The following is a 72089-nucleotide window of genomic DNA, read 5'->3' on the forward strand; positions in this document are numbered from 1 at the left end:
TTTACTCGATTAACTACAATAAGTGTGTATTTTAGATGTAAATCAATCGAATCTTTGCGTTTAGGTACTAGAATGTTAGACATTTTGTAATAACAAATATACAATGTACGCTGTAAAATATTGTATGCGTTTTTAACGATTATTCGTTTATCGTTCACATTTGGTTTCTAAATCGGCTATTAATATTTTCATATGAAATATATACGTTTTCAGAATAAGCCTGGTCTGTAATTTGACAACCAATTTAGTTTGTCACAAGGCAGATATTGCTTTCAATATATACAAATAATATAACAAAAACAGTTTAACATTTGTGCTAAAATAGTAGATATTTTGAGAAATTAATCGAACAATAAAAAAAAACAACTATGGCTTTCTGAATTTCACATCAATTAAAACACTTCATGTATAGCACTCCGAAATATTGACAAATCTGGACATCAAACAGTCTACAGCATTTCACGTAATTGCAATTAATATATAAAGGACTATTTTTCAATTTCAAAGTTTGTCAATTTAAAAATTGTATAAAGATTTTGCAATGTCTTTAGTCTAAACTGTTCGATTCTATTGCCAACAATGGTCTTATAAACAATATAATACAAAGCCTTGTAGCAAATATGCTTGCTTTGCCGTTTAGGCCAATAACTTAGAATCAATGGCCTTTCATAAAATGACATTATCTTAATTTGATATATTTGCTCTGACTTTCAGAGGTTTGTTTTGGGAATATTTAGTATTTTTGTGTTGACTTAAACTTTTTAGATACGTTCAATCGAAGAATTTCTTTCCAAATGTTAGTAATGGTTTAATTTTGAATATTTACATCTGCTATTTTTTTAGCTGATTAAGAATATAATTCTTGTCCATATTGCCCGAATTTGACAGAATTTTGTTTTTGTAAAGTACTAGTATGTTGGGAGCAATTCAGTTCTTCAATAGGAGGTTTTTTCATGATGAATTTAGTTTCCCCATACGATTTACTTTATTATATTGTAGTAGTGGTTGGTCGTTTTTGTTTGATTGAAAGTCGCTTGTTTTATCTGAACGCATATTTAGAACAAATACTTATAGATGATAGTAACTGTGTTCTTTTTCCATGGCGATGAAATATAATTACAACATAATGTTTGTTGTCGTTATTATCAAACCTGGCATAAGAATATTTTCAGCTGGATAAGAAAAAAATACATTTTGATATAAGCGTTATAAACATATATAATTTTGTAAACTGAAGGTTCATATAAAAGAAGATAAGCCTCAATCAGCAGGATTTGACTTTTAAAAAACAACAATCCCCTAAATCGTAATCAAAGTTCTACTTGCGTCGGATAATAACCGCAAGTCGTTCAATTATCTAGCATGAGGAAACCCATGATTAAATGGTGTCCAGTTGTGTGCCATTCTTGCAATTAACCATTGGCTCTGGTAAGTTGTCCCGCGGAGAATGTATTAAGACGTGATCTGCGTTGATATCAATTTGAATGGATTTCCTGCCAATTTTCCATAGTCTAGCATTTTATTTCAATATAAAGCTGGGATAGGCAACACAGAAGGCTTAAGCCTAAATTCCTTACAAATTCAATTGAGCCATCTAAAACATGCTATTATCATACTTAAATATGCTTTGCATTAGCTTGTCACCCAGTACTAAAATGTTTAAGAAAAAGAAATATGAGATTTATTTTCCACGTTTATTAGTCATCAATATTGCATAAACTGTGAATGAACGTACTGCGAAACTGTTTTGATACTTGCCTTGCATATTTTGACGTGAGCGTGATTAAAATTGTGAATTAAGAAACATGTCTCTTGAAATATATTTGATTTATACAACTTAAATTGATAAAAATAAACTGGTTTGAACTTTATTTATTCATTTGAGCTGTACATTTGTCCTTTTCAATAATGACGTATAACCGTAAATATAACTAATGACATCGATTAAATTTCATTCAATTTCCGTAGAAACGGTATGACGTGTTATAGCCTAGCCTTTATCGTTATGGCGTAAACAGGTGCTCCGAAAAGTCCTCGATATCTTGCGGGCTTACCATGTTTTAAGTTAAAACCGGCTCTGGATCCATCTCCTGTATCGCGGGAGCGAATCAATTTTATAGCTTGTATATGGCTTCTTAATTTCGTTTCGTAACATACATTTTGTCCGTAATGTGATACTTGCAAGTGAATGGTGTTTATGAAACGCTATTCATATACACTAGTAAATAAATAAGAAGAAAGCTTAAGGCGAATTTATCTTTACCCTTATAAGATTGATATTTGTTTATTACAAAAAGCAAAACAAAACAAAAACATACATCTGGTCTACATGTGACAATCTTTTAAATTACAATGCGTTCACAACAGTCAAGGTTATGGTTTAAATATATCTAAATCTGATACTGTTAATATATATATATATATATACGATATTTTGACATTGTAGTATACTAAGTATACTAGGATATATATATATATATATATATATATATATATATATATATATATATATATATATATATATATATATATATATATATATATATATATATATATACTGACAGTCACTGAAAACGCATCTAAAACTGATACGATGTCATTTAGTAATGACTTTATTCGCTAGTATATATATACTGACATTCACTGAAAACGCATCTAAAACTGATCCGATGTCATTTAGTAATGACTTTATTCTCTAGTATATATATACTGACAGTCACTGAAAACACATCTAAAACTGATACGATGTCATTTAGTAATGACTTTATTCGCTAGTATATATATACTGACATTCACTGAAAACGCATCTAAAACTGATCCGATGTCATTTAGTAATGATTTTATTCGCTAGTATATATATATATATATATATATATATATATATATACTGACAGTCACTGAAAACGCATCTAAAACTGATACGATGTCATTTAGTAATGACTTTATTCGCTAGTATATATATACTGACAGTCACTGAAAACACATCTAAAACTAATACGATGTCATTTAGTAATGACTTTATTCGCTAGTATATATATATACTGACATTCACCGAAAACGCATCTAAAACTGATCCGATGTCATTTAGTAATGATTTTATTCGCTAGTATATATATTTATACTGACAGTCACTGAAAACGCATCTTAAACTGATACGATGTCATTAGTAATGACTTTTTTCGCTAGTATATATATACTGACAGTCACTGAAAACGCATCTAAAACTGATCCGATGTCATTTAGTAATGACTTTATTCGCTAGCATATATATACTGAAAGTCACTGAAAACGCATCTAAAACTGATCCGATGTCATTTAGTAATGACTTTATTCGCTAGTATATATATACTGAAAGTCACTGAAAACGCATCTAAAACTGATCCGATGTCATTTAGTAATGATTTTATTCGCTAGTATATATATACTGACAGTCACTGAAAACGCATCTAAAACTGATCCGATGTCATTTAGTAATGACTTTATTCGCTAGCATATATATACTGAAAGTCACTGAAAACACATCTAAAACTGATACGATGTCATTTAGTAATGACTTTATTCGCTAGTATATATATACTGACAGTCACTGAAAACGCATCTAAAACTGATCCGATGTCATTTAGTAATGATTTTATTCGCTAGTATATATATATATATATAAATATACTGACAGTCACTGAAAAGGCATCTTAAACTGATACGATGTCATTTAGTAATGACTTTTTTCGCTAGTATATATATACTGACAGTCACTGAAAACGCATCTAAAACTGATCCAATGTCATTTAGTAATGATTTTATTCGCTAGTATATATATACTGACAGTCACTGAATACGCATCTAAAACTGATACGATGTCATTTAGTAATGACTTTATTCTCTAGTATATATATACTGACAGTCACTGAAAACGCATCTAAAACTGATCCGATGTCATTTAGTAATGATTTTATTCTCTAGTATATATATACTGACAGTCACTGAAAACGCATCTAAAACTGATCCGATGTCATTTAGTAATGACTTTATTCTCTAGTATATATATACTGACAGTCACTGAAAACGCATCTAAAACTGATACGATGTCATTTAGTAATGACTTTATTCGCTAGTATATATATACTGACAGTCACTGAAAACGCATCTAAAACTGATCCGATGTCATTTAGTAATGACTTTATTCGCTAGTATATATATACTGACATTCACTGAAAACGCATCTAAAACTGATCCGATGTCATTTAGTAATGACTTTATTCTCTAGTATATATATACTGACAGTCACTGGAAACGCATCTAAAACTGATCCGATGCCATTTAGTAATGACTTTATTCGCTAGTATATATATACTGACAGTCACTGAAAACGCATCTAAAACTGATCCGATGTCATTTAGTAATGACTTTATTCGCTAGTATATATATACTGACAGTCACTGGAAACGCATCTAAAACTGATCCGATGTCATTTAGTAATGACTTTATTCGCTAGTATATATATACTGACAGTCACTGGAAACGCATCTAAAACTGATACGATGTCATTTAGTAATGACTTTATTCGCTAGTATATATATACTGACAGTCACTGGAAACGCATCTAAAACTGATCCGATGTCATTTAGTAATGACTATATTCGCTAGTATATATATATATATATATATATATACATACTGACAGTCACTGGACACACATCTAAAACTGATCCGATGTCATTTAGTAATGACTTTATTCGCTAGTATATATATACTGACATTCACTGGAAACGCATCTAAAACTGATACGATGTCATTTAGTAATGACTTTATTCGCTAGTATATATATACTGACATTCACTGGAAACGCATCTAAAACTGATCCGATGTCATTTAGTAATGACTTTATTCGCTAGCATATATATACTGAAAGTCACTGAAAACACATCTAAAACTGATCCGATGTCATTTAGTATTGACTTTATTCGCTAGTATATATATACTGAAAGTCACTAGAAACGCATCTAAAACTGATACGATGTCATTTAGTAATGACTTTATTCGCTAGTATATATATACTGACATTCACTGAAAACGCATCTAAAACTGATCCGATGTCATTTAGTAATGATTTTAATCGCTAGTATATATATATATATATATACTGACAGTCACTGAAAAGGCATCTTAAACTGATACGATGTCATTTAGTAATGACTTTTTTCGCTAGTATATATATACTGACAGTCACTGAAAACGCATCTAAAACTGATCCGATGTCATTTAGTAATGATTTTATTCGCTAGTATATATATACTGACAGTCACTGAATACGCATCTAAAACTGATCCGATGTCATTTAGTAATGATTTTATTCTCTAGTATATATATACTGACAGTCACTGAAAACGCATCTAAAACTGATCCGATGTCATTTAGTAATGACTTTATTCTCTAGTATATATATACTGACAGTCACTGAAAACGCATCTAAAACTGATACGATGTCATTTAGTAATCACTTTATTCGCTAGTATATATATACTGACAGTCACTGAAAACGCATCTAAAACTGATCCGATGTCATTTAGTAATGACTTTATTCGCTAGTATATATATACTGACATTCACTGAAAACGCATCTAAAACTGATCCGATGTCATTTAGTAATGACTTTATTCTCTAGTATATATATACTGACAGTCACTGGAAACGCATCTAAAACTGATCCGATGCCATTAAGTAATGACTTTATTCGCTAGTATATATATACTGACAGTCACTGAAAACGCATCTAAAACTGATCCGATGTCATTTAGTAATGACTTTATTCGCTAGCATATATATACTGAAAGTCACTGAAAACACATCTAAAACTGATACGATGTCATTTAGTAATGACTTTATTCGCTAGTATATATATACTGACATTCACTGAAAACACATCTAAAACTGATACGATGTTATTTAGTAATGACTTTATTCGCTAGTATATATATACTGACAGTCACTGGAAACGCATCTAAAACTGATCCGATGTCATTTAGTAATGAACTTATTCTCTAGTATATATATACTGACATTCACTGAAAACGCATCTAAAACTGATACGATGTCATTTAGTAATGACTTTATTCGCTAGTATATATATATATATATATATACATACTGACAGTCACTGGACACGCATCTAAAACTGATCCGATGTCATTTAGTAATGACTTTATTCGCTAGTATATATATACTGACAGTCACTGAAAACGCATCTAAAACTGATACGATGTCATTTAGTAATGACTTTATTCGCTAGTATATATATACTGACATTCACTGAAAACACATCTAAAACTGATACGATGTCATTTAGAAATGACTTTATTCGCTAGTATACATATACTGACATTCACTGAAAACACATCTAAAACTGATACGATGTCATTTAGTAATGACTTTATTCGCTAGTATATATATACTGACATTCACTGAAAACACATCTAAAACTGATACGATGTCATTTAGAAATGACTTTATTCGCTAGTATATATATACTGACATTCACTGAAAACACATCTAAAACTGATACGATGTCATTTAGTAATGACTTTATTCGCTAGTATATATATACTGACATTCACTGAAAACACATCTAAAATTGATACGATGTCATTTAGAAATGACTTTATTCGCTAGTATATATATACTGACAGTCACTGAAAACGCATCTAAAACTGATCCGATGTCATTTAGTAATGACTTTATTCGCTAGTATATATATACTGACAGTCACTGAAAACGCATCTAAAACTGATACGATGTCATTTAGTAATGACTTTATTCGCTAGTATATATATACTGACATTCACTGAAAACACATCTAAAACTGATACGATGTCATTTAGAAATGACTTTATTCGCTAGTATATATATACTGACAGTCACTGGACACGCATCTAAAACTGATCCGATGTCATTTAGTAATGACTTTATTCTCTAGTATATATATATATACTGACAGTCACTGAAAACGCATCTAAAACTGATACGATGTCATTTAGTAATGATTTTATTCGCTAGTATATATATACTGAAAGTCACTGAAAACGCATCTAAAACTGATACGATGTCATTTAGTAATGATTTTATTCGCTAGTATATATATACTGAAAGTCACTGAAAACGCATCTAAAACTGATACGATGTCATTTAGTAATGACTTTATTCGCTAGTATATATATACTGACATTCACTGAAAACACATCTAAAACTGATACGATGTCATTTAGAAATGACTTTATTCGCTAGCATATATATACTGAAAGTCACTGAAAACGCATCTAAAACTGATCCGATGTCATTTAGAAATGACTTTATTCGCTAGTATATATATATACTGACATTCACTGAAAACGCATCTAAAACTGATCCGATGTCATTTAGTAATGACTTTATTCGCTAGCATATATATACTGACAGTCACTGAACACGCATCTAAAACTGATCCGATGTCATTTAGTAATGACTTTATTCGCTAGCATATATATACTGACTGTCACTGAAAACACATCTAAAACTGATCCGATGTCATTTAGTAATGACTTTATTCGCTAGCATATATATACTGACAGTCACTGAAAACGCATCTAAAACTGATACGATGTCATTTAGTAATGACTTTATTCGCTAGCATATATATACTGACAGTCACTGAAAACGCATCTAAAACTGATCCGATGTCATTTAGTAATGACTTTATTCGCTAGCATATATATACTGACAGTCACTGAAAACGCATCTAAAACTGATACGATGTCATTTAGTAATGACTTTATTCTCTAGTATATATATATATACTGACAGTCACTGAAAACGCATCTAAAACTGATACGATGTCATTTAGTAATGACTTTATTCTCTAGTATATATATACTGACTGTCACTGAAAACACATCTAAAACTGATACGATGTCATTTAGAAATGACTTTATTCTCTAGTATATATATACTGACAGTCACTGAAAACACATCTATAACTGATACGATGTCATTTAGTAATGACTTTATTGGCTAGTATATATATACTGACATTCACTGAAAACGCATCTAAAACTGATCCGATGTCATTTAGTAATGACTTTATTCGCTAGTATATATATACTGACAGTCACTGAAAACGCATCTAAAACTGATACGATGTCATTTAGTAATGACTTTATTCTCTAGTATATATATACTGACAGTCACTGAAAACACATCTAAAACTGATACGATGTCATTTAGTAATGACTTTATTCGCTAGTATATATAAACTGACAGTCACTGAAAACGCATCTAAAACTGATCCGATGTCATTTAGTAATGATTTTATTCGCTAGTATATATATATATATATATATATACTGACAGTCACTGAAAACGCATCTAAAACTGATCCGATGTCATTTAGTAATGACTTTATTCGCTAGCATATATATACTGAAAGTCACTGAAAACACATCTAAAACTGATACGATGTCATTTAGTAATGACTTTATTCGCTAGTATATATATATACTGACATTCACTGAAAACGCATCTAAAACTGATCCGATGTCATTTAGTAATGATTTTATTCGCTAGTATATATATACTGACATTCACTGAAAACGCATCTAAAACTGATACGATGTCATTTAGTAATGACTTTATTCGCTAGTATATATATACTGACATTCACTGAAAACGCATCTAAAACTGATCCGATGTCATTTAGTAATGATTTTATTCGCTAGTATATATATACTGACAGTCACTGAAAACGCATCTAAAACTGATACGATGTCATTTAGTAATGACTTTATTCGCTAGTATATATATACTGACATTCACTGAAAACGCATCTAAAACTGATCCGATGTCATTTAGTAATGATTTTATTCGCTAGTATATATATACTGACAGTCACTGAAAACGCATCTAAAACTGATCTGATGTCATTTAGTAATGATTTTATTCGCTAGTATATATATACTGACAGTCACTGGAAACGCATCTAAAACTGATCCGATGTCATTTAGTAATGACTTTATTCGCTAGTATATATATACTGAAAGTCACTGAAAACGCATCTAAAACTGATCCGATGTCATTTAGTAATGATTTTATTCGCTAGTATATATATACTGACAGTCACTGAAAACGCATCTAAAACTGATCCGATGTCATTTAGTAATGATTTTATTCGCTAGTATATATATACTGACAGTCACTGAAAACACATCTAAAACTGATCCGATGTCATTTAGTAATGATTTTATTTGCTAGGATATATATACTGACAGTCACTGAAAACACATCTAAAACTGATACGATGTCATTTAGTAATGACTTTATTCTCTAGTATATATATACTGACAGTCACTGAAAACGCATCTAAACCTGATCCGATGTCATTCAGTAATGACTTTATTCTCTAGTATATATATACTGACAGTCACTGGACACGCATCTAAAACTGATCCGATGTCATTTAGTAATGACTTTATTCGATAGCATATATATACTGACAGTCACTGAAAACGCATCTAAAACTGATACGATGTCATTTAGTAATGACTTTATTCTCTAGTATATATATACTGTCAGTCACTGAAAATGCATCTATAACTGATACGATGTCATTTAGTAATGACTTTATTCGCTAGTATATATATATATACTGACAGTCACTGAAAACGCATCTAAAACTGATACGATGTCATTTAGTAATGACTTTATTCGCTAGTATATATATATATACTGACAGTCACTGAAAACACATCTAAAACTGATACGATGTCATTTAGTAATGATTTTATTCTCTTGTATATATATACTGACAGTCACTGAAAATGCATCTATAACTGATACGATGTCATTTAGTAATGACTTTATTCGCTAGTATATATATATATATATACTGACAGTCACTGAAAACGCATCTAAAACTGATACGATGTCATTTAGTAATGACTTTATTCTCTAGTATATATATATATACTGACAGTCACTGAAAACGCATCTAAAACTGATACGATGTCATTTAGTAATGACTTTATTCTCTAGTATATATATACTGACAGTCACTGAAAACGCATCTAAAACTGATACGATGTCATTTAGTAATGACTTTATTCTCTAGTATATATATACTGACAGTCACTGAAAACGCATCTAAAACTGATACGATGTCATTTAGTAATGACTTTATTCGCTAGTATATATATAAACTGACAGTCACTGAAAACACATCTAAAACTGATACGATGTCATTTAGTAATGACTTTATTCTCTAGTATATATATACTGACAGTCACTGAAAACGCATCTAAAACTGATACGATGTCATTTAGTAATGACTTTATTCGCTAGTATATATATACTGACAGTCACTGAAAACGCATCTAAAACTGATACGATGTCATTTAGTAATGACTTTATTCTCTAGTATATATATATATACTGACAGTCACTGAAAACGCATCTAAAACTTATACGATGTCATTTAGTAATGACTTTATTCTCTAGTATATATATATATACTGACAGTCACTGAAAACGCATCTAAAACTGATACGATGTCATTTAGTAATGACTTTATTCTCTAGTATATATATATATACTGACAGTCACTGAAAACGCATCTAAAACTGATACGATGTCATTTAGTAATGACTTTATTCGCTAGTATATATATATATACTGACATTCACTGAAAACGCATCTAAAACTGATCCGATGTCATTTAGTAATGACTTTATTCGCTAGTATATATATACTGACAGTCACTGAAAACGCATCTAAAACTGATACGATGTCATTTAGTAATGACTTTATTCTCTAGTATATATATATATACTGACAGTCACTGAAAACGCATCTAAAACTGATACGATGTCATTTAGTAATGACTTTATTCTCTAGTATATATATACTGACAGTCTCTGAAAACGCATCTAAAACTGATACGATGTCATTTAGTAATGACTTTATTCTCTAGTATATATATACTGACAGTCACTGAAAACGCATCTAAAACTGATACGATGTCATTTAGTAATGTCATTATTCGCTAGTATATATATAAACTGACAGTCACTGAAAACACATCTAAAACTGATACGATGTCATTTAGTAATGACTTTATTCTCTAGTATATATATATACTGACTGTCACTGGAAACGCATCTAAAACTGATACGATGTCATTTAGTAATGATTTTATTCGCTAGTATATATATACTGACAGTCACTGAAAACGCATCTAAAACTGATACGATGTCATTTAGTAATGACTTTATTCGCTAGTATATATATACTGACATTCACTGAAAACGCATCTAAAACTGATCCGATGTCATTTAGTAATGATTTTATTTGCTAGTATATATATACTGACAGTCACTGAAAACGCATCTAAAACTGATCCGATGTCATTTAGTAATGACTTTATTCGCTAGTATATATATACTGACAGTCACTGAAAACGCATCTAAAACTGATCCGATGTCATTTAGTAATGACTTTATTCGCTAGTATATATATACTGACAGTCACTGAAAACGCATCTAAAACTGATCCGATGTCATTTAGTAATGATTTTATTTGCTAATATATATACTGACAGTCATTGAAAACGCATCTAAAACTGATCCGATGTCATTTAGTAATGATTTTATTCGCTAGTATATATATACTGACAGTCACTGAAAACGCATCTAAAACTGATCCGATGTCATTTAGAAATGACTTTATTCGCTAGTATATATATACTGACAATCACTGAAAACACATCTAAAACTGATCCGATGTCATTTAGTAATGATTTTATTTGCTAGGATATATATACTGACAGTCACTGAAAACACATCTAAAACTGATACGATGTCATTTAGTAATGACTTTATTCTCTAGTATATATATACTGACAGTCACTGAAAACGCATCTAAACCTGATCCGATGTCATTCAGTAATGACTTTATTCTCTAGTATATATATACTGACAGTCACTGGACACGCATCTAAAACTGATCCGATGTCATTTAGTAATGACTTTATTCGATAGCATATATATACTGACAGTCACTGAAAACGCATCTAAAACTGATACGATGTCATTTAGTAATGACTTTATTCTCTAGTATTTATATACTGACAGTCACTGAAAATGCATCTATAACTGATACGATGTCATTTAGTAATGACTTTATTCGCTAGTATATATATATATACTGACAGTCACTGAAAACGCATCTAAAACTGATACGATGTCATTTAGTAATGACTTTATTCGCTAGTATATATATATATACTGACAGTCACTGAAAACACATCTAAAACTGATACGATGTCATTTAGTAATGATTTTATTCTCTAGTATATATATACTGACAGTCACTGAAAATGCATCTATAACTGATACGATGTCATTTAGTAATGACTTTATTCGCTAGTATATATATATATATATACTGACAGTCACTGAAAACGCATCTAAAACTGAAACGATGTCATTTAGTAATGACTTTATTCTTTAGTATATATATATATACTGACAGTCACTGAAAATGCATCTAAAACTGATACGATGTCATTTAGTAATGACTTTATTCTCTAGTATATATATACTGACAGTCACTGAAAACGCATCTAAAACTGATACGATGTCATTTAGTAATGACTTTATTCTCTAGTATATATATACTGACAGTCACTGAAAACGCATCTAAAACTGATACGATGTCATTTAGTAATGACTTTATTCGCTAGTATATATATAAACTGACAGTCACTGAAAACACATCTAAAACTGATACGATGTCATTTAGTAATGACTTTATTCTCTAGTATATATATACTGACAGTCACTGAAAACGCATCTAAAACTGATACGATGTCATTTAGTAATGACTTTATTCGCTAGTATATATATACTGACAGTCACTGAAAACGCATCTAAAACTGATACGATGTCATTTAGTAATGACTTTATTCTCTAGTATATATATATATACTGACAGTCACTGAAAACGCATCTAAAACTGATACGATGTCATTTAGTAATGACTTTATTCTCTAGTATATATATATATACTGACAGTCACTGAAAACGCATCTAAAACTGATACGATGTCATTTAGTAATGACTTTATTCTCTAGTATATATATATATATACTGACAGTCACTGAAAACGCATCTAAAACTGATACGATGTCATTTAGTAATGACTTTATTCGCTAGTATATATATATATACTGACATTCACTGAAAACGCATCTAAAACTGATCCGATGTCATTTAGTAATGACTTTATTCGCTAGTATATATATACTGACAGTCACTGAAAACGCATCTAAAACTGATACGATGTCATTTAGTAATGACTTTATTCTCTAGTATATATATATATACTGACAGTCACTGAAAACGCATCTAAAACTGATACGATGTCATTTAGTAATGACTTTATTCTCTAGTATATATATACTGACAGTCTCTGAAAACGCATCTAAAACTGATACGATGTCATTTAGTAATGACTTTATTCTCTAGTATATATATACTGACAGTCACTGAAAACGCATCTAAAACTGATCCGATGTCATTTAGTAATGACTTTATTCGCTAGTATATATATAAACTGACAGTCACTGAAAACACATCTAAAACTGATACGATGTCATTTAGTAATGACTTTATTCTCTAGTATATATATATACTGACTGTCACTGGAAACGCATCTAAAACTGATACGATGTCATTTAGTAATGACTTTATTCGCTAGTATATATATATACTGACAGTCACTGAAAACGCATCTAAAACTGATACGATGTCATTTAGTAATGACTTTATTCGCTAGTATATATATACTGACATTCACTGAAAACGCATCTAAAACTGATCCGATGTCATTTAGTAATGACTTTATTCGCTAGTATATATATACTGACAGTCACTGAAAACGCATCTAAAACTGATCCGATGTCATTTAGTAATGATTTTATTTGCTAATATATATACTGACAGTCATTGAAAACGTACCAAAAACTGATCTGATGTCATTTAGTAATTAGATTATTCTGCTGTTATATATACTGACATAATTACACTTATAATACATTATAATTACATAATAACCCGAATTTTTCAAATAGTCAAATAATAAAGGCCAACAAGTAGCAAGTCTATGCAAAATGGAGTTATCTAACTTGGTTATTAAAAAAAATAGTTTTGTAAGTACTATTGTATGAAGTCTTCATACAATACAGAAGGTAGTTTTTGAGATATTTAACCTATGTGTGCTTACACGCACCTAAAACTGATCCGATGTCGGCTGTTTAAAGAGCCTTATTTAAGGTTTCGATTTAATTGGCCGGTTGCTAAAAAACCAATGCAAATTGTACATGTATGGATCCTTTGAGGTTAATGAGCCCGCTACTTGGTAGTAAGTTAAACGTTGATACATAAAAGAGTGCGCCAAACCGATGACGATGACAGTTGGCTTTTTTCAATGTGTGAACTCCATTGACCAGCTATAGACTTTATTCGGTATTCGCTTGATGTATTTTGGCGGCACAAAAGCCACTGTCACTCAATGTTCTAAAATATCAAATGCTTAGTTTTTGACAACCCTAGTACTTGCATACTTAAGTGGTACAATTTAAGATCAGGATTGGCGACAATAGTCTATATATGACACCAAAGGGCAAATTAAACATGCACCAGACATGATATCTTATCTATTATGAACTCAGTATATGTTAAATTTGAGCTACATTTTGTGTTCAAACGCACAAGCATCGCAAGTACATATCAGATTTGAAAATTGAAAAACAAATGTCTGTACGAATTATAGTAATCATTGCATTATTGGGTATTGCATGGGGACAGGCGCCACAACATTGTTGCGCTCCCAGTAAGTTTACAGCGGAAAGGATATCGCTTACAGCGACGTTGACGTCCGGCTCCACAAATCCTGATATCAACGATGTAAGATTTTTTTCATGTATAATAACATTTTTTTTCAGCACCTAGCTCATGCTAATCTTTTGTGCTTTAAAAATATTAATTGTTAAAATAATGTTAAGTCTGATAGTGCGGGTTTACAAGCCCCCAAAATGTGTTTTTGATTCAATCACACAAGGCATGCAATTATCGTAGATTTTATTTTGTTTTTCATATTAAAAGTACCTTTTCAAACAAAGATAACCATACCTTTCTTTACAAAAGCATTTAAACTCGACGGCATGTGTCCTTTAGGAATCGAGCGGAAGTAAATTTGCGTATGCGCAATAGGGATCCTGTATTTTAAACAGAAAAAGACAGTATTAGATCCGGATTTTCAGGTTCCAATATTCTGTGTTTAGATCACGTGTTATTTTAGACGAAAATTTTCCAGGTTTTTACTAATAAGGTCAAATAAACGGTGTTGACATAGTCACTGCATAGTACCTTTAAGGTTAATTCCTGTACACAATTGATAAATTCTAATGTTTAACCCAAGAGGTTTAATACAGTTGTATCTGAATAAAACGTGTGCCGCTTTCAAATCTAAAACTGCAGGTGGTGGTTCACGAGCTGTACGACTATGATGGACAGCGCACAAAACTGACTGGAGGCAACCTACTGGATCCAGTAACGGGGGGCAGGTCAAACTACACCATCTACCGAGATTATAAACACGTTAGATCTTGTCTTTTTACGCACCTTTTCTAAACAGATATTTCCATTAAAACATATGTGGCGGTTAGTAGACAAAAGCGACTGGGTGCAACCTACCGCTAGGACCAAATATCAAGAGGATTGTCAAACTAAACTATTTACCGAGATTACAAACACCTAACTTCTGCTTTTTATACGCCCCTTTTTACGCCTCTTCCTAGAAAGACGTACGGGGGGCGTAGGGCTTTTTACAATATTTGGGCCATTTGTCAACGATCCTTGGAGCAAAATTTCGTTCCCAGGAAGGCCAAATAAACAGTGCAATACTGCTTCTGAAAGTGCTCACTAGGTGCAAAATCGTTCCTATGAGACTTGATGAAATGTTCCCTGGTGTCGAGTTGTACATTGGACTAAGAATACTGAGCGGGGCCATGTCAAACTAATAATTGTGGCAAATGTAAAGAAAACGAGATGATCTGGCCCCAAATTCGCGAAGATTCTTATGTCCTCTATAACAGGATCAAGTCTAGCAAACTATTTTCGATTTGGTATAAATTGTGTAATATTCTACTTTTAAAGAGTTTTGAGGGAAAAGATTGAGATAAATAAGATAAACATTTTTTGGGGGTTTCAAAATATCATATATAAGTAAGTGGTTTTGCTAAATGAAATTAAGATACTAAATTGAGTTACGCTTAAGATCTCTTGAGAAAATGCGTATACAATCTATTTGATTGCTTAAAACAAAAAAATAAGACCGAAAGCTTTAAGTGCGTACTAAGAACCCACACACTGTAACCGTACGTGATGTCATAGCTAAGTGTGCACTCGGTACATACACGTTTGCATAATACAATGGAATACAGGGGCATGTCAAGTGGATAAACTTATAAGACACTTAAGTTTTACATGTGCCTAACTTATCCACTCCTTTCATCAATCGATCTAATGATAACAAATCAAATTTGTGCTTAGATTAGTTTGGGATCATGTGCACATGGTCATTAAAGTAGAACCTATTTCACAGCATTTATTGTTTTACATTCATTTTAGTATCAAACGCATATGCTGCTGCTATCCAACTATTTATCATTTTGGGCTGTGTCGAGAGCAGGTCAGGGTTAAGCAGCAGTACAATCATTTTCCCTGCAAATAACGTTGTTAAATTAAATTAAGTTGCATTTCAGAGTCGAGAATACAAAGTTGTTAACGGAGTCTGTACCCAGACAACGCTGGATAGTCCGCTGTTGTCACCATGTATTCCAAGTAAGTTACACTGACTTCATGTTCGCAACTAATCCTGCTTCCTCGGATACCCCCAGTACATGTTTCACACTGCTTCATTGAGTAATGATAAAGTACCGGGGCTGAGAATGCTTCCTCGGATAGTCCCAGTACATGTTTCACACTGCTTCATTGAGTAATGATAAAGTACCGGGGCTGAGTATGCTTCCTCAGATAGCCCCAGTACATGTTTCACACTGCTACATTGAGTAATGATAAAGTACCGGGGCTGAGTATGCTTCCTCGGATAGCCCCAGTACATGTTTCACACTGCTTCATTGAGTAATGATAAAGTGCCGGGGCTGAGTATGCTTCCTCGGATAGCCCCAGTACATGTTTCACACTGCTTCATTGAGTAATGATAAAGTATCGGGGCTTCCGACGATGTTGCTTATGACTTTGCAGGAGACAGCATGTATTTATATAGATGAACAGTTTAAAGGGAGTTATACTGGATCTCACGGTTGTTTGTGTTTATGTTAACTCCAAAGGAATTGCCAAAACAAATGTTGATGATGATGTTGATGATAAGAATGCTGATGCTGATGCTGATGATGATGATGTTGTTTGGTGATGGTGCTGTTGCTGATGAGATTTTTACTACATAAGCTAGTTTATCTTCCTATGCAGGCAACTTCACGATGACCGGCACATACCGAATTGGATCGTCGGGAAGCAACCAGCGCGTTCAGGTCTGGACCGGGGTTCTATATGGAACGCTGCGTTTCAACTATCACGTCACAGAGGATGATTGCACGCCTGTAGCATATAACTTCTTCGGGAATCTCGCAGACGGAAGTATGGTTATCGTATTAGTTCTTAATGAAGTTCCTTTAAAGCTGCACTCTCACAGATTGAACGTTTAGGCAACTCTTTTTTTCAAAGTTCAAATATTGATGTTTTATGCATTTTTTCTTAAACCGTTAGTAATGCGTTTAGCAATAAATCATTAATTTTCGAACGGAAATACGAATATCTATGATCTGATCTTTTGTCCGCAGTCTTTTATCACTGGTTTGCAGATGTTTTCGCAAAAATTAGCTCATTCCAAGACAAAAAAAAGTTGTAAAAACAGAAAATCTGTGAGAGTGCAGCTTTAATAAGCGTTTCTATACAAAAGTCTATATTGTTAACGTTCTTCAGAATTCGATTGAAACCTAGTTTCTTTTGTTGTATACTCATACTTTTTGTACAATAATATTTTCCTCATTAGTATTTGTAGTGCCTTTATCAAAGCCTTAAAGCTGCACTCTCGCAGATATACCATTTTTACAACTTTTTTATTTTTTGTCTTGGAAAGAGCAAACTTTTGCGAAAATATCTATAAACCAATGATATAAGGTTGCTGACAAAAAATCAGATCGTAGATTTTCATATTTCCGTTCGAAAGTTAATGTGCTATGGCGTAAACCGTTACTAACGGTTTAAGAAAAATGCATAAATCATTATTTTTTTAACTTAAATATAAAAATATGCGATCTATTTTTTTGTCAGCAGTCTTATATAACTGGTTTCCATGGATTTTCGCAAAAATTGGCTCGTTCTAAGACAAAAAATAAAAATGTTGTCAAAATGTTCAATCTGTGAGAGTGCAGCTTTAATATTCATGTACACTCAAATATTCTCTAATATACGTTAGTATTAATATCGACATTTATAATTGAAACGTTCATAAGTCTTGTTATATATTTAAAAATCCATGTTTTTTTAGTTTTATTTATATTCGCACTCGGGCAAGGCCCATTCGGCGAGTGCTCCGATAAGATTGTTAGACATGTTAGGTCATTCGGAACTCCTCGGCCATTTTTTTCAAAAACAACCTCGGATGTATTTGGACGGTTTACATACTAAAAAAGAGGTTCGTTTAAGTCCGCTGCAAGTAGATCGCGTAGTAATTTTATTTAGCAGTTAAACTTTATGTCTTTACTCTTGGAAATCTTAATTATGTTTGCAATGATACACTTCACTGGTAATCAATTTAAACTTAGAGCAATTAATACAACTCTAAAACACTAAACTTAATTAACGATATAATTTAAAAAAATACGAACTACTTCAACTGATGTACCGGCATACATCCGAGGTTGTTTTTGAAAAAATGGCCGAGGAGTTCCGAATGATGTTAGGTTTTCGGAGCATAGTGCACAGACATAATGTAACCCCAATCGATTACCCTAGTTTTTTAACGTGCACCAGTGTATACCACTGTCACACGGAACCCCCATTTAACGTCATTCCCGGAACAGGTTTAGAATTTGTTTAAGTGGTGCAGCGGGGAATCGAGCCTGCGACCATTGGATTGAAATTCACGTTTGTTACAACTAGACCACGGATTCACCACAAATATGCATAGTTTCCACAATAGTATCAAGTGACAAGATTTACTTTTTTCAGGATTGTTGGGATAAGAGTGTTGTTGTACACGTAAATCAGTTTAAACCCCCAGTAGATTTACATTTTACTGACCTTTTCAAGACGGTACCTAACAATTCTTTATAAACACACCTAGTTTTTTTATATAGTGTACTGTACTGTTGTTTGTGGAGTTTTGCGCTGTTGTTCTAGTTTCTTTTTTTGTGATGTGTTGTTTTTGTGTCCTATGTCTTTGGCGTTTACCCATTATCCAGTGCCATTAAACCGGGTTTATGTTTAAACCTTTCGCTGCCGAGCTTGTTTCTGTAGTATTGACATCGTTGCTGAATGAATTGTTAAAATGTTTCTTTTTACACCAACACATGAATAAAAGTTTTTTGAGGCATACTAAACATGTCATTGATATAACTAACATACAATAAACCAACACTCATACTTGGATTGGCGGGGGAAAATCATGGATCATAGATGATCATAATATACCGCAATAGTGAGACTTTATTTTGATTAATTATTTAACAATTCACTAATTGCTTACTAGGCGATACCTAACAATCCCAGTGCCATAAAACGGGGGCTATGTTTAAACGTTTGACTACTGAGCTTGTTTCTGTAGTTTTTATATAAATATTTTATATGTATGTATGTGGATTCTTCATGCTTTTCTCTAGGTGCCATAGTCCTGGACACGATTCGGTTCCTAGACGTCAGGCGAGATGTAACATTGCAGGACAGCGACTTTGCCCTGCCAGATGAGTGCAAACATGTAAGCTGCATTCATGGCCCCAATAATCGAAATATCTTAAAGGCAGCCACATTTTAATAGTATAAAATTACCTATGCGACGCAAATGTATGACGTGCCACACACATTTTGTATTAAAATCGAGTTCGGCAAAATTCCACCTTTATAACGTAAAAATGGGCTTTTCAATTTCTGGCTCAGATTAAAATGATGTATTTCAAAATATATTTGGTAAAAGAGCATACATTTTATCAATCGTAATAACTCGGCCATCTCCGGCAAGCTTCGAGATATTATTCCTGTTGGACACTGGCCGAGGTGTTCCGATTGGCAGTTTATGGATAAAAGGTTGCAGGTCAAAACGTCACCAAGTAAAACGGCATATGGTCAAAACGTCCCCAATTTTCCCAAAACGTCCTCATCAATTTTACATTATATGTATCAATAATTTTCTCCCATAAAGTAGAACTTGGCATTATGTATACAAGATACAAGAATCTTTATTTAAATTCGGGTATATGATAGTAAGAAACATTAGTTCAATGAGCTATTTTCCGACATAATGGAGTTTTCCGTTTAATTGTTGTCGCTTTGTTTTGTAATTTCCTTTCTCTAGAACTCATCAGGTCTACTCATATTTGCACATGAACGCCTTGAAGCGGAACAGGTTTAAAATTTATATTTCATTCAGGGCCTTCCACAGTGCGAAAATGGGTGGGGAAGGTCAAAATTTAAAGCGTTTTTAAAGTTTGAATTTTGTTATGAGGAAAGATGTTTTTCAGGAGTAATACATACATCCTTTGCGACATGTTTTTGGGTTAATAATGAGTTTTCCAAACTTAACGAAAGATTTTATCAGATTTTGGATCAAAAAGCATTTGCATAATTATATCTGTTTTTGTGCTAAAATGCCCAAGTCTTCCCAATGAACTTAGTATTTTGTGTTCTTAAAGATATATTTTCAAATAAGACAAAAAAAAATGAAATAATTAATTTGGTGCATTAACTTCAGTTCCTGGTTTCAAAAATGGAAATCTCTTCCACAACGCCACAAAACATTGTTGATTTATTATTGACTATGTTGACACATAATCATGTTCATGTCGTATTGAAATAATTATCTTTGGAGTCATTTCCTTAAAAAGACTCTTAAAAGAAGAACATTACGCACTATTTATTTTATGCTGTTCGGTGAAATATGGTGTTTTATCAGTGAAATAACAACAGTGAAAATATCAATTTTGCAAGAATGCGATTGGTCTTTAACCTTTTTCATAAATTGGTTTATTTGAAGAAAAAAATGCGTGCAACTCACTGCCGTGCAGGAAATCACCGTAACCCGTAACTTTATTTTTATATTTATATTTCAGGGAGCCCAAGCAGTTGGAAAATAAATGCTCCGAAGAATGTAATACCAATGTATAATAAATTGAAAATAAATGGGTCAATAATTTATTGCAGTATTTCACATAATATAGATTACAAACAGGTTGGCTACGCCTTTCTCCGTGGTAAAATAAAAACAAACAAGATATCATATATTACTTTAGGTTTTAACACGAAAACTGCTTTCATTTGCAAACAACTCACAGTAGTTGTAGCCTAAAATAGAAAGCTGATCAATTATGAATACTTTCAAAATAATAAGATGACCCTTAAAGCTGCACTCTCACAGATTTACCATTTTTACAACTTTTTTTGTCTTAAAAAGAGCAAATATTTTAGGTAAATATTTGAAAACCAATAATATAAGACTGCTCACAAAAGATCTGGTCGCAGATTTTCATATTTCCGTTCGAAAATTAATATTTTATGGCTTAAACCGTTACTAACTGTTTCAGAAAAAAATGCATAAAAAAATCATTTTTTGAACTTAAATATAAAAATCTGCGATCTGCTTTTTTGTCAGCAGTCTTATACAACTGGTTTCCATGAATTTTCGCAAAACTTGGCTCGTTCCAAGACAAAATTTTTTTTTAAAAAAAGTTGTCAAAACGTTCAATCTGTAACAGTGCAGCTTTAATGAGAGCACCTTCAAACAACGACAATGCCTCTTATTTTAATCAATGCCACTTAAAACCCGCACAATAAGATAAAACACAACTCGAATTTAGTGTGCTCAGTTGAGCTAAAATATTGAGAAAATAACATTGTGGAATTGAATACATGATCAGAGTTTTGGTCTCTAACAATCTAAAACTCATTAAGCATAAAAATATGTTTGTTAAAGGTTCCCCGACTGACCCTAATTTTTGGCCCCGACCTAAGACCTTTTTATTGTCTTTTTATAATTAGTTTGATCATCTTTTAAAAGTTGAAAATAAAGTGTTTGGCTTTTAATAATACCTATGATGCTTATATTATAGCTTTAAGAAAAAGGAGTGTTTCGGCTGTTTTCCGAACAAATGAGAAATGTTTTATTGTGAATAATCTTATTTGACCGAATTGAAGACACTAATGCCCAAATCAGCAGTTTTTAGACAAAAAAAAACTGAAAGAAAAATCAAAACTGTTAATATGGGAGAAAGCAGTTTAAATACAAAGACTGTTATGGCACAAAAGAAATAACTGAGCAAAGAACTATATATATATCTTAAGGTATTGTAAGGGTATTTAAGACAGCACATTATATACTTAATCTACTTTCTGTAGTTTCATATAAAATTTGGCGTGGTATTCAATATAAAACTTGTGTTAATCTCACTGTCATACACAATTGGTCAGTCATTAATAAAAAATAATCCGATTAGCTACATCGTTCTTAGGTCCAATTAAGACCGATATTGAATACCAACCAAGAAAAGAATAGTTTAAGACAGACGAAATTCCAAAATAAATATTATGAGTAACGTTAATCTCTGGGTATGCCCTCTATATATCAAACACGCTATTCACCGAAAAGAAACCAACGCCCCCGAAACGCCTCGTTGGAAAGATCACAAAGTATACGAGCGTCACAGAGCTAACATTTGAACAGGGGCGTAACTCTACAAGTAAAATAGTAATTGTTCCATATTACACAAAAATAATGATCTAATTGTTTTCTTCCAATACACCAAAACAGATTAATATATATGAGCTATAAATCACATTTTTAGTTCACAATAAGGCAATTTCATGAACAAGATTTAAATCAATAAAGAAACATCTAAAAGCAAGTAATTGAAATACGAAAGTAATTGAAAATGAACACAAGTTTAAAAATGAATCAATGTGACATATCATTATCAATTGTGACGTCATCTTAAAACAAGGGAGATATGGAGACAGTCGTGTGATGAAAAAAGATGTGATTATTTCATGTAAACTCATCATTGACAACCACGGTACTTAATTCTGTAATACAATGCATAGCGAATTACTGTATCAGGGATTTTCAACAATGATGTGAGGTGTTATCGGATTGAAATAAACGATCACTTAGGGGTACTAATGAGAGTGCAACAGATCGAACGCAAACGCCCATCTGTTTGATTCATTTCATTGTCAAACAAGGGGGATAACTTTACAAAATATTTCTAGCCACAGTAATGGGCCTTGCTGTATATGAGCGTATTGTCTCTAGCAACATGTGTATTAAGTTACAGTTGATTATCTTTAACTGTGTTTGAGTAATTGCCAAGGCTCAATTTTTTTTTACACAACGACGCTGTGTAATGAGAACCACTCAAAGGTTATGGAAATTTCCCGACTTCATTGAAACAGACGAGTTATTGAATAAGTGATACATTTGTATTTTCTAAATTTAATGAACAAATGTGAGTTTTAACTGCATGTGAGACATAATTCTTCACAGAATTTTAAAGGCCACTATGTTTCTCGCTAGCACCCATTTTCGCATCACATTTAAAATTCAAACAAGAGGCCCATGAGGGCCTATGCTGTATTGGCATGACGTTTTGGTAATAAACTGAGCTCACATTCAAAGAGACGCAATAAGTGCACCATATGTTTAACAAAGGGCAAATGGAAAGAACTACTACAATAATACACAACTTTCTGTTGCTTTTGGCCAGTAGAGCTAAAAAGGAATATGTACATATTAAGAACCCTGATCACCTGTTATGGAAATCCGACACCGTCAAAATTAAGGAGGATTATGTATAAAACAAATAATACTTGAAACATTGCTTTAACAGCCATTTTAAAACCTTGAGTAGGCACACTATGGGGCTGTTTCAATACAGGATTTAAGTTGTAATTATTTTTTTTTGCAAAGTCTGTGAAAAGTCACTAATTGCAATATTTTTTTTTCATTTCTTCAACTTGGTGTTAATTTCCTATGCAGGCGAAAATTTCAATTCATTCAAATATGTATCAAAATAATGAAACTATGATAATTTCAAATTACGACTAAAATCTTAGTGAAACGGCTTGAGGCGTAAAACAGTTGTAGCTCAATATAAAAATAGAACGATTTACGTCTGCCTTTCTTCGTTAAGCCTTTAAAATTTGCAAAACAATCACAGAAATTAAATAACAGTGTTAGCTACAAAAAATAATCTTTATAAAACTAAACAACTAAGTTATTAGAAGTTTTATCAAGTTGGTTAAAATATAACTTTCGCAATCATGATAATTACATTTTTGTTTGTGAAATGCAATTTTCATTTTGTTTCAAAGGTTTCCCAATCAGAAAATATCCTCCAAAGATAAGTTAACATTACACGTTCAAGTTTCTAATAAAGCACTGTGAAAAATAGGGAATCTATGTGAACACATGTGTTGAAACTTAGTAATAGTTATATTATTTCACAAAATATTTCACAAAATATTACAAGTACACAAAATTTCACAAAATATTTCACAAAATATTTACCAAATCTGTGCTTTGCATTATAGCAATGAAGCTGAATATCCAAAGATGTATCAAATACAGATTAAGACTTGTGTCAATGTGCATATATAGTAATACTAACCACAGAAGGTGATTTTTATCAAGAACAAGGTTCAAGGTCCATCAAACTTAAAATTGAAGGTCAGCGTTACTATATACATAATACCTCAAAACCAATCTATGATTATTATATTGTATACTTTTTAAGGGAAAGTTTGACAAAAGTTCCCTTGAAAGATAGCATTAATAATAACATAAAATGTTCACAGGTAAAAACACAATTTCTGAGGAGTCTATGTGCTTTATATACCCCTGAGGAAGTATTAATGAAGCTTCTTAGTGACAATTTAACAATTGTTTTTTCTTAACAACAAATATTTTAAGTACCTTCCATTTTTCAATAAATTTATTCATATGCCTTTATTTTTTTGGACAATTTTCTTGTATATTTTTTTATTTTGTGTTTAAACTATTGCTTTTTATTTTTTTAAATTCAACTTCAAAAACAATTTTCTTCACCAAGTCCAAAGTTTTGGCTATCATGCTTTAGAAATATGGCCCCTGGCTCTCAGCCAATCAAATTCGCCAGCACATGAAGTATATGATAAAATATTTTGTAGAACAGTTGTGAACACATTTAAAGCTGCACTCTTACAGATTGAACGTTATGACAACTTTGTTATTTTTGGTCTTGGAACGAGCCAATTTTTGCGAAAATGCATGGAAACCAGTTATATAAGATTGCTGACAAAAAATTAGATTGCAGATTTTTACATTTAAGTTCAAACACTGATGTTTTATGCATCTTTCTAAAACCATTAGTAACGGTTTAAGCCATAAACATTAATTTTCGAACAGAAATATAAAATCTGCGATCTGATCTTTTGTCAGCAATCTTCAATTAGTGGTTTGCAGATTTTTACGCAAAAGTTTGTTCTTTCCAAGACAAAAAATAAAGTTGTCAAAATGGTATCAGTAAGAGTGCAGCTTTAATATTCTCTCATAAAAAAACTCCATCCCCAAAGTTTTTTCACTACCAGTCAACACTGGGCTGAACATAATATAAACATCTACGGTAATTCAAAAACAAAAATCACTACACTGCAATTGAGTATTTAATAATTATATCTACCTTAGACTAGAAAGTGACAGCTAATTATATAAATTATATACAAATTATAACTAACAGAATGCTTATTAATCATAGAATTATAATCCTATATGGATGTAACAATTTTTATCTTTTAATTTATGCTCTATATCTGTCAGTCATTCAATAATGAGTATAAATAGTCACGTTCTTAAAGGGACTTGCTCATGTTTTGTAAAATGAACATTTTTACGATGAAATAAAGTGTGGTAAATCATTAGGAGTGTTAAAACTAAGATGAAGACAGCTGGAACCCTTTAACAAATGTTAATATATGCTCACATTATTGTCTTTGAAGTCAACAATTTTGAATAGTGTTATAAACACTTTTAAACAAAAGGGTTAAAATTAAATTATAACTCAGCTTATGTAAGAGTCCTAGTGGGCGAGTGGTTTCATTGTCAGTTTTCCAAAAAAACAATATTGACTGTACTAATTGGGTTCACTTCCCTTTCAAAATCAGATTTATTTATTATACATCAATTGTGATTTATTTTGCAATTTTGGTATCAAAGAAAAAAATAATTATAATTTTGTGAAGCATTATCAAAAAAATGATTAAAAAACATGAGAGAGTCCTTTTAACATGACGCTTGCCAAACATTACCCATAACAGATACACACAACATTGAAATGGGATGAGAAATGAAATCAAAACAGCTTAAAAAATATATATATATATTATAAATCATGATTAAGCAATATGGCCATACAGTCCCTTCTAAAGTAACTTGCACAAAAAAATCAACAATGTGAATCAAAAATTTCATTTTGCATTTCTAAAGATCTTGTTCAGTTTTTAAAGAATCAGACCTTAAGATTTAAAAGTTCATGCGAAATGTGAACAAAAATGCTTGCAACAATAATAAAAGATCATGGAAAGTTTGAGAAGAGCTCTAATGTTAATAACAAGCTGAAAAAAAAATATATAGTTTGTTTAAAACATATGATTTATTTTTCCAAAAAGCATAACTTCCACTATTCAAATTTGAATGATATTAGGTTTTGATTTAAAAAAATCTGTTCAATGATTATCTGAATGTGTTGTCGTGATTTTCATCAAAATATGTAAAATAACTCTAATAGAACAAGTTAAAATCAAAACAAAACTGCACTCTAACAGATTGACCATTATGACAACTTTTTTATTGTCTTTGAATGCGCCAATTTTTGGCGTAATGTCAGAAAATCAGTGATATAAGACTGCTGACAAAAGATCAGATCACAGTTTTCATATTTAATTTAAAAAAATGATATTTTATGGCTTTTTTAAAAAAGCGTTACAAACGCATTAAAAAATGAAATTTTCGACTGTTTCCCAAAACACTTGAGATCTGTTTTATTGTGGGTTGTCTTATATCACTGAATTGAAGATATTGATACCAAAATCAGCTGATTTTGAGACGAAAACTAAAAAAAAAATGACAAACTGTCAATATGTAAGAGTGCAGCTTTAATAGTAAGATTGTCACATATGTTTTGATATATGCTCGCTGTTTTGAGCTTTTTGTCAAACTGGGGGTCATGTTCAGTAAACAATTTAGATAGATCTCAATCTAATGAGCAAAGTCTGAGTATTTTTGTCAGCGAAATAATCTTATAGTCCAATAAGAACCACAGGCATCTGAATCATTGTTTGTCTCTAAGATGTTGATTAAAATCATTTTGAATATACATACTGAGATAAACAACATGTCTGAAGATATTTAGTGCCTTTGATACACAAGAAAGTTTCCTAAATGTACCCAAAATGATTTAATCAACATTTTAGTGACAAACAATGATTCAGACGCCTGTGATCAAAACGGCCGAATTTTACTTTAGGTACAATGTAAGATGTTTATTGAATATAGCCCCCGACGTCTTGATTTTAAAAGAAAAGTTTTGAAGGAAACTGCACATTGCAGCTGATTGTATAAAACTTTGATAATATTTTGGCTTGTTTCATATCAAACTGATTGATCAGTTAATATGCATTTAGAAACAAAGAAAAAAAAAATTAACAACTGGCTGTGGATCAATAGTCTTTCAGGATAGTTTAATAGCAAAACCAGTCTTAAAGTCACTAAACTAAAAAAGAACACATTGAACATGCCTTTCTAGTTAATTTTAAAGCTTTACAGAGCTTTTGCTTATGTTAAATGTCTTTTTAGCTTGAGGTTGTATGTTACATGATTTACCGACTCCATATAAAGCTTATCTTAATATGTAAGCATAGTCAGCATGGCCGACTAGAAGCATGATCATATAAACATTTTCATGTAAGTTGGCCATAATTACCTTTAAAATTATGATTAATATTCTGTATTTATATCTAATTACTAATATTACTAATATTTCATATCTATATATAATATATAACATGAATAAAATAGACCATTAAAAAATACATACATGAGATTTTATATTAAAAATCTATTACCAACATGTCATGAACAAAATAACAAATATCACCTACACAGCATTATCTTATTAAAATATATATTTCATAAAAAATAACATAGTGGTCAACAAAGGTCAGAAAAGGGTCAAGGTCAGTCACCAAGGTCATCATCTTTGTCACCAATCATGTATAGAAACTGGAATGCCAGGGCTAGAAAACCAGTCCCAAGAAGATCACCGAGTGCAGTCAAGTATGGTATGGCAACGTTATCTGGGTCATCGCCTTTGCGCCATATAAAATGAACCATCCAGTTGGCAATGTACAGCAATAATGCAACCTGAAAGCAACAAATATGGCACTTTATAGAACTATTAGTTTAAACTTTATTTGATTTTACAACAATTGTGAAACAAGCTATTCCAACTTATATTAATCACTCTCGTTGGTACAATATTGCGCGAGAGTGTGGTCTTGTGTTGTGGGGGAAACCAGAGTACCCAGAGAAAACCTACTTGTCCGACTTGGTGACCACTAACCAAACTCACATGCGCCCAGGCCGGGAATCAAACCTGGGTCGCCTTGGTGAGAAGCGAGTGCGCTAACCACTGCGCTAACCGGACAACAAAATAGAATATTATAGAATTATTGACACCTGCAAGCAACAAATATGGCAATGTTCAGCAATAATGCAACTTGCAAGCAACAAATATGACAATTTACAGCAATATTGCTAACTGCAAGCGACTATTTTGACAATATGTGTCAAAATTGCAGCCTGCAAGCAACAAATATGACAATGTACAGCAATCTTGCAACCTGCAAGCAACAAATGTGACAATGTACAGCAATCTTGCAATCTGCAAGCAACACATATGACAATTTACACCAACATTGCTAACTGCCAGCAACAATTATAACAAAATGTGGCAATTGTAGATTGCAAGCAACAAATATGACAATGTACAGCAATCTTGCAACCTGCAGGCAACAGATATGGCAATGTACAGCAATCTTGCAACCTGCAGGCAACAGATACGGCAATGTACAGCAATCTTGCAACCTGCAGGCAACAGATACGGCAATTTACCGGCAATGTACAGCAATCTTGCAACCTGCAGCCAACAGATACGGCAATGTACAGCAATCTTGCAACCTGCAGGCAACAGATACGGCAATGTACAGCAATCTTGCAACCTGCAGGCAACAGATATGGCAATGCGCAGCAATCTTGCAACCTGCAGGCAACAGATATGGCAATGCACAGCAATCTTGCAACCTGCAGGCAACAGATATGGCAATGTAAAGCAATCTTGCAACCTGCAGGCAACAGATATGGCAATGTACAGCAATCTTGCAACATGCAGGCAACAGATATGGCAATGTACAGCAATCTTGCAACATGCAGGCAACAGATACGGCAATGTACAGCAATCTTGCAACCTGCAGGCAACAGATACGGCAATGTACAGCAATCTTGCAACCTGCAGGCAACAGATAAGGCAATGTACAGCAATCTTGCAACCTGCAGGCAACAGATATGGCAATGTACAGCAATCTTGCAACCTGCAGGCAACAGATATGACAATGTACAGCAATCTTGCAACCTGCAGGCAACAGATATGGCAATGTACAGCAATCTTGCAACCTGTAGGCAACAGATACGGCAATTTACAGCAATCTTGCAACCTGCAGGCAACAGATACGGCAATGTAAAGCAATCTTGCAACCTGAAAGCAACAGATACGGCAATGTACAGCAATATTTCAACCTGCAAGCAACAGATACAACATTGTTCAGCAATATTTCAACCTGCAAGCCACAGATATGGCAATGTACAGCAATATTGCAACCTGCAAGCCACAGATATGGCAATGTACAGCAATATTGCAACCTGCAAGCAACAGATATGGCAATGTACAGCATTATTGCAACCTGCAAGCAACAAAATATGGCACTGTACAGCATTTTTGGAACCTGCAATCAACAAAATATGGCACTTTATGGCTGCGTTCGGTTTAATTGAAACCTAATGACAATTATGGCAATGTAAAGTAAAATTGTGTGAGCATTTTAAGACATATATTTTGTTTCTGAATAACAGACTAATACCATCTCTGTAGATATCATATCTGCTGTTTTACGATTTCGAATAAATTCTGATGTTATGTGGAAAAATGACTTGAGCTTGAAAATGAGATTTGACTTACTAAGTAATTTTGTTATACTTGTGCCTGATTTTTGATTTGTGGCCAGGTGTCAATTAAACAGTTGACCACTAAGGGGATTATATTTTGTAAATAAATGTAAGCACATGGATGCATTATCCAATGGATTAACAGGTAAATCTCAACCAAATTACCGAGCTACATATCACAATAATTGCCTTTGCAACTGGTCAATTAGAGAGCAGGGAGTGAATTTGACCTGCACCCTATGTGTTCACAACAACAAATACGTTATTTAATTATTATTAACATTAAAGAGACACAAGATGGTCCAAAATTGGCAAATACAGTATTTCATTAAAACAAGCCTAGAATTGTCACTATTCATAAAGAATATTTTGTCACTGTCTCAGCTAAGTTTAACCTTTTAAAAATAGCGCGTAATGGTTTCCCAGTTTATAGTGTGTATATTTAGCATATGAAAGTCATGTGAATAGTACAGAAACATGTATACCGACGCTACTTTAGATTTGATGAAATTTATGAAGAAGATAATCCAAGCAAATTTTTAGATGGAAAAAAACACTAAAACTGCAACAATACATGTGTTGTAAGCAATGTGATACATCAGTAAGTGAGATTCTGTGCATTGTACACAACAATATTAATCATATGCAAGTTTTTGACAATTTTTTTTTCTTGCATTATTTTATGATATCATCTGGTGTCTAGTCCCTTTAACTAATCTGAGAATGCCTCACCTGTAAGATTGCGGCAGTTAGGTAGGTCACTGAGAAGATAAGAGTGATGCTTGTATGGCCTGTCTTCATGAACGAGATGGTGTACATGAAAATGAGATGGCCTGGAATGACTAGAGCCAGTAACACACGCGCTGCCCGAGATTTTACATCTGAAACATAGAATAATACAACAGTAAAAAATGTGCTTGAACTAATGTGTACATGAAAATTAGGTAGCCAAGAACTACAAATGCCAGCAACTAATGCAGGCAATTTTATTTTTTTGAAAGATAAATCAAAGACCATTGTAAGGTTTTAGCTGAAGGTTTGGTTTAAACAGTATTAATTTTTTTTATAACAAAAAACATTTACAACATACACATATGATATATAGAATTGAGGAGAAAGCCATTGGCTTGTATGAAACCTCTTTTCTATTTTCTGTAAAAATACTATAAATAATTTAATTAATTCAAGCAAAAAACGTATATACTGTGTAAATTGGTATATTGATAGTATGAGAAAATGAAATAATGAGTTATTTAATATGTTTAACATAAGAAAAAACTATATATGTTGGTATAAATCTGGTTGGAAAGATAATAAGTAAAATTTAAGAAGCTAATCCACTGACAAAGATAGTTGTGGATACAGAAGGTTTCTAATGCAATTGAAGTCAGATTATCATGTTAAAAAATTACATATTTTTTATACAAAATGTATGCGATTGCGTTGCAAATGTGCTGTAGTGAACTGCTGAAGTATTTCGATATGAAGTAACATGATGGGGCTCTGTTTGTTATTGTAGTCAAGTATTGAATAGGTTAAAAGGGAAAGTGAGAAGAAGATAGAAAGTGAGGTAGTAAGGTCACCCAGCCCAAAGAATCGGTGAAGGTTTATGGAAGGGTGCTGTAACCTGTCCTTTTTCAGTCCCTCATGGAGACCAGCATTGGTACCCTTCAGCATTCATGGAATAAAATGCTTGAGGCTGTCAGAAATTTCTTTTGTATTGTCTAAAACTTATAATTGGATTATGAAATACATACTGTCTTTACATATCTGGCAGTTGAAACCTTCTGCAGAACCCTGTCCTGTATCAATCCTGTCTTAAACCCTACAGCATTGGCTGCCTGCTAGAGCAAGTTTGAATACTATGCTAGAGCAAGTTTAGAGCAAGTTTGAATACTATGCTAAGGTAATTTTGAATACTGTGCTAGAGCAAGTTTAGAGCAAGTTTGAATACTGTGCTAGAGCAATTTTAAATACTGTGCTAGTGCAATTTTGAATACTGTGCTAGAGCAAGTTTGAATACTGTGCTAGAGCAAGTTTGAATACTGTACTAGAGCAAGTTTGAATACTGTGCTAGAGCAAGTTTAAATACGTGGAAAAACATTTTATCTATGATAATGAGGATTATACTCACTAGGTTTTACCAGGGTATTGATAGTGACACTAACTGAACTAACAATCATTACATGAGCTAAAGCTCCATACAAAATGTAAGCAAAAGGGTGGCTTTTGGAAAGAAATATCCTTATCCAACCCTCCCTATTTTGAGCTGATATGAGTTTTTTTCATGTAAATTTACCTGATAAGGACAACTCTTCTGTTACCTTATCCAATGAAATAGTGTTGACAGTTTGGATAGCCGCACACAAGAGTTTATTGGCACAGTCCCTGGACTGCAGACTTGGTGTAGCAATGTGGAGATATGTCTTATTATCTTACCTTTTCAAAAGAAGGCGTTTGGACAGTATGGACAGCCACATACAAAGTTAACTGGGACAGTCCCTGGACTGCAGACTTAATATAGCGATGTGGAGATACGTCTTATTATCTTACGTTTTCCAAAGAAAGCTCTAGACAGTTTTGGCATCCATGTACAGTAATTTTGGATGGTCCCTGCAGACTTGGCGAAGATTTCTTGAGTTACAATTGTGCTCATACCTTTGCCTAAGAAAGCATTTGGACAGTTTGTACAGCCGCAGACACAGATTATGAAGATGATCCCTGGCCTGCATACTTGGTTTACTGATGTGGAAATACAACTACTTTCTTACCTTTTCCAAAGGAAAGCATGAGGACAGTTTGACAGCCTCACACAAAGTTTATGGGGACGGTCCCTGGCCTGCAGACTTGGAGTAGCAATGTTGAGATAAAACAATTTTCTTACCTTTTCCAAAGAAGGCATTTGGACAGTTTGGACAGCCATGCACAGAGTTTATTGGAATTGTCCCTGGCCTGCAGACTTGGTGTAGCGAAGTGGAGATACGACTGGCCTGCACAGCTACCAGGTTTCCGCCAACACCTGAAAGGAGGAAACAATTGCTTGTTTAGTTTAAGTGCACTTCCTCTCATTATTTTCTATCATTGTAAGAAGTTTAATTGAAATTCCATCCAGTAGTTTTGAAGTTATACTTCAGAATAGGAAATTTACTAAGGGCAATAACTCTGTAATAAGCTGAAATAGTGCTATGGTTCTTGAACACTGCACTTCCTGTCATCGTGCTTTACCATTGAATGGAGTTAAATTAAAATTCAATCACATAGTTTTCAAGATATGCTACACAAAGGAAAACTAACTCTGTAATTAGCTAAAATTGAGTTGATGTTTTTACATTCTGCACTTCCTCTCATTGTATAAAGTTTAATTTAATTCCACCTAGTAGTTTTCAAGTTATGCTCTGGAAAAGGAAAAGTAACAAAACGCAATAACATTGTTATTAGCTGAAACAGAGTTATGGTTCTTATACACTGCACATCCTCTCAGTGTGCTTTACCATCGTATAAAGTTTAATTGAAATTCCATCCAGTAGCTTTCATGTTCTGCTCTGGACAAGAAGAAGTGAAAGGGCAATTACTCTCTTACAAGCTGAGATAGAGTTATGGTTCTAGTTCACTGTAACTTCTCATATTATGTTCTTTCATTGTATGAAGTTTAATGGAATTCATCTAGTAGATTTCAAATTATTCTCCACACAAAAAAAATTGCAACAGACTGACCAACCAACACACCACAATCATGTTGACTCCAATTAACCCACTTCAAACTTTGTTTGTCGTTGGTAATATCAAAGTCTTGAAGCAAAAGTAAATTGACCTTGACCCTAGAAGCCCTTTACGCAATCCCATGAAAGGTCTCCATAAACTCTTCCTATATACCAAGTTTATTCAGGATATGTGAACCTTGACTAAAATTATTCAGTTTCAAGCATTCTTCTATTTTTAGTAACAGTGACTTTGACCCTAGGGATCCCAAACACTATCACATAAAAAGTCTTCATAAACTCTTCCTTTATACCAAGTGTGGTGAGGATATGTGAACTCTAACTATTTAGTTTCAACTATTCTAGTAACAGTGACCATGACTCAAGGGACCCCAATAGCAATCCCATAAAAGGTATTCATAAACTCTTCCTATAGACCAAGGTTGTTCAAGATATGTCAACCCATTTGAAATTATTCAGCTTCATAAGTGAGTTTTAAGCCGCCCAGCTGTCCACCTGAACAACTATGTTTGCCATTCTAATAACCAGGTTTCGCTTTGTGAAAACCTGGTTTAAAATGCACATAAATATACTACTTCTCTCTACAATGTTTAATATATTTTTTAAATCTACATTTCTATTCTTACCATTTATCACAGGTTGAAATACAGCTATGCCCGGGTATTTAGAGACAGTAAAATCTAGAATCACACCACCAATACTGAAACAGAAATTATCAAATCTAAATTCAACATCTTACACCTTAAACACCTCAATAATACAAACATAAAAGTGCGTAATATCCTAACATGTGTTTTACTGAACAATATTCAGTAAATTTAAATAAATCACAACTAAACATGAGTAAAGCTTTTGTACCTCGTATGTTTTTGGCAATATTTTGGTTAAAGAGAAAATACATTCGATTAAAAGATTTAACTTGGTTTGTAGAGAATTATCATTTAATAGTAAATAAAATCAAACTGTTTCAAGGAGAAATAATTATTTTTTGTTTTGATGTTTTGAAATTTTGGCTGGCTCTCACAACAAAATCAAACATCAGCTTGCAGCGTAAAGGCTGAAACACAGTTTTGATGACGTAATTACCAAAACGTTTTTGCCCAATGACACAGCCCACACAATGGCTATGACAATCCTTAACTTTCTTTCTTTAAAAACAGATTTTAATCATTATCTTTCAATAAGCAATCAATAAAATGTTTTTTTTTTCAGAAGTAGACTGGCTGGTAAGTGTTACTGAACTATGGTTTAATCCAGGTTTTAAATAGTCCAGGGGTCGTATTCAATAAGCATCTAAGTAATAATTTTCAACTTCCAAGAAAACGAACAATGTTTGGACACCAAAAATATGAAAATAAACAAGAAAATGGTCTAAACTATGCATGCATATGAATAAATCTGATGAAAAATAGTGGGTGTTTAAAATAACTGATGTCAAAAATAATGAAATTCTCACTAAGTTGAAAATATTCACTAAGATGCTTATTGAATACGGCCCCAGGGTGCTAAAGAAAAGGGACAGGGTTCTAAGGGTTAAAGGGCTCATTGTTTACGGCTATAAAGAACTTAAGTATTATGATTTTGATAAAAAAATGTTTAGAAAAGTTTTAAATTAAAGTAGCTTTAGCTTCAAACAGCCTTACATATTACCGTAAGTATTTAATTTTTTTTAATCATATAAGCTTTAGAACAAAACAAAAGGACTTTCAAACTTTAAAACAAGGGGACTTTTGAACATTCGATTTTTAGACAGTACAAGAGCACTACTAAAAGTGGCATGGCCAAGCACTCTGCGATACCTACATGTAAAACTGTAACAAATCATACCTGCTTATGACCATTGCACAAAGAACTGGGGTCCATCCAGTATATACAACCTCGTTGGTGTAATGGTTATGTACGGAGATGTATATCCATAATGGTGTGAGGAGAATAAATATGACTATTAACACGGGCGCTAGCCACTGTTGACTACCTGAAAATGAACAAATACACATTTAAGACATATATAATTGTTGTTTAGTATATCATCATTGATGTAGCGGTTATGTACGGAGATGTATATCCATAATGGTGTGAGGAGAATGAATATGACTATTAACACGCGCGCTAGCCACTGCTGACTACCTGAAAATGAACAAATACACATTTAAGACATATATAATTGTAGTTTGGTATATCATCGTTGATGGAGCGGTTATGTACGGAGATGTATATCCATAATGGTGTGAGGAGAATGAATATGACTATTAACACCGGCGCTAGCCACTGCTGACTACCTGAAAATGAACAAATACACATTTAAGACATATATAATTGTAGTTTGGTATATCATCGTTGATGGAGCGGTTATGTACGGAGATGTATATCCATAATGGTGTGAGGAGAATGAATATGACTATTAACACCGGCGCTAGCCACTGCTGACTACCTGAAAATGAACAAATACACATTTAAGACATATATAATTGTAGTTTGGTATATCATCGTTGATGGAGCGGTTATGCACGGAGATGTATATCCATAACGGTGTGAGGAGAATGAATATGGACAATTATGATGGGAGCTAGCCACTGATGACTGCCTAAAAATGAACAAATACATATATAAGAAATAAAGTTTGCTATAAATAACATCGTTTGTGCAATGTTGTTTAAGTAATGAATATGACTAAAAACACAGGGACTTATTGTATCAAAGATAGAGTTTGTTACATAATTGCTTCTTTAGATAAGGCTAAAAGAATGGTTTGGTTAGGGTTTTTTGGTTTCAAAAAAAGGGAAAAAAAGTAAGGCTTTATGTAAGAACGTAATTGTCATCATTGGAAAATGGCGTTAAAGTTATTATCTTTTGAAGCTTTCAAGGTTCAAAAATGACACATTAAAACACACACTTAAAAAAAATATATATATATTATTTACCAACAATTAAAAGTTCAGCCCCTATTTTGTAGCTAGGCTCAGGTAACCAAACGTATTTTCTTTCTAGGGTGAATAACATCAAGGATAAATGTAGACTATAAAATTGAAAATGTTGTACCAATTCGATTAACTAGTACTTTAAAACATTCAAATATTACCTATAGCATTATACAGGAGACATCCTATCCCTGACAGCAGAGAGAGTGTTGTAATATCACCGAGGCTAGCTGCTATTGGCGTGGCTACATTGTCAGGGTTCACGTTGCATTTTTTTGACAATAACACTACCCCAACCATTATACAGCCTGAAATACAGAATAATTAATATATTAAAAAAGACAGTATACTTCTTCATGGCAGTATCTGTGTTCACAGGCAATAAATAGCAAATCTAAAAAATAAATAAAGTAAGGCAGGGTCTTTTAGTCAGCACATTTCCATTTAGTGTGTAATTATAATTTATACTTATCTACTTCCCTCAGTTCGTAACCAAGATTTAAAGATTCTTTTAATTCTCACCATGTTGAACCCATAACACTAAATGTCCCATTTTGCAACCCTGGTGTAATAATTCTTTGAACATGTCATGTCAAAAAGTAGACTTAACCATACCTGATTTTGATATGAAGTACTAAAGTAAGTAGGCCTGCGGCCAACAGTTTAAAAACACTGTAGATAAACTCATTGCAGTTGGTACAAGATAATTGAAACTCAAAATAGAAATGGAAGGCCTTACAATGGTCCTGAGCTTCTCCTTGCCAAGTTCTTTTTTTAACTGAAATCTGGTGTAAAATGATCTGTGAGGACACTTAATTCCGTACTTTTACTTGAAGCATACATTACCATTCAGACTTATTGAGTACAGAACTACCCAATGCCGCCGTCGGCTCAGCAACAAGGCATGGTGGACATTAAAACAAAACACTAAATTTCATGCTTTTAGTAGAAATAAATGTTACCGTCCAGGATTCTGTTTTATCAAGAATTCTAGGAGTTGTTTCGTACCCAGAAAAGATTTTGATCAGTTGTGATGGACTGCATAAACTCTCCTACGTACAAAATTGCCCCTGAATTCTTGATAAAATGGCCGCCAGACTTACCAAGTACAAAACTAGCCACTGCTGCAGTACTCATGCTAGCTGCACACAGCAATAAGGCGTGATGAACGTTAAACTTTCCCTCCGGTATCCAGCCCATCACCATGGCAAACATGGAGGCCAGGAAACCAACAACTATCGCCTGGGCCTGAAGAAAGGGAAACATAAAATAACGGAACACATATACATGTATGACAATTTCCAATAAGGAAGAGATATTTGTTGATTATAATATCCAAAGTTTGATATTGCCCTTTAATTTCTGACAAATCTCTCATACATTTCACCACATGTGGCAAGAAAATGTAAGGATTATATCGATCTGCATTCTTGTATAACACATTTGCAATAACAATCATTATTAAATAAAGAGGATTAAGTGTCAAGGTAAATCAAATCTGGATTATGTAAAACTAGCTTAAGAATGTAAGCATTATTTAAGCCTTAAAGGGACTTAAGACACCAGATGGTGGCCAAACCAACAAATACAGTATTTCCTCAAAACAAGCCTAGAATTGTCAATTCGAGCTAGTATGAGGCCGATAATACATCATTTTACATGACTGATTCAGACAGTGAAATACTTTTTTATTTCAGTGATAAATTTCTATAATCCAAAGGGAAAAACTACCTGAATTAACGCCATGTTTCCACCTATCATTTTCCACTTCTCGGAAGCCTTGTTCATGTTTCCGAGATTGGCCTACAAATATATTGAATTGTCAAAATTACATACTTCTAACATCTACTAAGCCAAACCAAAATAACATGTATTTATAGGTACCCAACCATCTAATTATAGGTACCCAACCATCTAATTATAGGTACCCAACCATCTAATTATAGGTACCCAACCATCTAATTATAGGTACCCAACCATCTAATTATAGGTACCCAACCATCTAATTATAGGTACCCAACCATCTAATTATATAGGTACCCAACCATCTTTTTAAGTATCTACCCCAATCATTGTTTTGGAAAAAAAATAAACGTTTATATTTATCATAAATATTGCAAATCATCAATAATATCAGACCTAAGGTTACTGAAAAAAATACACAACAGAAGGCCAATGATAAAGGGACATAACTCAACTGATCAAGGGACATAACTCATTTGATCAAGGGACATTACTCAATTGATAAAGGTAAAACAACTCAAATGAACATGGGACATAACTCATTTGATCAAGGGACATACATGTACCTCAACTGATAGAGGGACAAACTCATTTTAACAAGGGAACTAACTCAATAGATAAAGATACATAACTCATTTAAACAAGGGATATTACTAAATTGATCAAGGGACATAACTAATCAAGGGACATAAATTTTATAATCAAGGGGCATAAATCAATTAATCAAGGGACATAATTCAACTGATCGAGGAACATAACACATTTGATCAAGGGACATGACTCAACTGATCAAGGGATGTAACTCAGTTGTGTGGTACATATTGACTACATGTACCTCGTCTTTGTTTTATTTACTGGTTGAGAAGTAAGCTTTAGCTTTTTTGGAAGTAGAAGTACCAGTACCTTGCATACATACATGTGCTTAAATACATATATATCTTGGCTAAAAAGAAATCCGAACATCAGAAAATTTACAGTCATGTACATTAAAATACATTACCTGTGTTGACAAACGTGAGGCCAAGGTCATCTCAAGGTTGCCCTTCAGTCCCAGTAGAGCGGGCACCAGAACGAAAATCTCAGACACCTCCACAAACACAGGCCAGTGCTGAAACAAGGGCAAAATATGTTACATGTATGTACAACAAATACTTAATAGTTCAATATGAATTAGCCTGTATGCGTTACACACAAATAAGTATGCTTATTCACAAGGCACGAGTTCAGTCATCGAAATTGAGTTCATCTGACAAGCACAAAGTTGACTCACGCTTCTGGTCTTGTGTTAATTTTTTTCCCTGCAAGTCCCACAGGGATCTTAATTAATGAAGTTATCAGTGTCATTCTTAGAAAATGTTTTGTGCTTATTTGCTGGGTGACATTTGACCAACTGATTACTCACGGTGAGTCACCAACATATTCTAATAAAATAAACACAATAAAAAGCCTACCTACCTTAGTTACCTGTTCTTGAAAACTTTAAGGATGTTACCATAACCAAACCATTTTTTGGCCTTATCTTGACCTCATTATAAGGGACTTTAGATTGTTCCAAGAATTGTGTAATAACAGTTAATAAACAAACCTGCACTGTATCCAGGACCATTCCTGCAGCCACCATTCCAAACCCAGCTATGATGTAAGGCAGTGTCACCTGCAGCATTATCTGCAGTGATGTCTCAGAGCTGTCTTCCAACTTCACTCCAATAATCGTCTCCCCTTCTTCCCCTTCTGACCCGCTGCTTTGCAACAGCGGCTGAGTATCCCCATTACCCGCATTTATAAAACTTGTCTCCTGTGTTTTATCATTAGCACCAGATCTTTCTTCCTCCAAACTTTCAAGTTCAGTTAATCCTGAATTATGAGCACCAATATTATCAGTTTGTTTGGTTATTTCCCCTACTGTGTCAACTTTACCATCAATTGAACCTGGAACACTATTCACAAGACCATATTTTGTCCTATACACTCGTTTTTCTTTGCCATTAGCATGATCCTTAGCCAGAGCCTGGACTGCTGACTGTGAGTTAAGATCATCCTGTGAAATTTCCTCCATGGTTACAGAAGAGCTTAAGGTGTGTCCGTCTGGTTTGATGTAGGGAACCATTCTGGATTTACGAGAACGGAGGGTGTACTGGAAGTTTTCTCTTCCCGGCCGTGACATACTCTTGTTACTGCTACATCCTTTGTTGGAAAAGTTGACCTCTGAAAAACAAACAAAAAAATATTTCTAGTTATTCAGTGGTATAAATAATAAAAATAAAACGGTGGATTGTTTAATGATAGTCTCACCATTTAAAAAAGTGAATTTATAAAATGAAATTTCTACGATTTTTGCCTGTTTCACTGTGAAAAGCAACTTGAGTCCACAATGTGATGGCAAAAAAAAATCATTTATGTTATTTCACATTTGGCTAAAATTTAAAGTATTCTAGTGGTGTTTAAACTGTTGAGCCCATTTCATATACATGTACAGCAAGGTGTACAGTAGATGTACAGCAGAAAATAATTGGCAATAAAACCACTTTTTTAAAATTGAAATAGGATTTATTGTGATTTATTACTATTTATTAACATGATGAGAAATAAAAGATAAATGTTTTTTTTATGTTATTTTAACATCCAAAAACATTTATCTTTTATTTCTTAACTTAAAACAGTAAAAAAACATCCGATGAATACAGTACAGTATGATGGAACGGTGATCCATATAAACAGTCTTTTAATTAGTGATGTTCCGATGATCGATTATAATCGAAAATCGATTGATTGGGCCTGAAATCGGCGACAATCGATTGTATTTGGTTATAATCGATCATCAAAAAAAAAATTGAAAAAAATATAAGTAAGTGTTCAGACGTTATCTTTAACAAAATGGCAGATGAAAGCCACAATGAGCAAGTAAAAATGAACTATTTTTGATATAACACTTAATAACTTCAATCATAGACATAACATATATGCATATAATGATTAAGAGTTTAATAATGTGCATGAATAAAACTTCACTTTAGGTTTTATCTAGTATTTTAAAAAAACCGATTGTACTATATCGATAATCGGTTACTTGAGTGGAACCGATTATCGATTGTAAAATTGGAACCGATTCCCAACACTACTTTTAATGATAGTTTGTTCGTGCTTCGGGGGACTCTAACACAATGTTAAAAAAGTTTCCTAAATGGCATTATTGTGGCTAGATGGTAAGGCAGCCCTGGTTTTAGTAAAAATAGGTAAAATATGGTAAAACATCCTTTGATCTAAGAAAAGATGGTCATATTTGATGTATATATATATATTACCATATAAGTATATATGACTTAGCTACAATAATCTGTATCTGTATGAATACGACGCAGGACCAATTCTGGCATAAGGCGTCGGTGGTGAGTCCTGGTCGTTCAGACACTCGTTTAATGACCGATCTGGGATGCTTTTTTTTTTATTGTTTTGACATTTCTTATGTATCCCTGTCTCAAGTTTGCCATGGTTAAAAAAATCTTCAAAAGACTCGTTGATGGCCATTCACATGTACCGCAAAACTTTACATTAAAGGTCTTTCTTAACAAACACAAGAGTATGTAAAGGAGACCGAGGAACCGCCCAAACAATCGTGTAAACAAAAGTTGAAGAATATCCGAATATACATTTATCCGAATCGCTTGATTTGATAAACAACAAATGATTTAGGCGAATTCCGATATAATTAAACTTTACCAGTCACGAGTAGATGAGCGAAATAACAAATTGTATTTAAACGCTTACGCCGTTATAATATGTTTGTACAGAAAAGGAAGAAAAAGCTGTTTGTTTTCCGCTTCAGTGCCAACTTGTCAAAAAGTTTTCGCTATCGAATATAAATATTGTTGTCGCATTTCTCAAATCGTGGCAAAAATATTCCTACAATCTTTAACTAAGACATTCATTAAATGACCATAGCACAGAAAAAATCCCAAACAAGAAGTTTTTATCACGACTTTCTTTCTGATAGTTCTGATACAAATGTATTGCAAACGACGTTCGTATTGGATTTCGTCCTAACTTTTACCTGTACCAAAAATGGCTGCGCCCATGTTGACACACTTTTGATTTTTTATAGACATTTGTGATTTATCCTGATTTCAAAATGGGAGAGAGCAATCAGCAAGTATCTAAAGATTTATTACAGATCACACCAGTTCCTGAAAGTAAGTAAAATGCTTTGTTTTGTAAGAATATTTCACTTTGACTAATGTAAAACTGGCATGTTTTCGGACATTGTATTTATTCGGACATTATAATTAAATTAACCGTAATTCACGTTGTTACTCAGTTATCAGAACTTATTTTCTTTAATCATGCACAACATATTGCATGATCGTAAGGTCACAAGGATCATTGTGTTTTAGGCTAAAAGAAATGGTTGGGTTTGGGTCCTTTTCAAAAACAGGTACAATGGTGCCAAAAATAATAAAATCTAGGGTAGAAAGGCCTTTTTTAGTAGGTTTTATAATTGTCATCATTGATTATTGGTTTTAAAGAAATTTTCTGTTAGACACTTTAAAGATTTAAAACTACAAAACACAAGTCCTTTTTTTTATATTCCTTATTTTTTCTTCTTTATTTTTACCAACTGACTATGAAAACCATAGGTTAGGGGACTCTTTCTTGGTAAAGTTGTGTAACATGAACCAAATGAATTTTCTTTAAGGCTGTAATTATCATTAGTGTGAGAAATGGATTGATTTGTTCTTTTAGTAAATTAAATTTTGCATGACAAGTCTACTATCATTTCTAAAGGTACATGTACATTTAAAAGGGATTCGGGGGCTGTTTTAAAAGGTGTTGAAACTGAATCATTTTACTTTCTTTAATGAACAATTTAGACAAAACATTAACTGTCAGATACCTATATATTATATACGAATAAAATTTAGTAACTCCAAAACTTACGAGATTCAATAAATAGTTTTTTCTTATTTAAAACACTTGTTCTATAATTTTCAGACTCATCCCTACTCATCAATAAGAATATTCATAAACTGGAGGACCTCAGGAAGAATTTTAAAGCAGCGCCTAGTTCAGGTATCAAGACTCATTAACAATCCTTCCTTTTTAAAAAAGGAATATGAACTATCCTATCCAACCAAATAAAGTGAAGGTTTACAGGGTTTTAGAAACTGAATCATAAAGCTCATTTAGTCTTGGATTCAATTGTATTTCTTTATAAAGGTAATGTTTCTAGAAATGGAAATCAAATGGAAAAATACAGTAATGGATCAATATTTTGTTAACTATTATATTAATAAAAACAATTGTACAGCATAATTTAAATTAAACATTATGTTTCGTTGTTTTTTTTAAACACTTTAAACTATACCATTTGATGTCAAATTGATGATCATGTCCCTTACAGTTTTAGGCCAGGTCAGAAACTTTCTGCCGAAGTTAGCAACTGCCAACCAAGAGCTGGAGGAGAGAATGAAGGCTGATCCAAATTTTACACCCGATATTGAGCAGTTAGATGATGAAGAGGATCAACATATCGAAATGGTTATTTCATTTACTGTTTTGAATAATTGTTGAGTATTGAGTCTATTCTCTACTGCAGCCAAATGTATAAAACATGGATAAGTTGCCCATATGTTATAATCTTAACCCTTGTTTTCACATTTCATTGAATGGATTGGTTTTTAGTAATTATTTGATTAATATTGATCAATTAAAAATAATAGTGTGTTTTATACAGTCTTTCCAATACAAAATCTAGTTTATAAACCTGTGTTAAATACTGTATACCATTGAAAACTGTTGTTACTCAGTGTTCTCAATAAGGTCTGGCTGCTGGCCTTAATAGATGGTTCAAATGGCATTTGGGCCAGTTCATATTAACTAGGAAAAAACATCAATTTTAAGTAGAATAAGTAGTAGCTGGTTGGTTACTTTACTTTTTGATATGGTTCAACCGACACATAATGAGAACCCTGGTCATATGAACTTATCATTGTTTTCCACTTATTGAGAAATTCTGCAACAGTATTAATCAAATTAGATATCATACATTAACCTTAATTCATACCATAAACCTACCCTAGTGATGGAAATTATAAACTGGCAGTGAAGTGCTGATGTATGATTGTAATAACTGAGGTTGTTAGTGATGTACATTGTAACTATAATTTCTTATTATCTTAAGTGATCTTACAAGATACAAGAGTCTTTATTTAAGGTTGGGTATATGTTAACAAGAAACATTAGCTCAGTCTGCTATTTTCTGACATGAATAACAAATATACAGAACCATCCTCGGCACCCCAGCGTATCATAACCTATTTGGCCAAATTGGCTAGGGAAACTTCAGAAATCTTCAAATTCATAAGCACTTTCTGACCAATGAAATAGCCGATAATGAAAAGAAAAGATCTCCTTTGTGAAGAGCCACCGGCATATTAACAATATCCTGCCTAAAACAATTTGTAAGCCCTGATCTCATTATTTCAAACTGTGATTACATCCGTATTTTCTCGGCCATTTCCACACCGCATGAGGTGTGTCTCATGTGACCAATCAAGCGGCTGGATTTCATCTTATTAATTATTCATGAATATGAGATTTTTACAGCTGATTTGCCCAGGGTATCATGTAGGTTATGATACGCTGGGGTGCCGAGGATGGTACAGAACATATATAAACAGAATGATGATCTTTATTATATTATCTTCAGGATCTCGCATTGGTAGAACAAGCTTTCAGTGAAGACAGCAGCTCAGACTCGGAAAGTAGTGAAGATGGCTCTGAAGACTCGGACAAAGATATTCGTATTGGACCTGTCACTGTACACAACATCAGACTTCCTAATCAACCTGTGAAAGTGGGTAGAACCCTTGTTGAAACTCTGGAAACCAGTGGTAATAATGTGGCTACCAATGAAACTCAAGATGCAGATATTGGAAGCGATAGTAGTGTGGATACCCATGAGACTGAATATGCAAGCATTTAAGATCAGTGAAAATGTCATGGGAACCATGAGACTGAAAAAGTAAACATTTAAGATCAGAGAAAATATCAGAGAAAATATCATGGATACCATGAAACTAAAAAGTAAACATTGAAGATCAGTGAAAAGGTCATGAATACCATGAGACTAAAAAAAGTAAACATTAAAGATCAGTGAAAATGTCATGAATACCATGAAACTTAAAATGCAAACATTGCAGATTAGTGAAAATGTCATTGATACCATGAAAATAAAAAAGACTAACATTAAAGATCAGTGAAAATGTCATGGATACCCATGAGACTTAAAAAGCAAATATTGAAGATCAGTGAAAATGTCATAGAAACCATGAGACTTAAAAAGCAAATATTGAAGATCAGTGAAAATGTCATGGAAACCATGAGACTAAAAAAGCAAATATTGAAGATCAGTGAAAATGTCATGGAAAGCATGAGACTAAAAATGCAAACTTTAAAGATCAGTGAAAATGTCATGGAAACCATGAGACTAAAAAAGCAAATATTAAAGATCAGTGAAAATGTCACGAGTACCATGAGGCTAAAAAAGCAAACATTGAAGATCAGTGGAATTGTCATGAATACCCATGAGACTTAAAATGAACATTAAAGATCAGTGAAAATGTCATGGATACCCATGAGACTATTGAAGATCAGTGAAAATGTCATGGATACCCATGTGACTGTTGAAAATAAGTGAACATGTCATGTATACCCATGTGACTGTTGAAGATCAGTGAAAATGTCATGGATACCCATGTGACTGTTGAAGATCAGTGAAAATGTCATGGATACTCATGTGACTGTTGAAGATCAGTGAACATGTCATGGATACCCCTGATAATAATGGTGATTTTACCTTTACAGATGAATACATAATGTGCGTTCTTGGGCTATAATTATTCTCATGAATTGGTTTAAGAACAAATACCCTTTTGGAGATAAAACTGAAAGGGATTCACTCAAAGATTTTATATTGGCAACAGTTATAGTTTAAAAATGTGCTTTTTAATTTACTTATGAACACACACCAACAAGCAGATGCTAAATTAATCAGAATTTTGTAAATTTAGCCTAAAATACTTTAATGATCAATGTTACAAGTGATCAGCAAAATCAATTCTTTTCTTTCACATCTTTTACAGAGTTGTCAATAAGAACCGGCCGCCGACCGAAATGGACGGTTCAAATGGAGTTTGGGCCGGTTCAAATTCGGAAAAAAAAATTGATCGCGAGTTTTTTTGGTAATAAATGTTCCTTACCGCTAAAATCGGCCCTTTTCGCCTATAACATCTCTTTTCGCTATTTAGAGCATCGCCTTGACTGGTTTAAAATTTTCCGATAATCTGAATCATTATCTTACGATTCGGCGTATTTGTAGATGCGATTTTTTGTTTATCCAACATTGCCGACATTTTGACACCATGACCTGTGACGTCAGGCGCGTTATAACTTGCAGCATTGTGTAAATTTCCACGAGGAAAACGAGACAGGAATGCCTACAAACCTGCGCTGTCAACGTTTTACGCAGCTTTGATACCATTATTTCGCGATTTTCCAAAATTCTTAAAATAGTTACTTTGTGGGTTTTTTTTTTGAGTGCTTTGTATTTATCGATGTTTATACTTCATGGAAATGAATTTATAGCAAATAAACAAGTAACAGATATGAAAATAAATGACCCTACATTACGAGTACGTAGAATTACGTATCTATGAAGCCATCGATAAAGTGTGGATCTCCGTATCTATGAAGCTATGGATAGATAAGTAAAATTGCGTATCTATAAAGTAAAGGGTTTGCAAAAAATACTCCCAAAATGTCCCAGAATGCAGGAAATGAAGCGCTGAATTTTCTGGGCCGGGGTGGGGGCGTGGGGGCATGCCCACGGACCCCCCTACCTGGCCGCCTCCTTTTCTGTTTCAGTCGGTTCAACAAAAACTTATTAACAACCCTGCTTTTAATAAATATTAACATTAGCCTTGGGCTCTAAAATGATGTGTTTTTGAGACATTTAGCATTTTCATCACTTTTCACATGAAATAATGTTCTTGATGTCTGACCCTCTTTAAGGTGTATAAGTTCCTGTGAAATGTGAGCGTACTGTATAGCATAAAGATGTCCTTTCCGATGATGATTTCCATGTTGTTTGTTTTACCATATCTAGACATCTGTCTAGGCAGGCCTAGAAAATGTGGATATATACCTTTGTGCATTTGTATAGAAATTGATAAATGTAAATATTATGATAATAAAAATAATAACTATAATAAGGGGTTATCTTTATGTTGTACAGTGGTTGACAAAGAGCTACCAATTTATTGTTGATATGTCTTGGCCCGTTGGGCATAAAGAAACTTGTAACTTGAAGTCTTTATGGTGGCCTCACTGGCACCGGATTTTCAAACTTAATCATTTTTTTAAAAAATCAAAAAAAATCTTATAATTCCTTCCTAAAAATAATAATACCGAATATGTGAAAAAATAAAAAAAAATTAAATATGCACTTTGTACTGTATAATTTACTTACTTTTTAGTAAGGAATTATAAGATTTTTTTTTGATTTTTAAAAAATATGATCGAGTTTGAAAATCCGGTGCCAGTGGGTGGCCTTCGCCATTTTATTAGCTCAATTTTTCTGTCGTGCGAAGAGAAACTCAACCTGATGTAACATAAAACATGTCCGAGCTCTATGGCTTCTTTATGACTTGATACTAAAGCTTCAATACATTCATAAAGGAAGAACAAGCACAAACCAAGTTGGTCAGGTATTTTTCGAATCACGATTTTTTGTTCAATCCTGGTAGTAGATTTATTTTTTTTGTAAAAATATGTATGAATCAGGCCGTTGGTTTGTTTAACCTTATAGTAGAAGTTAACCTAGAAGAAATGTTAAAACTACAGATGAACCTGTCCGTTGGTTTCTAAGGCCTAAAAAATTGTTTTGTTAGGGTTACATCCTTTTCAAAAATAGGTAGGGTAGGTAGGCTTTTTATATTTTTTTATTAGTGTTAATATAGGAATGTCATTTTCTTCATTGGAGAATGTGTTAAAGTAATCTGCTGTATAAGCATTTAAGGTTTTAATCTACATATTAAAAAGCAATTTAAAAAAAAACAAACACTTTTTTTTCAAACTGACTAAAAACGGTAGGGTCGGGTAACTCGAACCAAATGTATTTATTTTAGGCCTAATAAACAGAAATACTGATGGAAAATACAGGGAAAAGCAAAATATTCAATTGATAACCTTTTTAATGAAGCATACTAGCACTGTTAAAGTTTTTCGCCGAAAACTTTCTTATAAAGACATCGTGTTATTTACGAAAGAAATACAATTGCTATAATATAATCATATTAAAATTTATTTTATTGCCTCCCTTTTATACAAAATTTCATAATAGTAGAGTGATTATGGTGTAATTCAAATATATATAATCAATGAAAAGTTAATATAATGGTTACTCGATATGAATTGAACATAAACAAAATCCCGATGTTAATATCTTTGACGCACTAACACATCTTTGCAAGCGGATGATAAATGACTTAACTTAATGAAATCGTTTAGAGCGTCATTTTTAAATTTATTGGTTCAACTGATTGGATGAATCATGGTCACATGATGATCCGTGATAAATTGGAGCACTGAATCGTGGGCGGAGCTTTGATGAATGAATGTGCACATGTAATGCGAACTCCAAAGAAAACGAAGGGGTTTCAGTCAAAAGAAAATTCACGGACTGGTCAAGCCTTAGGACATTAAGTATTACACTCATTTTGGACTTGTATGGAATCCTAGAAAACGACTGCCGTCTGCAAATCATGTCAATTTGTAAACTGAGCAGTTGACTTAGTTGATTGCCAAAACTTAACAGTTTTCCGTAGAGCATAAGTCGTAAAAAGGACGAAAACATTAAATCATTTTCTTGTTATTTAGCTATAACATAAATCCGTTGCAACTTGTGTACAGAAATGTAGTTGTAATAAGGAGTTCAGACTTCTTATACGAAAGCGCGATTTTCAATCCAAAAGTCATTTGCATTCATTCGGAAATGTCTTGATACGCAATGAATATGTTTGTTGCGTCAAAAGCGTCAATTTAACACTGCCCTATCAACAACGTCTTGTGGCTTTGTGGTGATTGCAGGTTTTTTAAAGAATATAGTTGTGTTGTAGTATCCAGGAAATGAATATAATCCACTATTTTATTGGCATTTTTAGCTCGACTATTCGAAAACTAAGGAGGGCTTTACTACTCGCCCCGGGTCGACGTTTTAGGGCAAGTTGGGATTTTCACTCCAATACCCTTCATTCAATTCACTTACTACTTCACACAGTTGTTATGGGCCATCACTTAATGAGGTCAGATAACTAGATATTATCATTTATACATAGTATGGCCCCAATGATTGAATATCGAACTTAGGTTAAATTTTTAGGGCAGGTTTGGATATGTATTAATAACTTCTGTATCCTTCATTCAATTGACTTCACACAGTTGTTCGGGACCATCACACAATGAGGTCTTACATCTTACAACAAGGTTAAATAACTCCATTTTAACCATAAATAAATTATGGCCATTGATTGACTTTTATTTTTAATTTTGTTTTTCTCTTGAAAGGCCCATTTTTGTATACTTAATTAGGTTTTCACAAATGGAAAACTATTTAGTAGAATGACTTGCTTCATTGCTCGGGCAGGCTGGTGGAAGGGCAGTGTCAAAGTCACCTTAAGTATCGAATAATTTTAGCTAGATTTGGCATATAGTTACCAGACTTAGTATATAGGAAGAATTAATGTAGGCCTTTCATGGAATTGCGTTTGAGGCCCCTAGGATCAAGGTCAAGGTCAAAGTTAATATTTATAGAAAAATGGTTCGTATTGAATAAATAAGGGTCGACATATTGCATTCAAACTACGTATATACGAAGATTTTGTCAAGCTTCATGAGATTATGTTTTGGGCCCCAAGAGTTATGGTCAAGGTCACTGTTGCTAAAATGGAAAAATGGTTAGTACTGAATAACTTATACAATGGTTCACATAGTACGACGTAACTTGGTATATAGGACAAGTTTATGGAGACCTTTCATTGGATTGTATTTGATCCCCTAGGGTCAACTTAACTGTTACTAAAAATAGATTACCGGTTGGAACTAAATTTACTTTAGATATGGTTGACACACTGTGACCAAACTAGATATGTAGGAAGAGTTTATAGAGGACTTCCATGGGTTTGTGTTTGGGGCCCCAAGATCAAAGTCTCTGTTACTAAAAATAGAAGAAAGCAGTTGAAACTGAATCTCTTCTGCCATTCATTAAAAAACCCAGTTTTGTCACATCAGGGTTCTTGTTTACATTTTAATTTGATTTTTATTGCTTTTGACAGGCACATATTACATCATTGTTTTTTCTTCTCAGATAAAGCGGCGTAGTCGTGCGCGATGTCTTACGACAGCTCTTGTTTTTATTTGAAATAATATTATCAAGAAACCACAAAAAATGTTGATTGGTAAGCCTGACATTTTGGACACAATATTAAACTTAAATTGTTGACAGACTTTTCCGGAAAAGACTACAAATGCTTTTTTGATTCAAAATCTAATAAGATCTTTTTTTTATAAAATTTAGACAACTCTTTATTACCATAAAACATGTCGCTTAGTAAGTATGTTTTACCCCTGAAAAAGATAGTTCCTCAAAACTAAATAAAACTTGAACCTTGAAACGTGTTTTGGCCTTCCCCGCCCACTTTTGCATTGTGGAACTCCCTTAAAAGGATTGCTAAGGATATGTGTAGTATAGTCCTGTGCAGAGTAAAGAGTGTTTGTGAACTGGTTTCCCGCTTGCATTGTAATTGCTACAATGCAATAAAGATACAAACAAAACTGTTATGTTAGCTTATGTGATCGACTGTTAGCCTTAACTGACCTCATTCAGTACAAGAACACAATTTTCATAATTCTCAGACCAAGGGTCAACTTAGCAACCGAATCGCTTGAATCGGATTGTTGGGTTAGCTCGTCTGACCAGAACTGAATTCCAAATACCAATTACATGGGTGATAAACAAAAAATGTCACGTGACCACAAATTGCATACGTCAGTAGTATTTTTGCACGAATGATTGCCAATCCAGATAAGTTTCTTATCAATAGTTTTGTTACACGCGGGAGATCGTTAAAAAGACATACTAGTAGTACAAAAAAAGAATGCATGGTTGAGTCTTTCGAACAGTGCATTAGTCATCATTCATGTTTGCGTAGTTTCCGAGAGCACTTCGAAATAAATGTTCTCTAGGAATGCAATCGCACGTAGATAGTATTAAAAATGTCTCACAGTTGGTTTAAAACCCACCAATTTTTCAAATATATGTCTTTCGATTGTTTATTAATAGTTTCATTTGTTATACGAATATTTTGTTCGATGCGATTTTGTACAAAAATGCATTTGTAGCTGTGGTTGCTACCCAAGAAAAGGAGCCAAATACTTTTCGTCACAATTCATATCTACAACCGCCCTAGATATTTACATGCTTTGTTTAACAAAACAATATCTTCAATCAAAGACCTTGTGGACTTGTTTGTCAACGGTAACCATGTGACTAGTGAATTTCTCTAATAGAGTTCCCTGTCTGAATATTTATGTTAGGGTGGTTCGGCGATATCAACTGATCATTAAAGTGACACTCTTATTCAAATTAATACATACACATTTATAACACGCATAAATTTTATGTGACAAACCTTTTAATACTTATATAAATAATGCATTTATGGAAAATATTAATGACTGATAACAAGATTGTAACTGTGTATTTAATAGCTTAAAACTCACAAATATTAAATGATTGGTGGGTGCTAAAATATTTACTGTGATCTTCTATCGTCTCATAAGGTAGAAATACCGTGTTTTCTCACATTTCTTTCAAATTAAACTGGGAATCATTCATAAGAACCATTGTTTTCGACATGAATTCATCCTTTTTTGTATATCAAAACAATTGTATTAATTGTGGTAAATCTTATTTGGGAGTAAGAGTGCATCTTTAATACCAAAAAAATGCTACCGGTTAGGTTTCATTTTGAAGTTAAAATGTGTGAATTGCAATTTTTTTATGTTTTTTACCGAGAGATTTTTTCGATATAGACTTGATGTTATTTAAGAAACACATTTATAAAATTTCTATATAATCATAGTCATTTTTGTTTGTTTTATTACCTCCATTTAATAGACAATTTTACAATATCAGCGTCGTTATGGTGTTATTCAAAAATATCATCTATGCAAACATAATAAAATGGTTAATCAATATAAATCAAACATATAAATAATCTCCATGTTAATATATAAAACGCGCTAACAAATATTACCATCCTAATGATGGATGCCTTACATTAAGTGAAATCAAATATACAAAATTATGTAATCAATTTAAATGAAATTAATCAATATCTGAAGTTTCTTTGAAGTAATTTATATTATTGCCTAACACTAATAAGTTCCTAGTGTGTGTGTTGGTAAACTAAATAATCAATTAATGCGTCAAGACAGATCTAACACTCAGTCGTTATTGACATAACCATAGATCATTAAACGCCAGTTATATTTTTCAATGTTCCTTCTACATACAACATCGATAATTGAGTTATATAACAGCTTGAAATGTATGTTAATGTCGATCAAGTTTTGTTTTTCGGTGATTTAAATGACAATTACGATCAAAAGATTTATGTTCGTCGGAAATAAAAATCGTGCAAAGCCTTTTAATTTCTATCACCATTCTTAAAATTCCAATTATTCTTACAATACAAGCGTTTTTGGTAGACTTGTATGCAAATCGATGCAAATGATTTGGTTATTTTTATGGTCTGATCGAAAACTAATGATAGCTATATAACAAGCATTGAAAATGTAAATCAATGGATACACTGTTGTTTCATTTCCTTGTAACGTTTCACAAATAAGTGGGACGATTTCTTAGCATTTTTAACAATTTATGTTCGATTGACATTTCCACTTTTTAGTTAGAGTTTCCTCGTTCATTCGTTTAAATGATCTCGATCACGTTTTATTTCTATGTGAATTTTTAACAAATGCTTGTAACATCATCAAACATCATCGTAAGTATTAAAAATAGCTATATTTTTAGATAATCGTTAAAGGTTCTGAGTATCATGAAATTACAAATATAAATGGTTTAATGCAATACAGGCGCATAAACATTTATTTTGTGTAAGTACATACTTACAACCATTAACCCGTTTTTGTAGTCTACATAAATTTGTGTTAACTACTCACTGACACCGTTTTACATGATTGCAATCAATAACAGCTGACCCCCTCAGACAATATATTATGTTTACCATTATTAAGACGTCTGACAGAAAATTTGTCGAAATGTGTTTAGTTAACACATTCTATTTTTTTTACAACGTTTGTAAAGAAAGTTATGATAACTTATACTAAGTCACTCTCGTTGCCATGATGTTACGGGAGTGTGGTCTTGTGTTGTTGGGGAAACCGGAGTACCCGGAGAAAACCTACTTGTCCGGCTTAGTGACCACTAACCGAACTCACTTGCGCACAGGCCTGGAATCGAGCCCGTGTCGCCTTGGTGCTAACAACTGCGCTAACCAGACAAAGGTGTTTAGTAACGCTAATCAAAATTCAATGACTTTAGACTTGTTTAACAATTTCTGCGCCAATGAGTTTCTGCCAGGTGCTGTTTGGTGTTTGTTCATAAAAGCAAGAAAAAAATTTCTATTTTCATTTAAGTGAGTGGGAATGTCACATGAGATTTTGACGAGTGCGAATGTCACGTGGGATTTTTGGGAGTGGAAATGTCACATGGGATATAGGCTTGTGAGAATGTCACGTGACATTTTCTTTGATGGGAATGTCACGTGGGTGTGAGGTGAGAGTGGGAATGTCACATGGGATTGCGGGTAATTAGAATTTCTCATGGTACTTTAGTTAGTGGGAATGTTATATAGGGTTTTGGGAGTTGGAATGCCATAAGTGATTTTGGTCAGCTGTGATGTCGCGTGGGCTATTGGCAAATGGGAACGTCCCGTAGGAAGTTGGTAAGCGGGAATGTCTCTGTAGTTTTAATTGCATTATTGAATTTACACTTTGTGACAGTATTCAAATACAACTTCAGTACAAGTAACACAGCATTTGTTCACATATTCTACTGATAGATAACAAACATTAAACGTATTCATCTCACGTAAAGCAGATCCGCCTAGTAGCCAAAGATGTACCTAGATCAAAGATAAAAAAACATGGGCCTTGGTCACACATCAAAACCTAAACATTAAAGGTATTCATTGTATTTCCTAATTAGCAAACAAAAAGGAAACACAACAGGAATGTGCTAATTTAGGTTAGTCTCTTTGTTGTTCCGTTGTATTTCTATTTACTTATACGCTGAATGTACGCCAAATACGCGCCAACTGCAATGGAAATAAACACTTTCTGCACCAACTGAACGCTAACATACAAAAACAGTAAACGAAATCTTCACTTACTGTGCACCAAACAGCCTCAAATCCGCCAATTTATAGATTGCACAATGCAGATCATCAAATATTATTTTGGTTTTTTTTTTTCTCTAGCAAATCAAGCCACAAGATTAATTGGTACTCAGTGCATACCAGTATCGAAACTCAAACTCTTCGCAGTGTTTATTATTCTCATTTTCTGTACACAAATGCAGTCTCTAATATTTGTAAAGGGAGACCACTGTGTATGCAATTGTATGTAAGCATTTACATGTAACATTGTAGTTGGTTGTATCACAAGTCGCGAGGTGACTTGCTTTTTTGTTATACCGAATAATTCAGATATTTACTTGTGTCTTACACATATTGGATATGAATACATCTTTGGCTAGCTATCAGAACTTTCTATCACGAACATCTGTGTTTCGTTGTTTTTGCATAATCGTTTCACTCAATGTTTTTACTGCGAGCTCAGGATTATTTGTTATTGGTACCAGGTTTTAATGATGATATAGACAAACATAAATACAAGTTGCCTTGTGATCAGAAAAAGGCTTATCACCACACTCTATCGTACGATCGTATGTTGGAATTTATATATATATATATATATATATATATATATATATATATATATATATATATATATATATATATATATATATATATATAAGCTTTATTTGCCAGCTAATAAAGGCAATATTTATTTTATTTTGGAAGTAGTTCATGTTGATTTTTTTCCGACCAAGGTGTGGCTGCAATAAGACCCCATTCTTAATGTTTAAACATATATGCTATTTTACCGAACATGAACATAAAATTTCGAATTAAGGTTTAAAACAAATACAATGAAAATTAAATTAAACATGGACATGAAGTTCCGTATTTATGTCAAAATGGCAACATTTTCCCAATCAAAAAGATCCCGACCCCATTCCCCAAAATGCCGATCAGGTTTGTGACTTTGGCTCTTTACATCCATCCGAGTGAAATTCCTGACCATACTATAACGATATTGGTAAAGGATTCCCATTGTTCGTAACTTAGTGTGTATTCATAATGGCAGTTTTTAATTATTTCGCATCAATTTGATTGGTAAATTAATACTATATTGATTTCTTCTGTTGACATGATAGCCATACAAACAGAGTATGGAACAATCCAGTACCTTATAGCCAGCTATCTTATCAATAAGAGTACGAGAATGTCCGGCTAGAGCATTGGTTAGCGCACTCGATTCTCACCAAGGCGATCCTTTCAGGTTCGATTTCCCGGGTGTTCGCCAGGTACTACGGTTCACACACAAAAAACTACATTCGGAACTCCTCGGCCATTTTATCGAAAACAACCTCGGATGTATTTGGATGGTTTACACACTCAAAAAGTGTTACGTTTAAGTCCGCTGCAAGTAGATCGCGTATTAATTTTATTTAGCAGTTAAACTTTGTGACTTAACTCTTGGGATTCTTCATTATGTTTGCTATAATACAATTCAATGACAATAAATTTAAACTTAGATCAATAAATACAACTCTAAAACACTACATTTAACTAATGATATAATTCAAAATTTTACGAACTACTTCAACAGATGTACCGGCATACATCCGAGGTTGTTTTCGATAAAATGGCCGAGGAGTTCCGAATGAAAAAACTACACTCTCGTTCACATCGTGCCAACGAGAGTGACTTAGTATAAGTTAATATAGCTTTCTTTATTTCTTCTTTGCTCCTTCTAAAATTATAGATAAAGTTTAAACTAAATTGTGAACCGAAATAAATCGCAAGATAAGAAATTTCAGTAAGATATGTAACGATTGTAACAGAAACAATTGCAAATTTTAAATTCCAAATTTACAAGTCAACTCAATAAAGTTCACAATGACACCGTCTAAAGATGAAGGCTTTCCATCAAAGAAGGTTTTACCTAATTCGTTTGTTTATAGTAGGGAATAAAACAAGTATATAACGTGGTGATCAGGCCTCTTGAAAGCTCATTATTGCCTTACTACTTATAGCCAAAAAGCCGACAAAATGACTTTGTTTTAACGTACTTTTTCACAACAATAACAATACACGTTCAAATATTGGCAACTTTCTTTTTAATGTTGACATTTTTTTAGTGTTTTGTCGAACATTTGTAAAGATAAGTGGTCTTGAAAATAGTCCACCTAATTTGGTTTGTCTTAAAACTATGTTGCTTCAATTTGTTTAAATATCACAAGTGTTCGAAATAATATATTGTCTAATGGGATTACAGTATTTTGTAAATCGGCCGTTCATTTATATTTTGTTAATCAGCGGCCAGCCGTTACTGATTTTAATCAAGTGAATTAGTAAATGTAAATATAGGCTGGGTCCGTAGTCAAAATATACTTACAAATATTAAGGTGGTTAAAAGGTTTTTAGTATGTATTAACCAAATGAACGGGCCGCGTTACTGCGACAGTTTAGGCCCATTTGTTTTGATAAACACATATTGAACACCTTAATATTTAACTTCATATTAATCAGAAGGCGGTTTGCAAAGTGAATACTTTTTAATGCTGACAGTATAATACAAAAATAATTAGTCTTTGACACTACTGTTGATGTGTTCATGCAAATGTGCATCATCATTTGTATAATTGTATCGACCAAAAAAGCAAACTCGGAATGCCAATGGAAATTTAAAAGTATCAAATTTATGTACATAGCAATTGCATGACGTTTAGTTTGAAAACGTTAATGAAAACACGGCAGTGATGACATTCCCTAGACTTCATGTCTTGTCAATAATGAATTTATTTTAAACTCTCTAACGGAATGGCATTTTCACATTCCAAAAGTGTTCATGTTTCATGGTATCTTGTCAGTCGTTCAAATAAACACGTGCTGTTATGTGCAAAACTTCTAATCCATAAGTTGTTACTGTGTTTTGGGCCGTTTCACAGGAGTTTAATCGTAACTTCAAAATTCTTGAATCTGTTTAAACCACATAAACTTGCATAAACTGATAGTATGATAAGATCTCAACAGCTACAACCGTCATTTGTCATTTGTATAACCCAAGTGGATTTGCAGCTTTGATAGACTGTTGAAATATCGTCGATAAATCACGATTGATAGTTGTAATATGTCACTAGAAGTGATTAGCAGACCCATAGAATGTTGTATTTCTTATTTTCATGGGCAAGACTGATTTTACCCAGCTGATGCCACTAGCAACTATTTAAAGTAAGCCAGGACAGAGCTTGTTGAAAGAATGGGCTTATGCAATGCCAATTTCAAAGAAAGCGAAAGGTTTTCTGTTAAAAGAAAGTTCACGGACTGGTCAATATTTATGCTAAAAGCTACAGAAGCAAGCTCAAGCCTTAGGGAAATAAGTGTTAAACTCATTTAGGACTTGCATGGAATCTTAGAAAATGTATGTCGTCTGCAAATTATGTTTATTTATAAACTGAGCAGCTGACTAAGTTTCCAAAACATAAGAGCCTTCCGATGCAAAAGTCGTCTGAAGAGCATAAAATGTTTTAAAATTATTTTTAATTTCCTTCTGAGGTTAAATATTTAGTAAGCATAGTACATACATCCGCTGCAACATTTTGACACAACCAGATACTTAATTTACATGAACGATATATATTTCCGAACAAACGCAAATGCTTGTTGATTTAAAATCTTCCTTTTTTACCACAAAATTGTCGCAATGCATATATGTTGTACTCCTAAAAACTTCTCACAAAATTAGATAAAAATGAACTTTGAAATTCTTTAATTGTTACCTTGCCCACCCTCTTTCGCACTGTGGAATGCCTTATAAAGAATTGCTTAGCAGGAGTACTGCTTTGTGTTTAGCAAAGGTTGTTTGCGATTAGGTACCCCGCTTGCATGGTATTCACTGTGATGCAATGGGGCCATCCTTAAGAATTGTATGAACTATTGAAAATGTAGCATGTTAAAATATATGAGCAGACGTGGATTATTTGTTTATTTTGTGCATCATAGAGTACAATTACACATTTGTTATAAGTCTTAGATCAAGAGATCAACCTACGAACCAACCTAATCACTTCAACCGGAAAGAAAGGATAATTCGATTGGCCAAAACTGCAGTCCAATTCCAGGTAGCTATGGCTGCTGCCCAAGAAAAGAAACACTTTTCGACGCAATTTATATCTACCACAGCCCTAGATATCTTTGCTTTGTTTAACAAAACAATATTTTAAATCAAAGACCACGGGGATTTGTTTGTCAACGATAATATTAGGACTGATGTACTTTTCTAATAGAGTAACATTTCCAAATATTTATGCTAGGGTGGTTCGGCGTAATCCATTAATCTTTTATAAATTTAAATTTTAAAGTAAAACGAAAACTTTATTGAAATTACTTCAATGTTTTCATCGATGACATTTACGATATAGACATGATGTTATTTAAGAAACACATTAATCATAAATAAAATTGCATTATAGTCATAGTCATGTTTTTTATTTTTATAACCGCCCTTTAAAGCTGCAATCGCACATATTGAAATGTTTTTTGTCTTGGAATTAGCCATTTTTTGCGAAAATCCATGGAAACCAGTAATTTAAGACTGCTGACAAAAAATTAGATCGCAGATTTTTACATTTAAGTACAAAAAATGATGTTTTATGCATTTTCTTAAAACGTTAGTATCGGTTAAGGCCATAAAACATTTATATTCGAACGGACATATGAAAATCTACGATCTGATTTTTCTCAGCAATCTTATATCTTTGGTTTGCAGATATATACGCAAAATATTGCTCTTTCCAAGATAAAAAATAAAAAAAAGTTGTAAAAATGGTAAATCTGTGAGAGTGCAGCTTTAATAGATCATTTGATAATTGGGGCATTGATATGGTGTTATTCAAAATTATAATCTATGCAAAAATTATTATGTATATCAATATAAATCAAACATAAAAATTATCTCCATTTTAATATATAAACGCAACACCACACATTACCATCCTAATGATGAATGCATTACCTTTAGTGAAATGGCATATTTATACAACATTATACATTCAATTGAAATCAAATTTATCAATATAAGAAGTTTTCTTGGAATTAATTTGTATAAAAGCTGATCACTTGTAAGTGTCTCTTGTGTGTGTTGATAAACTGAATAAACAATTAATGCGTAAAGACAGATCTAACACTCGTCGTGATTGACATAGCCATAGATCATGGAACGCCAATTGTTTATTTCAATGTTCCTTCTACATAAAACATCAATAATTGAGTTATATAACAGCTTGAAATGTATGTAAATGTCGATCAAGTTTTGTTTTTCGGTGATTTAAATGTTAATTACGATCAAAGTTTTATGTTTGTCGGAAAATAAAGATCGTGCAAAGCCTTTTAATTTCGATCTGCATTATTGAAATTCTACTTATTCTACAATAACAAGATTTTTAGTAGGCTTGTATGCAAATCGATGCAAATGATTTGGTTAATTTTATTGTCTTAACGAAAAATAATGATGGCTATTTCACAAGCGTTGAAAATGTAAATCAATGTAAACACTGTTGTTTAATTTCCTTGTGAGGTTTTACAAAGAAGTGGGCCAAGTTCTGAGCATTTCTAACAATTTATGTTCGATTGACATTTCCAATTTTTAGTATGAGTTTCCTCGTTCATTCGTTTGAATGAGGTGGTCACATTGTTCGAAGCTTATTGAGAATTCATAATGGCAGGTTTTATTTTCCACAATGATTTTATTAATATTATTATTAAGACATCTTCTGCTGAGAAAAATGTCATGTAAAAAAAGAGAATGGAACAATCATGTACCTTAGAGCCAGCCATCTTATCAATACGTGTTCGAGATTGTCCGGCTAACGCAGTAGTAAGCGCACTCGTTTCTCACTAAGGCAACCCGGGTTCGATTTCTTCACATAACAAGATTACCCTATCGCGTAACACTGTGTCACCGGGAGTGGCTCAGTGCAAGTTGATAAAGCTTTCTTTACAATCGTTCTTAAATAGATCAAGTTTAAAGTAATAAGTGTTCCAATATATATCGCAATATTAGGAATTTTAGTAGAACAGTTACGATGGTCAGGAACCATTGCAAGTTTTAAATTGCAAATTTACACGTCAATTAAATAAAGTTCACAATTTCACCGTCTGAAATGTGAGGCTTTCCATCAATGAAGGTTTTACCTACTTCATTTGATTATAGCAGGAAATAACACAAGTAAATAACGTGTTGAGTCAGGCCGCCTGAAAACTCCTTGTATCCCAACTACCTAATAGCCAAAAAATGTCGACAAAAATGACAACAACTCTGTTTCCAACAACCAGCAACAATAACAATAACCGTTCAAATGTTCACAACTTTCGTTTCAAATTAAGTCATTTTTAAAGGGATTTTTTTTGTCGAACATTTAAAATGACATCTTATTTGGTTTGTCTTAAAACTATACATGCTTTAATTGGTTTTAATATTACAAGTGTTCAAAATTATATTTTGTCCAATGGGATAATAGTCTTTTTTTCTAAATTTGCTGTACATTTAGTGTGTTAAATCAGCAGTCAGTCGTCAATTATTTTAATCATGTGAATAAGTAGATTTAAACAGAGGCTGGGTCAGTTGAAAAAAGATACTCTCAAACACTAAGCCGGTTAAAAGGTTTTAAGTATGCATTAACCAAACAAACGGGCCCTGCGACAGTCCAGGCCCATTTGTTTTGGTAAACGCATATTAAAAACCTTTTGATATTACTTAAAGATGCGATCTTACTCCCAAATGTGCAGAAAACACGGTATTTCTACCTTATGAGACGATAGTAGATCGCAGTAAATCTTTTGGCATTCACCAACCATTTGATATGTTTGCATTTTCAGCTGTTTAATACACGGTTACAATCTTGTTATCAATAATTAGTATTTTCCATAAATGTATCATTTAGGAGGTAGTTGAAGGTTTATCTCTAAAAGTTTGTCATACATGTGCATGTATTGATTTTGAATAAGAGTGTGTCACTTTAATATTAATCAGACGGCAGTCTGCAAAGTGAATAATTATTGATGGTGACAAAATTATACCACGTTAGTTAGTCATTGACACTAATGTTGATGTTTTCATGCAAATGTGCATCATCATTTGTAGAATTTAATCGACCAAAAACGCAAACTCGGAATGCCAATGGAATTATAAAAGTATCAAAGTGATATTCATAACAATTGCATGACGTTTAGTTTTAAAACGTCAATAAAAACACGGCAGTGATGACATTCCCTAGACTTCATGTCTTGTCAATAATGAATTCATTTTAAACTCTCTAACGGAATGGCATTTACACATTCCAAAAGTGTAAATAATTGATGGCATCTTGTCAGTTGCTCGCAAAAACACATTAAAAGTAGTTTTATTGTATTCTTAAATCTGTTCAAACCACATAACTTTGAAAGTACGATGCAACAGCTGCCACTGTCAATTGTCGATTATTCAACCCTAGTGGATTTTAAGCTTTGATTAATATGTTGAAATATCGTCGATAAATTACGATTGATAGTTGTATTTTATCCCATTGCGTGAAATTTAGCAGTCCATAAAATGATGTATTTCTTATTTTAAGGTTCAAGACTGATTTTACCCAGCTGAGGCCACAGCCAACTATTTAAAGTAAGCCAGAGGCAGCTGTTGGGATCTACATTATATTTCAAGTATATGTGGTATAAACGTCAAATGACAAGATTATGTTTTATTTCTGTTTCCTTAATTTTGCGGTTATTTCAAACACCGGCTAAAGTTCAAATCAGTTATATATGTAGTCGATTTTTGTCGTGAATTATCTTAAAGCTGCAATCTCACAGATATACCGTTTTTACAACTTTTTTTAAATTTTCGTCTTGGAAAGAGCAATTTTTGCGTAAATATCTGCAAACCAATGATAAAAGAATACTGACAAAATATCTGATCGCAGATCTTCATATTTCCGTTCGAAAATTAATGTTTTATGGTTTAAACGGTTTAGAAAAAAAAAAAAAAACATCAATTTTTGAACTTAAATATAAAAATCTTTTTTGTCAGCAGTCTTATGTAACTGGTTTTCATGCATTCTCGTAAAAAATGGCTCATTTGAAGACAAGAAATGAAAAGTTGTCAAAACGTTCACTCTGTAAGAGTGCAGCTTTAATGTCATATTGTCGGTCTTTTGCTACGCATTTGTTAGAATTGAACTGAAGCCAGTATTGAACATAAACACAAAGTTATAGAAATAAAAAGAATAAATGCTTTGAAATTTTAAGAGGTAACTACAGATTTGAGAAAAACATGAATTTATGACTCAATGTTTACCCCTTAAAAGGGAATGGTTGCGCGGCCCTTTGGTATTGGAAAATTAATGTCGTTTTGACAAAAGGGGCTATCATTCTATCCTGATTCATATAATGTTCAACCCTTTTTTTTTCAAAACTTTTATTCAACATTCATTAATGACGCTTTATTGATACATTTGCTAAAGGCTGTAGACTGCATAAAACTTCCATGACAAACATAAAAGGTGTTTAAACATTAAGAAATGGCCATATAGTATCCATGCTCAGTGCACAAGCCTTCGTAAAGAAGATGCAAATTCTCAATAAAATGAAGCAACATAAGGTCCAAGAATGATATGTTTTGACTCAAAACACAGTTTTTTTTTAGAGATTTAGGGTAGAACATGTTTTCAATAGTAGTACTTTACTATTAAAACGTTTGTACCAAGGGTATATTCTCAATAGCAGTACTGCACCATTGCATCATGCACATATAGTTTCGAAATCGTTCTAAGATTTCTGGTTACCAGGGTACCATGGTTTTACTGTTGAAAATCGCTTATATGTATAAAATGTTTTCTACGATTCGTGATGAAACAAGCCCCTGTATAATTGTTGAAAATAGCCTCTAGGTATCAAATATATCCTGTTTTGTTTTGTTTTAAATATTACTGGTAAACATCGCGTCTAAGTATAAAAAATCTCCTTAGATTCTTGCCAAAAGCATTCCTAGTATTTCTGTTGAAAATCGTTTCTAGGTATAAAACATCTCTAAGCCTTCTAAGATATGAAATGTCTCCTTGGGTTTTGTGTGAAAGAGACCATATTGCAAATGTTGATAATATATCCAAGGTATGAAATAGCTCTTAGGTTCCTTGATTAATACGACCCCTATCAAGTTACGAGCAAAAAAATGTTGTTTTGTTGTATTAATGGCGTCACAAGACGCACTTTAAGAGGAATTTAATTATTTATCACTTTATAAACTTTTACGTTAATCGCCACTGTTTGAAATAAACAACATTAATTAATATGATTTACACTCTTCCCGTTTACGATACAGTTTACAATGAATCATGTTCATGTTGTTCTTTCATAAAAAAACATAAAGCGCATATCAAAACAAGTTAAATAACGTTTCTTTAATTCATTGAATATTAAATTTAAATTGCGGTTTTCATCAGCGTTGAATAAAATGAATTGACATTTAAGAGTGTAATTATATCAATTATAATTGTGAGATTTTTATATTCCGACCCAAACATCGAACATAAGAGTAAAACAATCAAAGCACCGATGACACTGCCATAATAGGGTGGGCTCCTTACTTTGAGAAATAGAATGAATACTGAACTTGTGAAATTGACGTGGTATGTTGAGTAAGTTCATGTTGGGCAAAACAATTAATCTGGTTTGGGTAACATCCTTTTTCAAAACAGGGAGAATAGGTAGCATTTCAAAAAAAGGTTTTAAGCTTTATTTAAGATCCTTATTGCCAGCATTGGTTAGGGTAACATCCTTTTTCCAAACAGGGAGAAAAGGTAGCATTTAAAAAAGAGAAGGTTTTAAGCTTTATTTAAGGACGTTATTGCCAGCTTTGGGGAATGGTGTTTAAATTATAAGTTATTAAGCTTTAATGCTTTAAACAACTTATTTAAACACACACTTAAAAATATATATAATTATAAGTATATATTTGTTTATGTTTTATATCTTTTTTACCAACTGATTAAAAAACACCAGTAGAGTCGGCTCCATTTCCGTAGGTAGGGTCGGGATCTGGCCATTTCGTAACCTTTCAATTTCGTAACCGCTGAATCTTGGTTATTTCGTAACGGTCAAAACTTAATTGGTCATATGGTAACCATCAGTTAAAGAGGTGATAAATGGTATACTTAGCACCTCGATAAGTGTATTGCTCGTTACTGAATGCAATGCCACAGCAACCTAGGACAGCCTTTGTCAATATATATTTAATTGTAGAATGACTGCACGGTTTGTGTTTTTTAAATGAAAACGACCTCATTTACAAATATGAAATTTGTTTAGATAGCGAAGTTTATTTACTAAATGTCTTTATCGCAAACCATTTAAAAGGTCGAGGTTTGATAACAGTAGTACGGATGATGAAAACTCCTAATAATATCATAGAATGGTGCATGTTAAGATAAAACTATATAAGAGTTTTTTAATTGGACAAATTTCTGTTGTATGATTTTAAATACATCACTTTCTTTATTTGTATAATATAAATGTAATGTTCATTGCGATTTTTATGTTATCATGCATGCATGACCAGAGTGTACTGAAAAAAACTTTACCAAATCGGGAAGACGTTGAAAATAAATAGAGTAAGAAATCGTTGAAACAATTATCCGTTTTATTTTACTCTTAACAAAACATGACGGTTGTGAAAATACACATAGTTAGAAGTCGTTGAAACATTTATCAGTTTTATTTTATAATCAATACATACAATATTAATCAAATTAATATACTTATACACAGAGAATTACTGTTATATAAGCGACGGTTACACACACACATACACATGTATAACTTACATCAATTTTGAGTGATAAACTTTTAACTACTTGCTGATAACAGGAATTTTACCGTGTATTTAATAGCTGAAAACGCAAAACTATTACATGATTGGTGAGGTCTTAAAGTTTTACTGTGAACTTTTATCGTCTCATAAGGTAGAAAGGTCGTGTTTTCTGCATCTATCTTTCAAATTAAACTGGGTATACTTCATAAGAACCATTGTTTTTGACAATTCATCCTTTTCGGTATATTAAATCAATTGTATTGCTAGTAATTGTGATAAATCGTATTTGGGAGTAAGAGTGCATCTTTATATATTTGACGAGTTTTACAGGACGAAAATTTTATGTAAAAGTACTTTAATCGCTGTAACAATTATTAATTGTGCGTTTGATTGATAAGAAACTTTATTTTGTAATCATCTAATTGAATATTCTACGGCTCTTTTGATTGATGATAACAAAATTGCCTTCATAGATTTGTTAACCCTGAATTTGTTTTCATAAGATTGTTTTATTTACGTTTCGTTTGAAATCCCCCAACACAACATAATACGGATATTACCTTGTCGTTTGTGGCTACATATTTTGATATATTTGTGGTTTGTCTTCTACGTTTGTTTGTTGTGTGTTTATACAATTTTTTACACAAACCCACGTCAAAATGTCTGCCGACGGGTTTTAGACGATTTTTGCATTGCAGTTGAACATGAAGTGTGTCACTCATTCAGTGGCTGGTAAGCCTTATGCCTTTAAACAGGGTGTTTGTATTTGTTTTGTCCACTGCGATTGTCCCTGTTGCTTCCATTATATTATCAAATTGATTTTCTTTGAAAAGGATTTTACCAATTAAATGACAATGGAGCTTTGAATATAATTTGCATACAACTATAGTGATGTCTTTTGCTGCTAACTATGCATTTTAAATAAAAAAAAATGTTCAAAGAAACGTTCTCGAGTGTACGTAATTGTTAAAGCGCTGGCTTCCCATTAAGGCGTCACGGATTCAATTCCCGGCCTTGGCGTATGTTAGTTTGGTTAGTGGTCCCCAAGCCGGACAAGTGGGTAATCTCCGGGTATCTCGATTTTCCCTAAACAACAATTTCACACTCTCACGCAACATCGTGCCAACGAGTGACTTAGCATACGTTATATATTTAGTGTGTTTTTTTTTACAATATTTGATAAATAAATGATTAAACTAAATAAAATATCGGACCAAAACAAATTTAGCCTAAATCTGAAATAGCCTAATCCAAGTTCGGTATCAAGTAAGTTTGCAACTCTTGATACGAGGGCGGGAGTTGAGGTTTTGGTGTACTTTATGGATTTTAAGTAAAAAAATAAGAGTTCGATGGCAATCTTTTATAGAAGATCATAGTGGATTATTGCCGATGTTCGGTACAAATCGAAGATTTTTTCGACGGTATTCGATAAGCTCACAGTCACTTAGTAAAAGTATGGTGAAATGTTCGTTTTTTTTTTAATTTGATGGACAAAAATACAGATCTTAACGTCTAAATTGAAAGAATGCTGTACTCTTTTGATAGAATGAGAATAACACGCGAACGTGCCCTTTACATACATTCTGATATGAACTGTTTTTGCATATTTCAACTGAACTAAATAATGACCAATAGCAACAGTAATTGTTTCCGAGTTGTATTTGACTTTTTATTGCCAAAGGGTGCCAATTTCCTGAGTATTGTGCATTGGCTTAATATTAAGTGTTTCAAGGTTTACAGTCCAATGCAAACGCAATGTGTTCAGTGTTTCAAGGCGGAAACACCACAGTTAACATTGTTAGTTTAGTGTTTCAAGGCGGAAACCCGAAGGTAAACGCTGTGTATTGAGTGTTTCAAGGTTCAAACCCAACTGCTATCTTTGTATGTTGATTGTCTTAAAGCCTAAAGTCCTACGTGTGTAAACTCTGTGTATTGGGTGTTTTAAGGGGCAAACCCTATAGTTAACACAGTGTATTGAGCGTCTTAGGGTTAAAGCCCTAATGCAAAGTCTGTGTGTTGAGTATTTTTAAGAGGCAATAAAACGTAAACGCTGTGTGTGTGTTCAGTGTTTCAAGGCGGAAACCCAACAGTTAACGGTGTATTTTAAGCTTAAGTTGAAACCAAAGTGTAATTTCTGTGTGTTTTGTGTTTCAAACATCCCATGTTAGCACTGTGTATTGAGTGTATAAGGTGGAAAAACCCAGTAACACCAGTGCAAACTATGTGTAGGTGGACATCAAAGTGTAAAATCTGTATGCTGAGTGGCTTAAGGTGGAAACTTTGTCTTGTGGTTGTATTTTGTGAAACTGCCTCTTTTGATTTACATCAATTTATTTTGTACTGTTGGGCATTCAAGCAAGACCACAATATGTTTATCATCTAGCCTTGTACATCTTGCTTTTATTTCAATAGTATTGTATAACATAATGTAGTAGACCTGTGGGTATATCGCAAGGTGACATACCACGAAACTAATTTTCAGCCAATTATCATTTTCAGGTTTAACCGCCTTTTGCAAGCAAAACAAAACAATTTTGACGCAAAATTATTAAATTGCACATGAACGTCCCACACTTTTAGGAATCCCCTGCTTTAAATAGTTCATATACCATTGGTATACCACTGTAGCAATTACTACCACAGAAAAGGATACAATTTGCGTCTATGCATATAGTAAATCAGCCCCATTTTGAAATATTGACTGAAATGAATTAATGTATTCCATTATTGATAGGGCATTGAAAGAAATAGGAAAAGAACACAACAAACACAAACCGGAAGAAAATTGTCACGACATAGGTACTTCTTTATTTGTTTAATCTTCAGATAGCAAACATATCTGAACTTGTGAAGGCTGCATTATCAGCTTCTTAGCTAAGGCGCGGCGAGACCTCAATGAAAGTATGATAAAACATCCTAACACCGGAGACTCTCCCTTTCTCTCTTACAAATTGTCACTACAATAACATTAACCTTAAGCTTGATGTTCAAACAAGTAAGGTCAAATATTTCCTACACAAACCCTAAACATTTTTATAAGGAAATGACTTGCACATTTGCGTTGCTACATGAACAATTTTACTTCAATCAAGTTACATGAGCTCTAAACATCCACCGCCTCAGCCACTGAACTTTGAAAGGGCAAGAAATGTTTCGTGGTTTCTCAAAATATCAAAACATAATTGAAATTTTTTAATCCCAAAAGTATTCCAATACTTAGTCATTATGATACCGCGGGACAATTTAAGACACTTTTACGAAATTATACTTTGCCGGTTTTTTTTGTAAAGATTGCAAAATGTGGTTAATTAAAACCATTTGCGAAACTTATTTACATTACTTACAGGCACTGTTACGTTTATAAACCACAACCTATCACATCCCACTGCTGTCATAATCAAATCCTTTGTCATTGTATTATTAATTGTTTAAAATAGAAACGAGTTAACTTTATATTTTTACATTCATGCCTTGATGATCGTGTGGGTTTTATTGCTTATATTTTCCAAAAAACAAAGTTTTCTGTAAGATCTTTCAAGCTAATGCTTATTGGTATGTTTTTCAACAATAATTAAAGTTTAGAATTAAACAAGATGTTATTATAGTTAATTATATGTACCACCAACAATAGATAAAGGTGGAAGATAGAATTGTTTTTTTATAATGTTTATGAATTCATGCAAAACCTTACTTAATACCACATACAATTGTAATCCATTGATGATTTATTATATACAAAATAGAAATTTCGTAGTCTATGATGTATTGATAGCAAAACCAAGATGTTTGCTTTCGAAGTAATATATTAGTCAAACCAACTTAATATGAATCGAAAAACCGTAAATGGACTCGTATAACTGATCTTATTTAACACAGAAATATTTACAACGTAAATAATTTATTCTAGTCATTTTGCGACATTCCATAAATAAACGATCTGCATTTGTTTCAAATGAACGCATCAATAGATTTAAAACAGTACGACTTTAGTACAGCTGTGACAACTTTGTCAATCAAATTATCATTTAAGTTTGACACTAAAGAGGTGGCGGATTAAAACATGCACATTTACATGTTCATATAGCCACACTTTTATGTGGTGTAGTTTCACTTAAATCTTTCATCTACAAGCTCGCTGATACGCTCATAATTCACCCTACTTGCGCTTAATCAAATGTGGTTTTAAAATAGTACAACGTATACATATCTGAATAAGGTAATGCACAGAAAGCAGCCCACATGCAAACGTACACGTATTTCCAACATCTCTATTGTTCAAACATCCACCGAGGAACATGTCTATTGTCAGTAGTTTCAGATGAACGTCATGTACGGACCATCCACACGTCCAACCCAACAGTGTTCCTTTTAACTGTATGTAGGGGAGACCTTATTGGTTTATAAAGATTGCTTAAGTTAAGGATTAATTTCTATATTTAATTTTCTCTTTATAAATTGGTGGCAATGATGATTTTGGCAGTAATAATTTTCGCGTTTATCAAGAAAATCATCTATATTTTTTAAATTCGTCTTTTACAAATGCATGACACTGGTCTTTCTTACGAATCTCCGCATTGAGAGGTCACGAAAGGCCTACCAGTTCATGCAAAATGAACGCAAATCTAATCGAAGAGAAAATCAAGTACGAATGTAAATATAATGTTATTGAACATATTCTTTAGTGATTTGCAGACCAACAATGTATTATCATTCCTAATTAGTTTCACATGTCAAGAAATTAAAAAGAATATTTGATTTGACCCTTCATTAACTTTTATATACCTGGAATCTATTAATATTTTTTTTATAAATGATACTTCAGTATGATAATTACGCAATGACAACGTAATTATATTAGTCGTTCATTTGACAACCTGACAATTGCGAAGTCAAAACAGGCGGGACAAGTAATCCTCATTCGTGGAAGATAAATCAAATTACAATGCGTTTACATTGGACTGTGTACCTTGAAACACTTTACACTAAGCGTTTACACATTGATTTGGCAAAGCAAAATCGGCGCAACCCTTTATTTCCTTGGCAATTAGCCAATAAACAATAAACAGGTAATTGGCACCCTGCTTAGACACCAGGGGCAACAATCAGTAAGACATACCTGGGATTTAACAAGCCAGACATTCCGTAAAAGAGGCATGTAAATTTATAGTGTCACATTCGTTCAGTTTTAAGTGAATGAAAATGTCGGTATTCCATCTAAGTTCATTGATATAATAAAGAATTCATTTTGATGCAATGCAGTTCATACCTTTTCACTATTTCGGCATTTAAATTTGTGTAGAATGAATGGTTCAATGCAAAAATGCCACAGTTCACATTGAGCGTTTTACGTTTCTGTGTGTGGAGTGTTTCAAGGCGGAAAAAACCAGTGTTAACTCTATGTATTGAGTGTTTCAAGGATTAAACAAAAAGTGTAAACTGTTTGTTGATTGTGCCAAGGCTTACGTGTGCAAACTCTGTGTGTTGAGTGTTTCAAGGCGGAAACCTCACAGTAAACGGTGTATGCTAAGCGTTCCAATATGAATACCCAGGTGTAAAGTGTGTGTGTTGAGTGTTTAAATGCGTAAACCCCAGTGTAACGTCTGTGTGTTGAAATATCAAGGCGAAACCCTAAGTAATCCCATCAAATGAAGTTATTGTGTTGAGTTTTTTTTTAAGGCGGAAACTCCCGTAACCCCAGTGTAAATTCTGTATATTGAGTGTTTCAATGGGCAAACCGAAGTACAAACTGTATGTGTTG

General features: G+C 33.0%; 3 protein-coding genes across 5 annotated transcripts; 2 read left to right on the plus strand and 1 right to left on the minus strand.

Moving 5' to 3' along the window:
• The first annotated feature begins 14771 nt into the window (after nucleotides 1–14771).
• Nucleotides 14772–21512, plus strand: LOC128217345 (uncharacterized). The gene is made up of 6 exons (XM_052924447.1): nucleotides 14772–14984; nucleotides 15558–15677; nucleotides 16844–16922; nucleotides 17571–17738; nucleotides 19985–20079; nucleotides 21428–21512. Exons 1-6 carry the CDS (start codon nucleotides 14832–14834, stop codon nucleotides 21449–21451), a joined length of 639 nt encoding a protein of 212 aa, XP_052780407.1. The 5' UTR covers nucleotides 14772–14831; the 3' UTR covers nucleotides 21452–21512.
• Nucleotides 21496–55663, minus strand: LOC128217344 (solute carrier family 41 member 1-like). 3 transcript variants are annotated; one of them, XM_052924444.1, is made up of 11 exons: nucleotides 55531–55663; nucleotides 40587–41206; nucleotides 40002–40109; nucleotides 38990–39061; nucleotides 38362–38506; nucleotides 37420–37566; nucleotides 36168–36315; nucleotides 34967–35040; nucleotides 33506–33640; nucleotides 31354–31502; nucleotides 21496–28764 (listed from the first exon to the last, which is right to left on the minus strand). In XM_052924444.1, the coding sequence occupies exons 2-11, from the start codon at nucleotides 41163–41165 to the stop codon at nucleotides 28579–28581; spliced, it is 1743 nt and encodes a 580-aa protein (XP_052780404.1). In that variant the 5' UTR covers nucleotides 41166–41206; nucleotides 55531–55663; the 3' UTR covers nucleotides 21496–28578. The 3 variants fall into 3 exon arrangements, with proteins under 3 accessions (XP_052780404.1, XP_052780406.1, XP_052780405.1); XM_052924446.1 differs by lacking the exon at nucleotides 55531–55663 and adding an exon at nucleotides 42767–42844; XM_052924445.1 differs by lacking the exon at nucleotides 55531–55663 and adding an exon at nucleotides 42719–42842.
• On the plus strand, nucleotides 43056–48461 carry LOC128217346 (NOP protein chaperone 1-like). Its single transcript, XM_052924448.1, has 4 exons — nucleotides 43056–43188; nucleotides 43988–44065; nucleotides 44397–44533; nucleotides 45705–48461. The coding sequence occupies exons 1-4, from the start codon at nucleotides 43128–43130 to the stop codon at nucleotides 45978–45980; spliced, it is 552 nt and encodes a 183-aa protein (XP_052780408.1). The 5' UTR covers nucleotides 43056–43127; the 3' UTR covers nucleotides 45981–48461.
• Nucleotides 55664–72089: the final 16426 nt, after the last annotated feature.

Source organism: Mya arenaria, chromosome 14 (assembly GCF_026914265.1).
Source record: "Mya arenaria isolate MELC-2E11 chromosome 14, ASM2691426v1".
NCBI classification, from domain to species: Eukaryota; Metazoa; Mollusca; class Bivalvia; order Myida; family Myidae; genus Mya; species Mya arenaria.

Excerpts from the sequence above, each read along its gene's own strand:
- LOC128217345 (XM_052924447.1), top strand. The coding sequence starts at position 14,832 with ATGTCTGTACGAATTATAGTAATCATTGCATTATTGGGTATTGCATGG. Across the intron at positions 15,678-16,843 it reads TCTACCGAGATTATAAACAC|AGTCGAGAATACAAAGTTGT; the intron begins GTTAGATCTTGT and ends GTTGCATTTCAG. Across the intron at positions 16,923-17,570 it reads GTTGTCACCATGTATTCCAA|GCAACTTCACGATGACCGGC; the intron begins GTAAGTTACACT and ends CTTCCTATGCAG.
- LOC128217344 (XM_052924444.1), bottom strand. The coding sequence starts at position 41,165 with ATGTCACGGCCGGGAAGAGAAAACTTCCAGTACACCCTCCGTTCTCGT. Across the intron at positions 40,110-40,586 it reads TGGTCCTGGATACAGTGCAG|CACTGGCCTGTGTTTGTGGA; the intron begins GTTTGTTTATTA and ends CCCTTGTTTCAG. Across the intron at positions 31,503-33,505 it reads AAATGCCTTCTTTGGAAAAG|ATGTAAAATCTCGGGCAGCG; the intron begins GTAAGAAAATTG and ends TCTATGTTTCAG.
- LOC128217346 (XM_052924448.1), top strand. The coding sequence starts at position 43,128 with ATGGGAGAGAGCAATCAGCAAGTATCTAAAGATTTATTACAGATCACA. Across the intron at positions 43,189-43,987 it reads GATCACACCAGTTCCTGAAA|ACTCATCCCTACTCATCAAT; the intron begins GTAAGTAAAATG and ends TATAATTTTCAG. Across the intron at positions 44,534-45,704 it reads AGGATCAACATATCGAAATG|GATCTCGCATTGGTAGAACA; the intron begins GTTATTTCATTT and ends TATTATCTTCAG.